General features: G+C 36.4%; 3 protein-coding genes and 1 long non-coding RNA gene across 4 annotated transcripts; 3 read left to right on the top strand and 1 right to left on the bottom strand.

Moving 5' to 3' along the window:
- The first annotated feature begins 15000 nt into the window (after window positions 1–15000).
- On the top strand, window positions 15001–15399 carry LOC102663574 (uncharacterized). The gene has a single exon (XM_006573999.1). The coding sequence runs from the start codon at window positions 15001–15003 to the stop codon at window positions 15397–15399; it is 399 nt and encodes a 132-aa protein (XP_006574062.1).
- A 1440-nt stretch (window positions 15400–16839) lies between these two features.
- Window positions 16840–18373, top strand: LOC102663442 (uncharacterized). The gene is made up of 4 exons (XM_006573998.1): window positions 16840–16971; window positions 17143–17320; window positions 17421–17492; window positions 18093–18373. Exons 1-4 carry the CDS (start codon window positions 16840–16842, stop codon window positions 18371–18373), a joined length of 663 nt encoding a protein of 220 aa, XP_006574061.1.
- A 25255-nt stretch (window positions 18374–43628) lies between these two features.
- Window positions 43629–52033, bottom strand: LOC102663658 (uncharacterized). The gene is made up of 5 exons (XR_001387624.3): window positions 50230–52033; window positions 49401–49467; window positions 49148–49228; window positions 47747–47830; window positions 43629–43958 (listed from the first exon to the last, which is right to left on the bottom strand). It is a non-coding gene; the product is annotated as an uncharacterized lncRNA (long non-coding RNA).
- A 576-nt stretch (window positions 52034–52609) lies between these two features.
- Window positions 52610–54649, top strand: LOC100806396 (ras-related protein RABA4d). Its single transcript, XM_003516774.5, has 2 exons — window positions 52610–53033; window positions 54090–54649. The coding sequence occupies exons 1-2, from the start codon at window positions 52807–52809 to the stop codon at window positions 54532–54534; spliced, it is 672 nt and encodes a 223-aa protein (XP_003516822.1). The 5' UTR covers window positions 52610–52806; the 3' UTR covers window positions 54535–54649.
- Window positions 54650–72089: the final 17440 nt, after the last annotated feature.

Genomic DNA, 72089 nt, shown 5'->3' with positions numbered 1-72089 from the left:
ATCTTTGAACAGGAATAGAGTTTTTATATAGACCGTGTTGATATAAAGAGAAAGAGTTTTTAATGCGTGTGTATACAGAAAAAGTTTGTCGTGTATAGGAATGTAGGTGTACAAAGAAAAAGTTTTTCTCATAGATAATGATGGATGTATAGTTTTTGCGAACATAAAAAATGAAACAAAAAGAAAAAAGAAAGAAAGACCTCGAAGGTCGGCATGTTATGGTCAGAGGAAGCATAAATCATTCGTAGAGAGCAAACATATCTTTTGGAAACAAGAGACTGACGCTAAGAGTTTATTTTCCAGAATAATCAAGATGAGAATGGATGGATTCATTAGACCGATGAAAGAACATAATTTGGAAATATTGGGTCTACTTGTGTAAATCCCAAGCCTTAGTATCACAATGCCATAAACTGGATGCTTAAGTACCCACCTAGCTATAGCCATGACTAATTTTGCACGTTGTTCCCAAATCATCATTGTTACACGTACCTCGTGGAAATGATATGGAAATTCAACCCGGGACCGACACCTTGACACACGAATTTGTTTTGCCCCAGATATCAAAATCGGGCTCGCACGATGAAACGACCATGTTGAGACACAACCTTAAGCTACTTTGAACCTGGGCCCATGAAAAGAATCCTCATCCTTTCCCCCGAAGAAGAGGACATAGAATCTCCTCAAGGGAGAGAGAATAACGAATGCTAAAACCCGAATTCCTAATCAAAGATCGGAAAGGAAGAAATGAAAAGAAAGAAAAGAAAAGGAAAAGAAGGATTCCCGATCGAAGATCGGAAGAAAGTAAAAATAAAAAGATCGAAGGAGAAACAGAATAATTCCCGATCAATACAAGAAACTAGGAAAGAGAACAGAAGATCTTCTGATCAGATAAATTTTCGGCTGGGCAAATGACTGCTGGCAAAGGAAAACCCATTTTTGAAGTAGTTCTTCCTTTGGGATTGCCATTCAAGGTCGCTCCCGACTGGCGGTATCCCGCCCCTCATAAACAAAGAGGAAAAGACCGAAACACCCAGCTTTCTCTCCAAAAACACTACCCTCGGGAAAATCCTATTGATCCGTGATCGTGCGTGTGATCTTTTGGTTCGATAGGAAATCATGTGCAAAATAAAGTCATGGTGCAGCTATGGTTTGGAATTAGGGTAAAACACTTACCGGTGTGAGTTTTTATACACTATGAGTGATTTTATTCCCAGTTTCATTTTGACCCGACATTTCCCCTGAATGTTCATTTAAAAGCTAAATGTTGACATCCTGCCCTTCATTTTCGGTTACAAGGAAAATTACTTTTGGCATGGGTATATTGTTTCTCTAAAAATATGGTGCTCTCGTGAATGATTTATTTTTCCTTGCTAAAACATGTTCGCCTTTTAGGTGGAAAAAAAAAACTGGTGGACCATTCGGTCCTGCCAACAAATCTTATTCGGAGCCCCATGAATTGCTTGTCATTCATGCATCCTCCACCATCGAGTCTGGAGCCCCACGAATTGATTGCTTAGCGTTGTTCATCTATCCTCCACCCTCAAATCTTATCCGGAGCCCCATGAATTGCTTGTCATTCATGCATCCTCCACCATCAAGTTCGAAGCCCCACGAATTGATTGCCTAGCTCTGTTCGTGTATCCTCCACCATCCTATTCGGAGCCCCATGAATTGATTGCCTAGCGCTGTTCATGCGTCCTCCGTTATCAAGCACGTAGCCTCCGGTGACTGGAAAATATGATTTTTTGTTATTTTCCTGATCGGTTCCTTCGCCAAACATGTGTATACGTATATATTATGTTATTGGTGTCTTTTGTTTGTGTTTGTTTTGTGTTGTGCAGAGAAAGAAGAAAGAGAGACGGGAGTCATCATAGACTAATCACGAAGAGAGCGAAGACGGACGAAATTAGTGTTTTATCTTTGCTTTCCTATTATCTCCGATAAAAGGTAAGTAAAGAGGGGCAACTGTTATACCTTAATTTCGTCCGGGGACTATTGTTTGATGGCATGCAACCTTTGGTTCACCGCTTCGAGGTACTTGGCACCCTTTGTTGCACAATACGTGAAGTTGCGAGACATGCCGAAAATCAAAAGGAAGCATTGTTACGCAATCCGTGAAATTCCGTAACATGCCGAAAATCAAAAGGAAGTATTGTTACGCAATCCATGAGTTTCCGTAACATTCCGAAAGCTAAAAAAGGAGTAATTACATGACCCGTAAGGATCCGTAACCTTACGGAAAGAAAACAAGTATCGTTACAAAATTCGTAAAGTTTCGTAATGTAATGGAAAAAGAATGACAAAAAAGAGCAAATTTGGGTGTATTTAGTAAAAAGGGGGTGCAAATAGCAACCAGGCCAACTTGGGCCTTCCAGGATGTTTCTCCAGAAGGCAGTTGCTTGTGGAGGAAGCAACCTGGCTCACCTAGGCAAGCTGGGTGGCAAGCTCATCCCCTATTTTCCTATAAATAAGGGGAGGAGTGAAAGAGAAAGGGGTTCAGCCCTTCTGGTACTTTGTAATCACTTAAAATTAGTGAAGAAGATTGTTTCCGTGAAGAAAATCCAGGCCGAGGCGCTTCCGTAACGTTTCCGTGGGTGATTTCACGAAGATTTTCAACCGTTCTCCATCGTTCGTCGTTCGTTCTTCGTCGTTCTTCGGTCTTCAACCGGAAAGTTCCCAAAATCGAACTTTAGTCATTTACTTAAGTCATTTTTTCACCTAATCAAAAAATAAAATAAATTTCCACCGATCATTTGAATTGTAATATCCGTCAATTTCTGTTAAAATAAAATTTGACCGTTCGGTCATGTCGTAACCACGTTGGAAACCAAAAAGAGGTAAAATAACAATACAATAATAAAAAAAATATCTTTTAGTAAAATAAACCAAAAGAATCAATCGGACGTTTCTCTTTGGGATTTCTCTTTCTTGATTGAATTGACTAATAACTAAAGTGAAACTAAGGCTAAAATCAACTCGCAAAGTCAAGCTCGTCCGCAAAAAAAATCACTAAAAAGGATTTTAAGGTTTGATACCTCAGTTTCTCTCACCAAGTAAAAATGGGTCATTTTAAGGTCCAACGCCTTAAAAGGACCTCCTTCCAAGTAAAAAGAATCGCTTGATTTCCCCTTTAGAAAGAACTACGTAGGTTTGATTTCCTCTTCGATGGAGGGTACGTAGGAGCAAGAGCCCCACTTTTGTCGACCTCAAAAATAAAAAAGAAATAAAAGTTTAGGTACACAATTTCACACAATTCTAAAATTAAGGTTGTTGTAATTTGGGAAAAACGTGAGAGGTGCTAATACCTTCCTCAAACGTAAATACAACTCCCGAATCTGGAATATTCTTCATGACCGGGTTCCTTCGGTTTTTCCGACGTTTTCCATAAATAAACGTTGGTGGCGACTCCGCGCATTTTCCTCCTTTGGAAGACGCACCCGTGAACCTCGCTTCGCTCGCCCGCAAAAGGGTAGGTTGCGACAGCCATGTGAGATATAAATAGCAACCAGGCCCACTTGGGCCTTCCAGGATGTTCCTCCAGAAGGCGGTTGCTTCTGGAGGAAGCAACCTGGTTCGCCTGGGCGAGCTGAGCTCGCCTCGGTGAGCTAGGTGGCAAGCTCCTCTCCTATTTTCCTATAAATAGGGGGAGGAGTGAAGGAGAAAGGGGTTCAGCCCTTCTGGTACTTCGAGATCACTTAAAATTAGTGAAAAAAATCGTTTCCGTGAAGAAAATCCAAGCTGAGGCGCTTCCGTAATGTTTCCGTGGGTGATTTCGCGAAGATTTTCAACCGTTCTTCGTCGTTCGTCGTTCGTTCTTCGTCGTTCTTCGGTCTTCAACCGGTAAGTTCCCGAAATCGAACTTTTCAATTCATTATATGTACCCTTGGTGGTCCCCATTTGTTTCGCGTACTTTTATTTTCGTTTCATTTACTTTCCGTACCCCCTTTTGACGTGCTTTAGTCATTTACTTAAGTCATTTTCTCGCCTAATAAAAAAATAAAATAAATTTCCACTGATCATTTGAATTGTAATATCCGTCAATTTCTGTTAAAATAAAATTTGACCGTTCGGTCATGCCGTAACCACGTTGGAAACCAAAAAGAGGTAAAATAACAATACAATAATCAAAAAAATATCTTTTAGTAAAATAAACCAAAAATCAATCGGACGTTTCTCTTTGGGATTCCTCTTTCTTAATTGAATTGACTAATAACTAAAGTTAAACTAAGGCTAAAATCAACTCGCAAAGTCAAGCTCGTCCGCAAAAAATCACTAAAATGGATTTTAAGGTTCGATACCTCAGTTTTTCTCACCAAGTAAAATGGATCATTTTAAGTTCCAATGCCTTAAAAGGACCACCTTCCAAGTAAAAAGAATCGCTTGATTCGCCCTTTAGAAAGAACTACGTAGGTCTGATTTCCTCTTCGATGGAGGGTACGTAGGAGCAAGAGCCCCGCTTTTGTCGACCTCAAAAATAAACAAAAAAAAGAGAAATAAAGTTTAGATACATAATTTCACTCAATTCTAATCTAAGGTTGTTGTCCTCTGGGACAAACGTGAGAGGTGCTAATACCTTCCTCAAACGTAAATACAACTGCTGAATCTGGAATATTCTTCATGATCGGGTTCCTTCAGTTTTTCCGACATTTTCCATAAATAAACGTTGGTGGCGACTCCGCGCATTTTCCTCCTTTGGAAGACGCACCCGTGAACCTCGCCTCGCTCGCCCGCAAAAGGGTAGGTTGCGACAGCCATGTGAGATATAAATAGCAACCAGGCCCACTTGGGCCTTCCAAGATGTTCCTCCAGAAGGCTGGTTGCTTCTGGAGGAAGCAACCTGGTTCGCCTGGGCGAGCTGAGCTCGCCTGGGTGAGCTGGGTGGCAAGCTCCTCCCTTATTTTCCTATAAATAGGGGGAGGAGTGAAGGAGAAAGGGGTTCAGACCTTCTGGTACTTCGAGATCACTTAAAATTAGTGAAAAAAATCGTTTCCGTGAAGAAAATCCAAGCTGAGGCGCTTCCGTAATGTTTCCGTGGGTGATTTCGCGAAGATTTTCAACCGTTCTTTGTCGTTCGTCGTTCGTTCTTCGTCGTTCTTCGGTCTTCAACCGGTAAGTTCCCGAAATCGAACTTTTCAATTCATTCTATGTACCCTTGGTGGTCCCCATTTGTTTCGCGTACTTTTATTTTCGTTTCATTTACTTTCCGTACCCCCTTTTGACGTGCTTTAGTCATTTACTTAAGTCATTTTCTCGCCTAATAAAAAAATAAAATAAATTTCCACTGATCATTTGAATTGTAATATCCGTCAATTTCTGTTAAAATAAAATCCGACCGTTCGGTCATGCCGTAACCACGTTGGAAACCAAAAAGAGGTAAAATAATAATACAATAATCAAAAAAATATCTTTTAGTAAAATAAACCAAAAATCAATCGGACGTTTCTCTTTGGGATTTCTCTTTCTTAATTGAATTGACTAATAACTAAAGTGAAACTAAGGCTAAAATCAACTCGCAAAGTCAAGCTCGTCCGCAAAAAATCACTAAAATGGATTTTAAGGTTCGATACCTCAGTTTTTCTCACCAAGTAAAATGGATCATTTTAAGTTCCAATGCCTTAAAAGGACCACCTTCCAAGTAAAAAGAATCGCTTGATTCGCCCTTTAGAAAGAACTACGTAGGTCTGATATCCTCTTCGATGGAGGGTACATAGGAGCAAGAGCCCCGCTTTTGTCGACCTCAAAAATAAATAAAAAAAGAGAAATAAAGTTTAGATACATAATTTCACACAATTCTAATCTAAGGTTGTTGTCCTTTGGGACAAACGTGAGAGGTGCTAATACCTTCCTCAAACGTAAATACAACTCCCGAATCTGGAATTTTCTTCATGACCGATTTCCTTCGGTTTTTCCGACGTTTTCCAAAAATAAACGTTGGTGGCGACTCCGCGCATTTTCCTCCTTCGGAAGACGCATCCGTGAACCTCGCCTCGCTCGCCCGTAAAAGGGTAGGTTGCGACAGTTGGCGACTCCACTGGGGATTGTTTTTGTGAGTTAGGCCTATTTTAGGTAAGTGTGGAATTGTGAAACTTTGTGTGTGCATTTTTTTGAACTGTGTAAATATAATAAATGTTGTTTTTTCCACATTTTTACATTGCATTCTAAGCACCCACGGGTTTGAGTAAAAAAAAGGGCCCTATACCCGGGTTCATGGAAATCTAAGGAGTGGAGGTGGATCTATGGTCTTGCTAGGTCTCCGACTTGCTTGATAATAGTGAAACCTCGTCTAGAGCTTTCTCTCTTTATAATGTGTTGTCGCTGGTATTCCGTACCGCCGCAATATTATTATCTTGAGTGATGATACCTCTAGAAAAAAGCCATGTGAGATATGGATCGTTGGGAGTAGTTATTAGAGACCCCTAGATATTATCCTATAGGTCCCTAAAATAGGGGCACAGAGCAAACACGCTGCGTGCCATTTTAAACACTGCCATGCATGTAGTCCTAAATGTCATGTACGCCTTTGCTTGTAATTATTTGTGGATATTGTCGTACTCTATGCATCCTCGTGTTATGCTTTTGCGCGTCTACATCATGTCATCACACACGCGTTGTATGTTGGTCTCATCTTTTGTCATGGGAATCCGGAAGATCCATATCACCTTCTTAACTACACACATGGGGCACTGCACCCCCAAGTGTGCAAGTAAGAAGAGATAGTTTTTCGGGGCTCTCGTGTCCGTAAATTCATTCATATCATGCATCGCATAAGCATCTCTTCATGGCATCATAATGAACATGTCGTTCCTGCATTTGTCCGTTATCATATTCCAGCATCACATTTTGCATGAGTCATTGCATCATCATGCATATGCATTCAACAAACATTTTTTATCTACAAATTGCATACCAATTGTTTTCATGTTTGCTCATGCGTGATCCTTGCGTTCTCCTCTGCAAAACAAAAACAAAAAAAGAAAGCGTGAAAATTCACGCTGCATTCTTAGTTGCATATATTCGGTACCATGAGCCAACCATGTTGGGATCATAAACCCGTTTCACTTAAAAACAAAATGATTGAACATGGTACCTAATGCATGGTTAACTAAGAAAAGATGTTTCTTCGGGAATCTCAATTTCATAATTACACTTTCCATGCATAGCATACGTATTCCCGATTCTTTCATCTCTATGAAATGTTGTCGAAGTATTGGCGATCAAATTGTCATTCTTTGGATTATGGGGTTGAACCAAGCTCATGCTTTTACGAAAAGGTTCATCAAGTCAAGTTGAAGCATGGAAGTAACCATCTTGCAAAAAAAATTGGGGCAAAAGATGGACCGAGTTACATCGCTACTTCGTCTACTGCCAAACACATTTAGGATTGTCGATGTCCCTGTTACTTCCAGTTTCACCTTGACGAAGATGTCATGGACCATGTTGAAAATCTAAATTGATTCAACCCCATATCCTGCGTAAAAATTTGCAATACTTCAACTGTGCATCATTCGCATACATCCATGTTGTTCATTGGTTGCATTGCTCTTTGCATTCTTTCCTTGAAAAAAAAAGAAGAGAAAAAGAACTTAATCATTGTTATCAAAAAGAAAAGAACACGCTTTATGGCGCCCTTACCAAACCCGTGCTAGAGCTAGAGTAATGGGTGAAGTAAAGGAGGTGCAAGAGCAGATGAAGGCCGACATGGAGGCCATGTAAGAGAAAATGACCACAATGATGGAGGCCATGATGAGCATGAAGAAGATAATGGAAGCCAATGTGGTTACCATTGTCGCTGCCAGCACTGTTGCTAAGGTGAACCCGATGCCCCCATCTGGCCTCAACCAAATGAATCATCCAACCTTAGCTATGGTAGGCAAAGATTTGGGAAGTACGAATGGCCCCATGATGTGCAAATTCAAGACGAGCATGCCTTCCCGCCATATGGCTTGCCTCCCAACTTACACCAGCCAATGTGGCGTACACTCCCAATGAGAATATCAATAACTTCACTCCTATACTCATTGAGAGCCAACAACCTCAATCTGATCATGCACACGTCTCTTGACCCATGGGGTAGGCACATAAAATGCCCTACCACAATCTAGCTGACTTCGAGCCTTGCCTCGGATATGCCACTGAAGGGCAAGCAGTTGGTGATATACCCCTGCAAAACACTTTGGAGGGCCCTCAGTATCACCCACAACCACACCCCTCACATTCCACAGCGATTAAAAACCCTCATGCTATGGCGGAAATGGGAAAGTTGGATCATCTAGAGGAAAGGCTCAGGGCCATTGAAGGAGGTAAATATTATGCCATTGCTAACCTAGAAGAGTTGTTCCTAGTACCCAATATCATCACCCCTCCCAAGTTCAAGGTGCTGGACTTTGACAAGTACAAGTGGACTACTTGCCCCAAGAACCATCTAAAGATGTATTGTCGGAAGATGGGGGCATACGCAAAAGATGAGGAATTGCTGATACATTCCTTCCAAGAAAGTCTTACTGCGGTAGCTGTTACCTGGTACACTAACTTGGAACCTTCCCGAGTCCATTCTTGGAAGGACCTAATGGTTGCCTTCGTTAGGCAGTGTCAGTATAATGTCTTCAGATAGGATGCAACTATAGAACATATGCAAAAAGAGGGCACGGATCTTTTAAAGAATACGCCCAAAGGTGGAGGGATCTGGCAGCCCAAGTGTTTCCCTTAACGATGAAGAAAGAAATAATAACAATGATAGTAGACATATTACTAGTGTTCTATTATGGAAAATGGTAGGTTGTGACCTTCAAGCTTTGCGGATTTGGTCTTCACCGGTAAAAGGATCAAAGTGGGTCTAAAAAAGGGCAAATCTGACCATCATGCTTTCATGAAAAAAAACTGGGGCAAGTAAAGAGGGTGAGAATAAGGGAGAAACCCATGCCGTGACTTCCATTCCTATACAACCAAGTTTCCCACCAACCCAACAATGTCGTTACTCAGCCAATAACAAACCTTCTCCTTCCCCACCACCCAGTTATCCACAAAGGCCATCCCTAAATCAATCACAAAGCCTATCTACCACACAACCAATGCTAAACACCACCTTTGGCACGAACCAAAACACCAACCAAAAAGGAATTTTGCAGCAAAAAGCCTGTAGGATTCACCCCAAATTCCGGTGTCATATGCTAAACTTGCTCTCATATCTACTCGATAATTCAATGGTAGGCATAACCCCTGCTAGGTTTCCTCAACCTCCATTTTTCCGAGGATACGGCTTGAACGCAACATGTGCATATCATGGAGGAGCCCTAGGGCATTCCATTGAGCACTGTATGACCCTGAAGCATAAGGTGCAAAGTCTAATTGATGTGGGCTGGCTGAAATTTGAGGAGAATCGCTTATTGAATCCTAACACTGACAAGCGACACCACACATGGGGCAATTTTGAAAGCTGTTGTTAGATGTCTCTAAACGACTCATCAGGATCTTCAAGTTTATGCCATTATTGTAAACCATAGTTACAATGCTAAATAAAATGGATAAATCTGACATCTTTGTCCCTTATCCTCTCGTAATTACATCTTTGCTTCCACTGGAATGTGGGTGCAAGCCATTGGTTTGTTTGCTCGAGCGACATGCGCTCCTGAGTGCTGACTTCCAAGACCGTTCAATCAGAAATTACTCGTCTTGCACGTTGGTGGGGGTGCCGTAAAACAACGAGTAAAGTTCAAAACAAATAAGTTTCAAAATTAAAAAAAAGGGTCAAAAAGAAAAAGAAAAAAAAACATTTGATTGACTGTGTTTTCAAGACGTTCATGTGACCTCATTTTATCATTCCAGAAAGTTTGTCTTTTTAGAGAGAAGTGAGTTATCAAGAATAGGATGTGGGACAAATGGCCTCAGTTATCTTAAGAGGGGGGGTTGAATTAAGATACAAAGACTATTCCCCAATTAAACTTTCACTCTCTCTTTTTGGATTAACAATGCACCCTTAACATGAATTACTCAAAAGACAATTCAAAATAAACTTCTTTAAAGCAAAAGATAAATAGCAATAAATAAAAGAAGTTTAAGGGAAGAGAGGAATGCAAACTTGATTTATATTGGTTCGGCCACTTCCCGTGCCAACGTCCAGTCCTCAAGCAACCCACTTGAGATTTTCCACTCTCTTTGTAAAACAACTTCTACAAAGTCTGAACCACACAGGGACAACCCTTCCCTTGTGTTCAAGAATCCTCTACAACAAGAAACCCACGGTCTCTTTTTGAGAGGATAAGACATTTCAGTTCAGAAAAACTCTCTTAATCTTTTGAGTGGATAAAAATTTTTGGGCAATGAAAACTCTCTTTAAATTCGTGTTTCCGAGTCACATATAAATAGACCCTTGATGGCCATTCATAAACCGTTTGAATAGATGTGACTCTTGGAAATTATTTTCTGAAAATCTCCTCTGGTAATCGATTACAGGCTTTAAAATTTGAATTAAAACGCTCAATGAACTGCTGCTAATCAATTACCATCCATGTGTAATCAATTACACATTATAAATTTTGAATTCAAATTTCTAGTGACTGTGACAAACATTTTTAGCTGCTGGTAATCGATTACCAGAGAGTAAATCTCAATTTAAAATGATTTAGATAGAATTCTTTGGCCAAACCTTTTGCTTTTTTAATTTGGAAACTTCTTCCTAAGATTCTAGAGATCAACTTGATCATATATCTTGATTTTCTTGGATTCTTGGATTTTTGTCTTGAATAAAACTTAGAAGCACTTGATCCTTTGGCATCATCAAAACATCAAAACATCTTGCTTCTACATAGGAGTCATTTGACTTAAATCCATCAACTGAAAAATCCTTCAACTATTTCTCGTCCTTGGAAAATTCTTTTTGCAAGAATCAGTTGCTTCTTTCATTCTTCCTCACTACGAGGTTGTGAAAACAAGACAACGATTGGTACCTCAAAACCTTACATTGGGGCAATGAGGGGCACCGTGCATGAACCTGAAGCAAACCTAGAGACAGATTAGAAGTTCTCACCCAATAGGTTCCCTGCTACAAGGTCATGAACCCTTCCTTACACATGATCCTTCATTAACTTCCTTTCTTTCACAATCATAAAACTTGAATCTTTAAAACCTTGATAAAACTTGAATGAGTTGATTAAACCTTGAATGACTGAAAGGCATGAATAAGAGAAAATGATACAATCTTTTATACTGGTTCACTCTCTATTTATAAAGATGCTAATCCAGTTATCTAATCCACAACATGAATTAGATTTCCACTATGCATCGAGAATTCTTACAAGCAATTACAATCGATATATATTTCCCACCCCAGGAAAAGAGACTAAGGCATCCAATACTAGGACCCTCTGTGAATATAAGCTTAAGAGAACCCTACTTTTAGCCCAAACTAGGAAACCTTATTCTAGCAAGTTGTAAGCAATTCACGCATAAACACAAGACTGTGTCAAAACCATACACATGAAAAAACCAAGTAGGAGAGATACAACTTGACCAATCTTTCCACAAAAACCTTGCTAGATTGAGAAGTTGATCTTCTCCAAGAAAAGATCTTCCAAATCAAAAGATTAAGAAGTTGTGAGTTACTATAAAGCTCTTTTTTTCTCTTCTCTCATTCACTAATGCAAGCACAAAATCTTCCTCATTTTGCGGCTAAGTAATGATTTTCAAGATGTATTGAGTATTCTCTAATGATCTCATGATGTGTAGATGTGAACTTGATAACTGTAAAATATCAGGTTTTTCGATAATGAAAATAGAGTGAAAATATCTTTAAAAATAATTCTTTAGTAGTTATTCATGCTTAATTGTTAAGCATTGATGTTTTTCTTATTCATGGCTTGCAGATATGAAAATGAGGGGTTAAAAGCCTAAAAGCTGAAGAAAATAGAAAAAAAGTTGAAAAAAAGGCCCAGCCGAAGACGCGCTTAGTGCGTAGGGCATGAAAATAAGCGCTGGCACTAAGCGAGGAAGAGGCGCGCTAAGCGTGAATACTGGCACCCACGCTAAGCCAGCAGCACGCGCTAAGCACGAATACAGGCACCCGCGCGCGAGCAGAGCGTGCTAAGCACGAGCACACAGGCCCAAGTCCACTCCAGCAACTACAAAAAGAGAGTCAAGCCAAGGAGAAAATATACACCGAGTCTCAAAGCACTCTAATACATACCTAAAGCCTAAGAACTCTCCCTTAGCGAATTCTTTCTTCTCTCATCATTTTCTATTCCCTTTTTCCATCCCTTCTGCTCCATCAGTTTCTAAACCCCTTTTTCAAGTGTAAGTCCCTTTATGGCAATGAGAGGCTAAACCCTTAGTTACGGTCTAGTAGGCCTAAAAAGCCAAAAGATGTATTGTACACCTTGTATTTATCACTGCAACAAGTTTTTTCTTTCCTATTATCCTTTCTTACTTTTAATTTCATGCATCATTCATCCTTGCATCATTTTTGGGGTCAGGTGCTCAACAGAGGGTAATCCTTAATAAGAATACAAGGAAGGTTTTGCATGCATCAGTTTTAGGAATTAGTCGCTCGACAGAGGGTAATTTCTAATAGAAATAAAAGGAAGGGGTATCTTAATAAAATCATTGCTAGACATAGAATGATTGCATTTTATGCCCATGCATCAAAGCAAGCATCTAGAATTAGAACTTCATGCATTTTATCTATTGAATCTTTGTAAAGACATTTGGGAGATAGATAGGTAAAATAGGCTTATCACCGTGAGACATCAAGGGCAAGTAATCTAATAAATGTGGGTAGGATAAATTTACCTGATTGATAAAGAAAAATAAAAAATAATACATCTTATGCAAATAAGACATGCTAGACCTTAACATTCTTATCTCATTGAATTCCCTATTAATTCTTTCGTCTTCTATTATTTCTTTTATGTATTAATATTTATTATTTTATATCCTGTTCTTTTAAATTCATCTTTTTTTACCTCATTTTATTTTTTTCTCTTATAAATTGAAAATTATCCAACACAAGTACCAAAAAAAGTCCATGTGGAAATCAACACTCAGATTTCCTAGTGTTTACTACTTGGACATTTGGCACACTTGCCAAACCATTAAAAAGTTTTTGGCACCATTGTCGGGGACTTTGTTCTTAGTACTTGGTTGCCATACATTTTCAATTTGTAAGTATTAATTCTTTTATTCTTTATTTTTTCTTTTTTATTTTACAATTTTAATTTTATTTTTTTCTTTTCCATTCTTCTTCTTCTATAATTTGCACGATAGTTCTTGTTTTTGTTTATGCAAGGTAGAACTACAACCAAAGATTTAGCTCCACTAAATTCAGAAATTGAAGCCACTTGCAGGCATAACAACACCGCAAGAAGAAGAAGAGAGCAAGAAATACAAGGGAGTAATCAACCCTCACCTCTGCCATCTACACAAAGCCACTATCAAATGGAAGAGGAGCATGCATGACGAGTAACACTAGAGGACTACTCTAGTACAGCTACCCCGTAATTCTTCACAAGTATTGCAAGGCCAGAAGTTCAAGCGGCCAACATATCTTATCCCCACTCTTTCATATAGCTAACACAAGGAAACCTCTTCCATGGTATACCGAATGAGGATCCTTACGCTCATCTCGCCACCTACATAGAAATATGTAACACGGTAAAAATAGTTGGTGTCCCTGACAATGCCATAGGCCTCAACCTCTTTTCTTTTTCTTTGGCAGGAGAAGCAAAAAGGTGGCTACACTCCTTTAAAGGAAATAGCTTGCGAACCTAGGAGGAAGATGTTGAAAAGTTCTTGAAGAAATACTTCCCATAGTCAAAAACTATCAAGGGGAAGATGGAAATATCCTCATTCCTCCAATTCCCCAATGAATCACTCTGTGAGGCGCTCGACCGTTTTCACGGACTACTCAGAAAGATGCCTACACATGGGTACAGCGAGCTGGTGCAACTAAACATCTTCATAGATGGCTTGTGACAACAGTCAAAACAACTCCTTGACGCATCCGCAAGGGGAAAAATCAAGTTGAAGACACCAGAGGAGGCAATAGAGCTTATAGAGAACATGGCGGCCTGTGATCACACCATCCTTCATGATTGAGCATACACACCAACAAAGAGAAGCCTTCTGGAGCTCACAGCCCAAGATGCAATGCTGACCCAAAACAAGCTACTGGCCTTGACGGAGACCCTCAGCAAGCTTCCTCAATAACTACAAGCGGTAAGTCCCTCTCATTCTTCAATTATGCAAATAAGAGGAGGCCAAATCTGTGGTGGAGCACACGAGCCAGGGAAATGCATAGCCCAAGAAGATTCTTCCAGGGAAGTGAACTACATGGGAGTTCAGAATCACCATGGATTCCAAGGCTACAACCAAGGAGGACCACCGCGATTCAACCAAGGGATGAATTTGACACAAGGCTCAAGTTGGAGGAATCATCCAGGGAACCAGTTCAACAAGGAGCAAAGAAGTCAACCGGCCCAGAATTCTAACCAAGGGATTGATCTTTATGAGAAGACTAGCAAGCTTGAGGAGACGCTAAATTAGTTCATGTAGATATCCATGTCCAACTATAGGAGCACAGAGTCCTCCATCAAGAACCTAGAGATACAAATGGGACAATTAGCCAAACAAATGGCTGAAAGACCCATCAACAGCATTGGAGCCAACATAGAGAAGAACCTGAAAGAGGAATGCAGGGCGGTGATGACTAGAAGCCAGAGGAGAGCGCAAGGAGAAGAAAAGAAAGTTGAAGGAGACTAGTCAGAGGAAGGAAGGGCAGACAAAGAAGGGGAGAAGGAGCCCCCATATCCTTTAGTACTGTCAAAGAAGAATAGGGAGCGCTACTTCAAGTGTTTCTTGGAGATATTCAAGGGGCTGGAGATAACCATGCTATTTGGGGAAGCCTTGCAGTAGATGCCGCTCTACTCCAAATTCATGAAGGACATCCTCACCAAGAAGGGGAAGTACATTGACAATTAGAGCATTATGGTGGGAGGCAACTGTAGTACGATGATACAAAGGAAACTGCCCAAGAAATTCAAAGACCTTGGGAGTGTAACTATCTCTTGCACCATAGGGAATGAGTCAGTAGGGAAGGCTTTCATTGATCTAGGGGAAAGCATCAACTTGATGCCCTTGTCAATGGGTAGAAGAATTGGAAATCTGAAGATAGACCCCACCAAGATGACGCTCCAGCTCACAGACCAATCAATCACAAGACCGTATGGGGTAGTAGAAGATGTACTCGTCAAAGTCCGCCACTTTACTTTCCTTGTGGATTTTGTCATCATTAACATAGAAGATACAAAGATTCCTCTTATCCTAGGCATACCCTTCATGCTGACTGCCAACTGTGTGGTAGATATGGGGAATAGGAATTTGGAAATGAGTGTGAGGACCAAAATGTAACCTTCAAACTTTTTGAAGCAATCAAATACCCAAAGGAAGATAGGAGGTGCTTCAAGGTAGAAGAGGTTGATAAAGAAGACGTTAGTGCTCTTTAAAATACACAAACTTCACTGGAGAAAGTTTTGATCAATGTTCTAGATTGTCTAACTAGTGAAGAGGAGAAGGATCTAAGGGCTTGCTTGGAAGACTTAGATAGTGAAGAAAATAGTCCTACAGGGGGGACTAGTTTTGAACAATTGAAAAGCAGGAGTCCATCCAAGAAGACCAAGGAGGAGTTGAATATCCTACCCAATCACCTGAAGTATGTGTTCTTGGAGGAGAACGAGACCAAGCCTATGGTGATCAGCAGTGAGCTCACAACAGAAGAAGAAAATAGGTTGGTAGAGGTCATCAAGAGACACAGGGAAGCAATAGTATGGAACATATCAGATCGCAAAGGAATCAGCACTGCCTACTGTGATGCAATCCTACCCCGCAAGGGCATTGGATAGAAGACTCCAAGTAGATTGGGCCAGAGATGCAAGAGAAGGCCCTAGGGTTCTCATGAGCCTTAGGGCAGATTTCGGGCCCATGGGCTAAGTATGAGCCCACTTATCTTTGTACATATTAGATTAAGGTTTTATTATTTTTGGGCCTTGTATTTAGGGCTCCGTAATGTAGGTAAGGTACCCTAGAAATGTAGGATTTTTCAGCCCTTGTATTTGAGGGCATCTAGACTAGTTTCTGTATTAGGGATAGTTTTGTAATTTCACATGCATTAAGTGAATATTTGATGTGTGTGTTGGAAAATAAATTTAATTGAACTGGGATAAGCCCAATCCAATTAAATTTTAGAGGGGGAGGCGAGCATTTGCTTGCTACACTCCATTGCCACATCATATAGTCACACTTTGTGCATGTTCTTCATGCTTTACATGCCTCATGTCACCTAAGCATACTTAGTGGAGAATCTTGGACTTGATCTTGAATTAGTGGGCTGAACCATAGCTAAAATTCACTAATCATAATTAGTGAAATTTTGGCTCCACAAATTCCATTTCAAATTCAAGTGAAATTTAAATAGAAATTCAAATTTCCCTCCAATTTTGTGTGACACGTAGGCTATAAATAGAGGCCTTGTCTGTGCGTTTTTTTCAACTTTGATCATTTGAGAATTAAACTTCGAAGTTCAGACTTCTTTAGAGGCACTAAATTTCGTGCTCCCTCTCTCCTTCTCCCTCCATTCTTCTTCTCCTACCTCCAAGCTCTTATCCATGTCTTCCTATGGTGGTGAGCTTCTTCTTGACTCATCTTCTCCTTGAAGTGGCATCTCCTCTCAACTCTTCTTTTTCTTCAGTCCGCTGCCATTAAAATTCAAGAAGCCAAGCAATCTATTGATGAAGAAGATCCAAGGCCTACAAGCTCCATGGAGCTACATCATACTATATGCGCAAGATAATGATGGAGGATGATTACAAACCAGTCAGACAGCCCCAGAGAAGGCTCAACCCATCAATGAAGTTAGAGGTGCGAAAAGAGGTACTCAAGCTTCTAGAGCCTGGGCTTATCTACCCCATTTCTGACAGTGCTTGGGTAAGCCCAATCCAAGTGGTACCAAAGAAAGGGGGCATGACAATCATTCATAATGAAAAGAATGACCTAATTCCAACAAGGATTGTCACTGGCTAGAGAATGTGAATAGATTATTGCAAGCTCAACGAAGCCACAAGGAAAAACCATTTTCCTTTGCCCTTCATGGATTAGATTTTGGAGAGGCTTGCAGGACAGGCTTATTATTGCTTCTTGGATGGATACTCTAGATACAATCATATTGCAGTGGACCCCAAGATCAGGAGAATACGGCCTTCTCATGCCCTTTTGGCGTCTTTGCTTATAGACGAATGCCATTTGGGTTATGTAATGCACCTGCCACATTTCAAAGGTGCATGTTAACCATTTTTGCAGATATGATGGAGAAAAGTATCGAGGTATTCATGGATGACTTCTCGATATTTGAGCCCTCTTTTGAATACTGCTTGAAGAACTTGGAGATGTTGCTACAGAGATGCGTGCAAACAAACCTAGTTCTGAACTAGGAGAAGTGCCACTTCATGGTTCGAGAAGGCATAGTCTAGGGCCACAAAATTTTGGCCCGAGGGATTGTGGTAGGCCAGGCCAAAATTGATGTCATTGAGAAGTTGCCACCACCATCAAAAGTTAAAAGCATCAAGAGCTTCCTAGGACATGCAGTGTTTTATAGGAGATTTATCAAATATTTCTCCAAAATTGCTAAACCATTGAGTAATCTGTTGAACAAATATGTTGTTTTCAAATTTGATGAAGAGTGTTCAGTAGCCTTCCAGACCCGAAAGACAAGCTCACGATCACCCCAGTAATGATCGCATCTGGCTGAAGTAAAGAATTTCAATTAATGTGCGATGCTAGTGATTATGCAGTGGGCATAGTCCTAGGACAAAGGCAAGACAAGACATTTCACGTCATTTACTATGTTAGCAAAGTTCTCAATGAAGCACAAATGAATTATGCAACTACGGAAAAGGAGATGCTAGCTATTGTCTTTGCCATAGAAAAATTCAGGCCATACTTGGTGAGGTCAAAGGTAGTGATTTTCACTGGTCATGCCGCCATCAAGCACCTTCATACAAAAGTAGATTCCAAACCAAGATTGATTAGATAGGTCTTGTTCATACCAGAGTTTGATATAGTCATCAAGGACAAGAAGGGATCCAAGAACGTGGTGGCTAACCACCTCCCCCGGTTGAAGAATGAAGAAGTAACTAAAGAAGAACTAGAGGCAAGGGGAGAATTTCCAGATGAATTCCTCTTACAAGTTACCACAAGACCTTGGTTTGTTGATGTGGCCAACTATAAAGCCACAGGAATCATCCCCGAAGAGCTCAACTGGAGTCAACGGAAGAAATTTTCACATGATACCCGTTTCTATGAGTGGGTGATCCACATCTGTTCAGGCTAGGAGCAGACAATCTATTGAGAAGGTGTGTTATTATGGAGGAAGCATAGAGCATCCTTTGGCACTGCCATAGTTCACCATATGGCAGTCACCACATTGGAGATAGAACAACAACAAAGGTGCTAAAAGCAGGTTTCTTTTGGCCATCAATATTTAAAGACACTCATGATTATTTGCGTCGATGTGACAAATGCCAGAGAATAGAAAGGATTTCCAGAAGGAATGAGATGCCTCTACCAAACATAATGGAGGTAGAAATCTTTGACTACTGGGGGATTGACTTTGTGGGGCCTCTCCCATCTTCATACGGGAATATCTATATCCTGGTAGCTATTGATTACGTGTCTAAGTGGGTGGAAGCCATAGCCACTCCCAAGAATGATGCCAGGGTAGTGATAAAATTCTTAAAGAAAAACATATTTTCCTGTTTTGGAGTACCATGAGCCCTAATCAGTGATGGGGGAACATACTTTTGCAATGCACAACTGAAGAAGGTTTTGGAGTATTACAATGTCAGACATAAGGTGGCCACACCTTATCATCCCCAGACAAATGGCCAAGCAGAAGTTTTAAATAAAGAGCTAAAGTGAATCCTTAAGAAGACTGTCACATCATCAAGAAAGGATTGGGCTATGAAGCTGGATGATGCTCTCTGGGCTTACAGGACTACATTCAAGACTCTCATAAGCCTGTCACCATTTCAACTGGTCTATAGGAAAGTATGCCACCAACTGTTGGAGTTGGAGCACAAAGCCTACTGGCCCTCAAATTACTTAACTTTGATGAAGTTGCATCTAGAGAGAAGAGGAAGTTACACTTGCTGAAGTTAGAAGAAATGAGGATGAACGCCTATGAATCATCCAAGATTTATAAGCAAGAGATAAAGGCGTATCATGATAAAAAGCTATAGAGGCAGAACTTCTAGCTAGGCCAACAAGTCTTGCTCTTCAACTCCAGACTCAGGTTATTTCTAGGAAAACTAAAGTCAAAGTGGTCAAGGCCATTTGTGATCAAAGAAGTACGACCCCATGGAGTTATGGAATTGGTGGACCTTACAGCGGGCACCCCTAAGAAAAGATGGATCGTCAATGGATAGTGCATAACAGTTTATAATGGAGGCCAGTTAAAAAGGTTAACAAGTGTTGTCTACTTGAACCATCCATAAAAGGAAGGAAAACGTCTAGCTAAAGACAACAATTAAGCGCTTACTGGAAGGCAACCCAACATTTTTGTTAATCTTTATTTTTTTATTTATTGTAAAAAAATGATTGGGGGATGAATACACCACTGATGACCCCAGAGGCATTCATTCAGCAAATTGCTTGGCCAGGAGTCCAGCTCTCTACTAATGGGGAGGTGAGCCCTCTAAGGTAAAAAATACCACTGAAATCGGCGCTGGGGACAACATCATTGCAGATTTGGCGGTTGATTGGGGTCCATGGCCAGACCTGGGTTGAAGAAGCAAGATTTTAATTTTATGTTTTATTTTAAGAACTTGGTCTGTAAATAAATGTTATTTAAATTCAGTTATTATATCTTTTGTTTTATTTTATTTGTTTTTTCTCAAATAATTGCATGATGTTATGAAGTCATTGCTGCTAAGATTTTTTTGGAAAGGAATTAAACACTTGAAATGCTGCATACCAAATTTGTTAAAATGTTGGTTCCATGAAGGCAAGCGTCAGTTCAAGTAGTGGAGTATGAATCACAAGAAAGAGAGAAAAGGTTAGCCTGCCTGAAAGAAATCATGGTACAGTAAGCCAACAACTTTGTCTTGTCCCGGTGAGTTGTGAGAAACTTACTTGTGAGAGAACGTCTATTTTTAATTTCTTGATTTTGCATATTCTTATACTGTTAGATTAATTACATGAGGTGGAAATGATCAAGGCCCTATTTCTTTTTATTATTCAGCCACTTAGCCAAAAAGCTAACCTTTGATAATAATTTATCCCTTGCACCTTATTTGAGCCAAAAACAATAATTGTGTTTTTCTAAAAACCCCTAAGCCTATTTTCTCAAATATCTCTTACCTTGTTTTGGGTTAAGAGAGCATAAGGGTTTTAGTAATCCCAAATATTTCTTTCCAAAAAAAAAAATGAATGAGGGCAAAAAATAAATAGGTGCCATAAGTTCTGTTAGAATAATAAATTGAGGCTAAAAAAAAAAATAAGCCTAGGTTGGATAAGTACAAGTTTTTCTAGGATAAATGCTCTCCTATAACCCTAATTTTTTAAATCCCAGAAAAACCATAATTTCCTTGATTAGCCAGGCCACATTACAAGCCAATAAAAGACCTTAGTGATCCACGAAGTGTAAGCAAGATAACTTTAACTAAGATGAAGTGCAAAATTGGGAACATTAATTGCAGGTCATAGAAATTTTAAACACTCATCCAAGATGATGTAGCTCCATTTGGAGCATGTATGCCTTGGATCTTCTTCATCAATGAAGTCCTTTTCTTCTTGAAGTTTAATGGCAGAGGAATGAAGAAGGAAGAAAGATGATTGGAGACACCACTACAAGGAGAAGATGAGTCAAGAAGAAGCTCACCACCATAGGAAACCATGGATAAGAGCTTGAAGGAGGAGAAGATGAGGGGAGGGAGAAAGACAGAAGGAGCATGAAATTTTGTGCCTCAAATGAGGTTTGAACTTTGAAGTGTAATTCTCAAATGATCAAATTTTAAAAAATGCACACTCATGACCTCTATTTATAGCCTAAGTGTAACACAAAATTGGAGGGAAATTTGAATTTCTATTCAAATTTGACTTGAATTTGAAATTGAATTTGTGGAGCCTAATTTTGGAGCCAAAACTTCACTAATTATGACTAGTGAATTTTATCTATGGTTCAGCCCACTAATCCAAGATCAAGTCAAAGATTTTCCACTAAGTGTGCTTAGGTGTCATGAGGCATGTAAAGCATGAAGGACATGCACAAAGTGTGACTATATGATGTGACAATGGGGTGTAGCAAGCAAATGCTCACCTCCCCCTCTAAAATTTAATTGGATTGGTCTTCTCCCAATTTAATTACATTTATTTTCCAACACACATCAAATATTCACTTAATGCATGTGAAATTACAAAACTACCTCTAATACAAAAACTAGTCTAGGTGCTCTAAAATGCAAGGGCTGAAAAATCCTACATTTCTAGGGTACCCTACCTACATTATGGAGCCCTAAATATAAGGCCCAAAAATAATGAAACCTTAATCTAATATGTACAAAGATAATTGGGCTCATAATTAGCCTATAGGCCCGAATTCTACCCTAAGGCTCATGAGAACCCTAGGGCCTTCTCTTGCATCTCTGGCCCAATCTTCTTGGAGTCTTCTATCCAATGCCCTTGGGGGGTAGGATTGCATCACCCTACCTACATTATCGATCCCTAAATACAAGGCCTAAAAATAATGAAACCTTAATGTAATATGTACAAAGATAAGTGGGCTCATACTTAACCTGTGGGCCCAAAATCTACCCTAAGACTCATGAGAACCCTAGGGCCTTCTCTTACATCTCTGGCCCAATCTTTTAGGAGTCTTCTATTCAATGCCATTGGGGGATAGGATTGCATCACAAGACACTTGTGTACAAAGAGAAACACTAAAGCCTTGTGAGGAAAAAGTGAGGTAAGCCGACCTGATTGATTTCTGCTACAAACTAATTCTATCTCAATGTTTGTTTATGCTTCCATTACAAGATCATGGCAAATGCAAGAAGGTCCAACTAAGGGAATTGGAAAAATTGCAGCTATTGATAGTGTTGGAGCATTCGGAGCGTGCCTTATTTTTATTTTTGCTTGAGGACAATCAAAGCTTTTCATTTGAGGGATTTTGATAACTTCTAAATATGAGTTGTTTTGATAATGAAAATAGAGTGAAAATATCTTTAAAAATTATTTTTTAGCAATTATTCGTGCTTAATTGTTAAGAATTGATATTTTTCCTATTCATGGCTTGAAGATATGAAAAGGAGGGGTTAAAATCCTTAAAGTTGAAGAAACTAGCAAAAAAGTTGAAAAAAAGGCCCAGCCCAAGACACGCTCAGCGCAAAAATAAGCATTGGCACTAAGCGAGGAAGAGGCGCGCTAAGCATGAATAGAGACACTCGTGTTAAGTGAGCAACATGCGCTAAGCACAAATACAAGCACGCAGGCCCAAGTCTACTATAGCAACTATAAAAAGAGAGTCAAGCCAAGGAGAAAAGATACACCGAGTCTCAGAGCACTCTAATACACTTCCAAATCCTGAGAACTCTCCCTTAGGGTATTCTTTCTTCTCTCTTATCATTTTCTATTCCCTTTTTCCTTCCCTTCTCCTCCATTAGTTTCTAAACCCCTTTTCAAGTGTAAGGCCCCTTATGGCAATGAGAGGTAGGGCCTGACATGCCTAAAAAGCCAAAAGATGTATTGTACACCTTGTATTTATCAATGCAACAAGTGTTTTCTTTCCTATTATCCTTTCTTACTTTTAATTTCATGCATCATTCATCCGTGCATTATTTTAGGGGTCAAGTGCTCGACAAATGGTAATCCTTAATAAGAATACAAGGAAAGTTTTGCATGCATCATTTTTAGGAATTAGTCGCTTGACAGAGGGTAGTTTCTAGTAGAACAAAAAGGAAGGGTATCTTAATAAAATCATTGCTAGACATAGAATGATAGCATTATGCCCATGCATCAAAGCAAGCATCTAGAATTAGAACTTCATGCATTTTATCTATTAAATCTTTGCAAAGTGTTAGTCGCTTCATATGACTAACTTTTGTATAGAAATCATTTTCCAAAGCTTGTATAGTTCCCCAATTTATGGTTATTTTGTAGTGATTTTTGTAAATAAATCTTATTTAATGGTTAATGTTGTCTCTAGAACATTTCCTTTGGATTTAATGTTGAAATCTGTGTATTTTCAGGTGAAAAAGAGATTAAGTTTTGAATTGCAAAATGTAGCAGTTGGGCTAAGCGCATATCCACTACTAAGTGCAGCTTCAACGTGCTTAGCGCAAAAGAGAATCTGGAAGAGCATCAGCATCAAAGCCGCGCCGCTAAGCACGAGATTAGTGTGCTAAGCGCAGCAGGTGCCTTCAGCCAGGCTAAGCTCGAGACTGGCGCTAAGCCTAATTTCACTTACTCGTGCTAAGCATGAGGGTGGCGCTAAGCGCAGCGTCGCGATTTTAGAGCCTATTTAAAGCCTGTCTTGTGCAAAATTAGGGTACATCATTTTTTACAGCTTTTACATCTTTTACAACACCTTTTTTGACAACTTCTACAGAACGACCAGGGCACAAAATTCTAGAGCAGCCATAGGCCTATTTGGGGAAAAGAGCCCTAGAAGCAGAAAAAGGGAGCAGCTTGTGCATTGAAGCCTAGGTTTTGTCATTTGAGAGATTATTGAGTAGAGAGTGAGTGTGAGATGATGAGAAGAGGAGAGGAATCCCCCTTCTTGTGTAAGGAACTATCACTCTCTGCTTTTAATGTCATTTATTGTTAAGGTTTCTTTGTAATGGCAGGCTAAACACCCTAGTTGGGGATTTTTAATGAACAGCTTATGTAAATACCTAATATCTAATTAATTATGTTTTCTGTGTTCAATGCTTCCTTCAATGCTTAATGTTTGTATGCTTTTGGTCTGATCACCCATTTGTGTGCACAGTTAGGTGGCTTTAGCATTAGGAAATGTACTGTTACCTTAGAACTTGATTGAAGCAGGATCAAAACTTAATCTTACATGAGGGATCTGCGGGTTAAGTTTTGGTTCAAATTATGTTGTTACAATAATGCTGTTTAGTTTAGGCCTAGTCTTACATGAGGGATCTGCGGACGTAGCTTAGGCTAAATTAGGCTACACTTTTGTAAGCTACTTGAGCTGAGTCTAGTCTTACATGAGGGATCTATGGATGAAACTCATTTTAAGTTAGTCTAAAGCTAAGAGGGATGTCTAAATTGGGTGGAGTCTTAAATGAGGGATCTGCAGATGAAGCTTGGATATTCAGCCTGACGAGGGATCAAGGGTTTAGTAATTTAGGCTACAACATAGAACACAAGAGCATGATTGATTAGAGAAATATATTTCTATGCATCAGCTTGTTTGTTAGAAAGGCCCAACATATCTACCTACTGCTGTCATTTTATTTACCTTGCATTTTATATTTTTTAGCATACAAGTTTAGTTTAAATGTTGTTTGAAATGATCACCCATACATGTTCTCTCAACAATGCTTCGATTCTAAACTTAATTCAGGCAAACATTAGTTCCCTGTGTTCGATACTCAGATTCATCCATTTTAATTTAAAATACTTGACAATCCAGTGTGCTTTCTAATTAAACTCCATGTCATACCCTAATTTCGTCTGGGGACCATTTGTTTGGTGGCATGTAACCTTCGCTTAACCACTTCGAGGTACTTAACACCCATCGTTAGGTAATCCATGAAGTTCTGCAACATGTCGGTAGTCGAAAGGAAGCATTGTTAGGCAATCCGTAAAGTTCCGCAACATTCCAAAAGTCGAAGAGGGGATTGTTGCGTAATCAGTAAAGTTTTGTGACATTACGGAAAGAAAACAAGTATCGTTACGTAATCCATAAAGTTCCGTAACGTTACGGAAAAAGAATCACCAATAAAAAAAGCAAAAGGGGGGTGTATTTAGTAAAAAGGGGTGTGCAAATAGCAACCAAGCCCACTTGGGCCTTCCAGGGTGTTCCAACAGAAGGTGTTGCCTTCTGGTGGAAGCAACCCAGCTGATGCAAGCTCCATTAGAGCTTGTAGGCCTAGGATCTTCTTCATCAATGGATTCCTTTGCTTCTTGGAAGATGAATGGCAGCGGAATGGAGAAAGGGAGAGAGAGAGGAGACGCCACATCAAGGAAAAGATGAGTCTAGAAGAAGCTCACCACCATAGGAGGCCATGGATAAGAGCTTGGAGGAAGAATGAGATGAATGAAGGGAGAGGGAGAGAAGAGCACGAAATTTTGTGCTCTAAATGAGCTTTGAAATCTGAAGTTTAATATTCAAATCATCAAAGTTGAAAAAAATGCACACACATGACCTCTATTTATAGCCTAAGTGTCACACAAAATTGGAGGGAAATTCAAATTTCACTTGAATTTGAAATTGAATTTGTGGAGCCAAACTTTGGAGCCAAAATTTCACTAATTATGATTAGTGAATTTTAGTTATGGTTCAGCCCACTAATCCAAGATCAATTCCAAGATTCTCCACTAAGTGTGCGTAGGTGTCATGAGGCATGAAAAGCATGAAGGACATGCACAAAGTGTGACTATATGATTTGGCAATGGGGTGTAGTAAGCAAATGCTCACCTCCCCTTGAAAAATTTAATTGGATTGGACTTCTACCAATTCAATTAAATTTATTTCCAACCACACACATCAAATATCCACTTATTGCATGTGAAATTACAAAACTACCCCTAATACAAAACTAGTCTAGGTGCCCTAAAATACAAGGGCTGAAAAATCCTATATTTCTAGGGTACCCTACCTACATTATGGAGCCCTAAATACAAGGCCCAAAAATAATGAAACCTTAATCTAATATTTACAAAGATAAGTGGGCTCGTACTTAGCCCATGGGCCCGAAATCTACCCTAAGGCTCATGAGAATCCTAGGGCCTTCTCTTGCATCTTTTGCCCAATCTTCTTGGAGTCTTCTATCCAATGCCCTTGGGGGGTAGGATTGCATCATTCCCTCCCCCTTGAAAAGGATTTGACCTCAAATCCAAGGGTTCTTGAAACTCATGGATTCTTTCCTCAACACCTGTAAAAAGAATAAAAACATATGTATTAGTGATGTTGGATATGTTAGAGTATGGTAAGAACTGAAAACCCCTTTCCTGGCCATCTTCCCGTGAGAGAATATAGTTCCTCACCCACTCAATGAGTGGTGCTACAAGTATAGAAAAATATGGGACAAACCTTTTGTAAAAGTTTGCTAAGATATTGAAGCCCCAAATTTCCCTTATACTTGGTGGAGTAGGCCACTCAAGAATGACCTTTATTCTCTTAGGGTCCATGGGAAGCCCTTGATCACTATTTAATAATTTAAGGAAAGTAATGGAATAAAACATACCTTTTTCTTTATTTTCATGTTGATTATTCCTACAAAAAATTACGACAAACCTAAGGTGTCCCACATGAGCACCTAGGTTTGCATTGAAACAAAAAATAAGAACAAACCTACCTAATGAGTCCCTATGTACACAAACCATGAATATGTTGGGTGCATGAGTGATTTTACAAAAGAGTGTTGCACCACTCAACATATTCATCATACCACCTATCATAGGGATTTGGTGCCTAATAATACCTATTTTAGGCACCAACAAAGCACGAGGATTTAAGCTCTTGCGAACCAAACCCTCATCCAACAACTCCTTTACTTGAGGAATAACCTCAAGCTCAAGAGGTATGGCGGTGCTAAGGGATGTTTCCCTTGATAGGAGAAGGTAGAAAGATTGTTTAAGAATGAGTGCTATTTTAATATCACATTTTGTTGCAAAATGATTTTCCTTGTTAACAATCTTCTTGGAGGAATCCTTTTCCTCCTTTTCCTTCCCCTTGGCCTTTGAACACAAGGCCTTACTATCCTTCTTTTTCTTTTGTTTTTCTCGTTTTTCTTCCTCATCCCTCTTATCTTTCATAGTTAGTTGATCTTTGGCCACCTGTGAAGGTGTTTGAGGATGCAACACAAATTTAGTGCCAAGATGGGTGAGGGTAATTTCATTAGTTAGGCCATTGTAAATTATCTTCCTATCAAATTGCCATGGCCTTCCTAAAAGAATATGTCCTGCCTCCATGGGAACTATATCACAATTAACTTCATCCTTATATGTCCCAATGGAGAAAGGTACCTTCACTTGTTGGTTAACTATCATTTCCCCTTGCTCATTGAGCCATTGAAGTTTATAAGGTTTTGGGTGGGGAATGATAGTGAGGTTCAACTTGGAAACTAATCTTGTGCTACAACAATTGCAACAAGATCCACTATCCACAATGAGAGAACAAGTTTTATCTAAAATTTTGCATCTTGTATGAAAGATGTTCTCTCTTTGGGATTGAGATAGATCACAAGATTGACCTCCAAGGAGCCTTCTAACCATTAAGAGGTCACCTTCTTCATGGGGGTAGACTTCCTCACTAGACTCTTTACCCCTTACTTCATCTTCACTTCCACTAGAGGAAGGGCAAGAAGTAGTCTCCTCTTGACTACTATAAATGTCTTGACCCCTCATGATCATGGTTTTCTTTGTGGGGCATTGAGAGGCAATGTGACCTCTCCCAAGACATTTGAAGCATTTAATGTTGCTAGTCCTTTCTTGGGAACTAGTCTTAGGGGTGTATTTCTCTATGGTCTTACCCTTATCTTCCTTGGGTTTTGAAGGTGCAGCCCCTAAAATTCCATGGGCTTGGTCCTTCCTTGGATAAGAGTAAGAGCCATAAGATTTTGAAGTAGGCTTTCTTTTAAGTTGTTGCTCCACTCTTATACAAAGTTGGACTAACTCATCTAGGTCCCTATATGAAAGGAGTTCAACCTTGTCCCTCACTTCCATATTAAGCCCACTAAGGAACCTAGCTATGCTTGTTCTTTCCTCCTCCCTAAGTCCAGCTCTTAAAAGGAGTAGTTCCATTTGTTGTCTATATTCTTCAACACTCATACTCCCTTGTCTAAGCCTTTGGAGCTTGTCCATAAGCTCCCTTTCATAGTAGGAGGGAATGTGCCTCTTCCTAAGGGCACTCTTAAGATCATTCCAATACTCTACTGGAGGATCCCCATGAATCCTTCGTTCTTTAACAAGGGAAGTCCACCAATAGAGGGCATACCCTTGAAAGCTAAGGGTAGCCAATGGAACTTTTCTCTCTTCGCTAATATGATGGCAAGCAAAGAGTTGTTCAACCTTCATTTCCCAATCTAAGTAGGCCTCAACATTATCTTTTCCGTGGAAATATGGGAGGCTAATGTTAACCTCTTGAGGCCTTCTATCCTTTTCTCTTCTTTGGGAGTGATGTTTAGTATGTGAACTATGACGCCCTCTATAATAGTCGCTAAGTTCTTCACTTAAACTCTTGCAAGAGTCATGACTACTATAGGAGGCATGTTTTTCTCTTTTCATTTCTTTCATTATTTTTCTTCTTTCTTCCTCTCTTATTTTCTCTCTTTCATCTTGACTTATTTCTTCCACTCTTTTTTTACCTTTTTCTTTTCTCTCTTGTTTTTCTTTCCACAACTGAAGGGATCTCAGCTCATCTAATATCTTATACAAGGGGTCCTTAGGAGTAGAACCCTCACCATTAACACTAGATGAAGAATGAAGACTCATGTTGGTTCCTAAGTTATGGTTCTTTCTTGTTGGGGGTTTGAAAACAAAAGGTAAAAGAAATTATGGTTGAAACTAGCCAAAATAAACACTAAAAGAGGTGTGAAAGATAAGGTAAAAACTAATTGGTAAAAGGCAAGCTATCTAGGTGGTTTGACAATGGAGGGTAAAAGAAATAAGCTATGAAAGCAAGCAAGAAATTAAAGTGCAAGAAATGCAAACTAGGCAGATCCTAAGAGTGTTTGGATGACCTCATTTAAGGTTCCCAACAAAACACTCACTATCCTAAGGGAAAATTGCCTAAAATTATTACACACAAATGGAAGTAGGGTGACCTAGCGGAGGCTCCCAACTTACTTCCAATGAAAGGCCTTTTTGTTACAAAATTTGAAAGCAAAGCAAATTGCCAATTACAAAATTACAAAGAAAAAAAAAGGTCCTCAATTGTGGTGGCTATTCTCTCTTTAGTGTTTCACTCAATTTGGAGTGCTTCTTAGTCCAATAGCTCTTAAGGTGGTTGGCCCCTTTCTTCTTGACTCAAATTCTTCAAGATATGGCACCAATCCTCCTTTCCAATTCTCTATATGGCAACTCACAACCAAGGAAACAAAGAGACAAGCAATAACCAAAGACCAAAAATAAAATGAAATGAAAGCTAAACCAATAGAGTTTTAACAAGACAATTTTCCAAGGATTATTCAACAATTAAAGCAATGAAAAGCACAAAAAAGCAAGCTAGGACTCAAAGAGAAACCTAGAATGACTCTAGAGTAGAGTAGAAAAACTCTAAAAAAAAAGACTCAAGAAACCTCTAGTTTTGGCACTTGTTTTCACAATAATTTTCAATTGAAATTTCAGAACTAGGATTGGTATAAAATAGGCACCAATTATAGAACAAATTTTGAGCCAAAACAACAAGCACACTTTCCTTTCACTTTTTTTTTCCTCGACATTGATTTTTCTGCCAACTTGTGATATTTTTATTATTTTTTCCTTTAATCCAAATCGCTTGGTTCTTTTTTTATAATTTTGGTCCAGATGTCTAGAAAATTTAGTAAAAATTTCAGCTCAATAAACGTAGTGATAAATTCCCAGTAATTTATACAAGTTCGTATGTTCAAGCTGCCAGCACCAGCGATTTCAACCTAGAAATCAAGAGTAGTGTTTATGTTGCTTAAGGCTTGGATAGTTACAATTTGTGTTTGCTTATGCTCAATTATCTTGAATAACACAATTCAAGAGAGCTTAAGACTTATTTGATTCACAAATCCAGCCACAACTCAGCACCACAACTCAACTTCATCATAGGCATCATGTAGGAATCTTAGAAAACAAAAAAGAGTTCAACAACAAGACTACTTCTAGGAATTGATTTAGAACATGTTATGAACTAAATAACATGCATGAATTAGACTCAAAATTCAAAAGATAGGCTAAGAATGACAAGAATACATGAACAAATGTAACTAGAATTCAATCAACAAAATAAAAATTCAACACAAACTTAGAACATAATGTGACAATTACTATGACTAAACATGACTCTAAGACAACATGGATTAAGTGATTTACACTTAGATTTTTGTGTTTTTTTTTAATCAATATTTTGGAAGAACATTTAGATCTAAGGTTCAGCACAAGAATATTATGAATGAAAAATGATAGAACCTAAAATCAACACAAAAACAAGACTCAAGAGTAGATCTACAAAATTTGAACCATAGAAATGCAAGAACAAGTGTAGATCTTAGATTTAATCGGTTTATTTTTTTGAATCTACTCTAAACAGCACCAAACCACAAGACAATGGAGGATATACATGGAGAACAAGATGAAGAACAAGGAATTAAAGAGAATTCACCGAACAAAAAGATAGAGGAAGCAAAAGAACATCACCTAGATGAAGATGCTCTTGATACCACATGATGCAAGCTCCATTGGAGCTTGTAGGCCTAGGATCTTCTTCATCAATGGATTCCTTTGCTTCTTGGAAGATGAATGGCAGCGGAATGGAGAAAGGGAGAGAGAGAGGAGACGCCACTTCAAGGAGAAGATGAGTCTAGAAGAAGCTCACCACCATAGGAGGCCATGGATAAGAGCTTGGAGGAAGAATGAGATGAATGAAGGGAGAGGGAGAGAAGAGCACGAAATTTTGTGCTCTAAATGAGCTTTGAAATCTGAAGTTTAATATTCATATCATCAAAGTTGAAAAAAATGCACACACATGACCTCTATTTATAGCCTAAGTGTCACACAAAATTGGAGGGAAATTCAAATTTCACTTGAATTTGAAATTGAATTTGTGGAGCCAAACTTTGGAGCCAAAATTTCACTAATTATGATTAGTGAATTTTAGTTATGGTTCAGCCCACTAATCCAAGATTCTCCACTAAGTGTGCTTAGGTGTCATGAGGCATGAAAAGCATGAAGGACATGCACAAAGTGTGACTATATGATGTGGCAATGGGGTGTAGTAAGCAAATGCTCACCTCCCCTTGAAAAATTTAATTGGATTGGACTTCTACCAATTCAATTAAATTTATTTCCAACCACACACATCAAATATCCACTTATTGCATGTGAAATTACAAAAATACCCCTAATACAAAACTAGTCTAGGTGCCCTAAAATACAAGGGCTGAAAAATCCTATATTTCTAGGGTACCCTACCTACATTATGGAGCCCTAAATACAAGGCCCAAAAATAATGAAACCTTAATCTAATATTTACAAAGATAAGTGGGCTCGTACTTAGCCCATGGGCCCGAAATCTACCCTAAGGCTCATGAGAATCCTAGGGCCTTCTCTTGCATCTTTTGCCCAATCTTCTTGGAGTCTTCTATCCAATGCCCTTGGGGGGTAGGATTGCATCACCAGCTCGCCTGGGCGAGCTGGGCGGCAACCACCTCCCTCTTTTCCCCTATAAATAGGGGAAAAAGGGCAGAGTAATTTCGTTCAGCCCTTCTGGTATTTACGATTCACTTGAAATTAGCGAAGAAAATTGTTTCTGTGAAGAAAATCCAAGCCAAGGTGCTTCCGTAACGCTTCCGAGACGTTTTCGTGAGCGATTTCGTGAAGATTTTCCGTCGTTCGTCATCGTTCTTCGTTCGTTCTTTGTTGTTCTTTGGTCTTCAACCGGTAAGTTCCCGAAATTGAACCTTTCAATTCATTCTATGTGCCCTTAGTGGTCCCCACTTGTTTCGCGTGCTTTTATTTTTATTTCGTTTGCTTTCCGTACCCCTTTTGACGTGCTTTAACAATTTTATTTAAGCCGTTTTCTCGCCTAATCAATAATAAAATGAATTTCCACCGATCATTTGAGTTGTAATATCGTTTAATCTCTGTTAGAATAAAATTCAATCGATCTTTCACGCCGTAATCACATTTAAAACAAAAAAAAAGGCAAAATAATAATAAAATAATCAAAAATATCTTTGAATAAAATAATCCAAAAAAATCAATCGGACGCTTTTCTTTGGGATTTTTCTTAATTGAATTGACTAATAACCAAAGTGAAACGAAGGCTAAAATCAACTCACAAATTAAGCTTTGTCCATAAAAATCACCTAAAAACCATTTTAAGGTCCAACGCCTTAAATGGTCCTCTTTGCTTTTATTGGTTAAACGTGGACTTTCGAAAGCCTAAAATAAATACATAACTTTGTCACTTCTTTCAAAAAAACCAAGAGATCATTAATGGTCCAATGCCTTAATGTTTTCTCTCCTTTCAAAAGATCGTTTAAATGGTCCAACTCCTTAAACGACTTTTTGTTTGGTCACAATATATCTTGCAAAAAAGATAAAAACAACTTAACCAACGTTTAATTCGCGAAGAACTACGTAGGTCATATTTCCTTACCACAATTGAGGAATACGTAGGAGCAAGGGAAACACCCTTGTCGACTACAAAAAGATAAAAAATACAAAAGGCATAAAAAGACATAAAAAGCGTAAAAGAGAAAATAAAACAAAATCGAAGTCATGTTTGCACACTCGATTAAAAGGCTGCCGTCCCTTGTGACGGACACGTGGGGTGCTAATACCTTCCCCGTGAGTAAATACAACTCCCGAACAATTCACACTTAAAGTTCGTAGACCACACCTTTCTGGTTTTGCCGATGTTTTCCTCGAATAAACGTTGGTGGCGACTCCGCGCGTTTTCCTTTCTTGGAAGACGCAACCGTGAGTCTCGCGTCGCCCTCCCACTGAAGGGTAGGTTGCGACACTCCCCATTGAAATTTCCCTGAGACATAAATGCACAAAAAGTAACTGCAGTGAGGAGTCATCACAAAGACATTTGGGAGATAGATAGGTAAAATAGGCTTGTCATCGTCAGACATCAGGGGCAAGTAATATGATAAATGTGGGTAGGATAAATTCACCTGCTTGATAAAGAAAAATAAAAAATAATACATCTTATGCAAATAAGACATGCTAGACCTTAACATTCTCATCTCATTGAATTCCCTATTAATTCTTTTGTCTTCTATTATTTCTTTTATGTATTAATATTTATTATTTTATATCCAGTTCATTTAAATTCATCTTTTTTTACCTCATTTTATTTTTTCTCTTATAAATTGAAAATTATCCAACACAAGTACCAAAAAAATTCCATGTGGAAATCAACACTCGGACTTCCTACTGTTTACTACTTGGACATTTGGCACACTTGCCAAACTGTTAACAGAACCCAAGCTGGTTATTTATAGAGAAAATAGTTATGACCGACTGTAATCGATTAAATCTATAAGGTGATTGATTATTTTAATGAAGTAATTGATCATATTATCTAAGTAACCAATTAAAGTGTTCATCCAACATCAGGAAAACACCTCAGGAACAATGTAATCAGTTAGATGACCTAATTAATTGATTAAAGTATTTTGGTTTGTTGAAAAAAATTCACTTGACAATGATTGTCATCGTCAAAAAGGGGGAGAATGTGAATCATGCAGCTTTTGATGATGTCGAAAAGAATTCACTTGATAATGATTGTCATCATCAAAAAGGGGGAGAATGTGAATGTATGAATACATGATTTTGGTGATGCCAAAGAATAATCAAACAAGGTTGCTTTCAAGATTAATTCAACAAACATTCAAAGGTTAAGCATTGCTTCAAGATTAATTCAAGATCAAGCAAACAAGATCAAGAAAAAGATAAGGCCTCAAACAATCTCATTGGTTGATCAAGCTCTTTCCTCAAAACACATTGTTTCCAACATCCAAGGCTCTAGTAATCGATTACCAGGCAGTGTAATCGATTACCAAAAGACAATTTTGAAAATCAGCTTTTAGAAGGGTTTGGAAATTTGAATTTAAAATTTGTAATACCATTGATGTGTAATCGATTACCAGCAACGGAACTCCTGAAATTCAATTTAAAAAGTCATAACCCTTCAAAATATAATTGTGTAGTCGATTACCAGAAACCTATAATCGATTACCGGTGAAGAATTTCAGAAAAAGCTTTTTGAAAAGACACATATCTTCAAACCATTTTCAAAAGGCACGATGGGTCTATATATATGTGTGTCTGACTTTGAAAAACAAGAGAGAGATATTGTAAGAGAACTTAATTGTTAAATGCTCTCTTAAAAACTCTTGGGCAACACTTGCAAATCTATTGAGAATTTATCCAGGAACTTCAAATTGTATTATCATCTCTAAAAGAGAGAAATTCCTCTAAGAACTTCAATTTGTATTATCCACTCTAAAGGAGAAAAATCTTTATGTTCATCTTAGAAAGTCAATTGTAATCAAGAGACTGGTTGTCTCTTGGATTGTGAGAATTGTAATCAAGAGACGTGCTGTCTTTTGGATAATCCATGAAGACAAGGGTTAGGGATCCAAAGGTGTGCTCAAAGTCTGTAAAGGATTTACAAAGATAGTTGAAAATCTCAAGTGGGTTGCTAGAGGACTAGACGTAGGCACAGGAAGTGACCGAACAAGTATAAATCGAGTTTACATTTCTCTCTTCCCTTATCTCATTTATGTTATTGCAATCAATTTTGTCTTGCATGTTTAAAGAACATTATTAAATTGATTGTTGCTTCTTCTTCTGTATTATGAGCCTATCATTTAGAAGGGGTTAAAAGTTTGTTATTGGGAAATTTTGAAACTTAATTCACCGCCCCTCGGAAGTTATTGAGGCCACTTGTCCAACAAGTGGTATCAGAGCAGGATTCTTGTCTAAAGTTTAAAAACTTCAAGAATAATTATGGCCTCATCTAACCTTCCATTTCCTGAGGGAAATTCTATTAATAGGCCTCTTGTTTTCAATGGTGAGGGTTATCACTATTGGAAAACCCGAATACAGATCTTTATAGAAGCCATAGATTTAAATATATGGCAAGCCATTGAAATTGGTCCCTTCATTCCTACAATGGTAGTGGGAAATGCAACTATAGAGAAACCTAGAGAACAATGGGATGAAGATAAAAGAAGGGTTCAATATAATTTAAAAGCCGAGAATATAATTACTTTTGCAATGGGCATGGATGAGTATTTTAGAGTTTTAAATTGTAAAAATGCAAAAGAAATATGGGATACATTACAAGTAACCCATGAAGGCACAACTGATGTTAAGAGATTCAGAATAAACACTCACACACATGAATATGAACTGTTTAGAATGAATCAATATGAGACCATACAAGATATGCAAAAGAGATTTACACATATAGTTAATCATCTTGCATCATTGGGAAAAATATTTCCTAATGAAGATCTCATTAACAAAGTGTTGCGATGTTTAAGCAGGCAATGGCAACCAAAAGTGACAGTAATTACAGAATGGAGAGATCTCGCTAACATGTCTCTTGCAACTCTTTTTGGAAAGCTTTAGGAACATGAAATGGAACTTATGAGACTCCATCAACATCAAGAGAATGACAAAAAGAATAAAGAAATTGCACTCAGAGCCTCATCATCTTCTATTCAAGGAGAAAGTGACAAAGAGGACTTGAATGAAATAGAAGAAGATGATGATTTCAGATTTTTTGTGAAGAGATTCAATAAATTTCTGAGAAACAAAGGAAATCAAAGGAGATAAAATATCAATCCAAAGAATAAAAGAGAAGATTCATCCTTAGCCCCAAAATGCTAAGAAAGCGATCAACCTGGGCACTTGAGATTTGATTGTCCTATCTTTTAAAGAAGATTGGAAAAATCCGACAAGAGAAATTTCAAAGAAAAGAAAGCATACATCAATTAGGAAGATAATGACATGGATTCCTCAAGTGATTCAGAAAATGAAATCATAAATCTGGGCCTCATGGCCAAAGACTATGAAAGTGGAGAAGAGGTAATGTCTTCTAACTATGACTTATCTATTTCTTTTTTATGAACTCCAAGATGCATTCAATGACTTGCATAAAGAATCTGTCAAACTTGCCAAATTAGTTTCATATTCTAAGAAAACTATTTCAAATTTAGAAAAGGAAATTATGAAATTAAATGTAGAGTTAGAAAATCTTAAATCTGAAGTTAAAATTTTAAAATCAGTAGATAAAAAAAACCAATCTTCTACAAAATGCTTAGTACAAGAAAACAATAAAGCATCTCATTCATGTGAATGTTGTGATAAATTCAAAGAAGAAATTGAAGATTTAAAAAATGCTCTTACCAAATTTACTCTTGGTAAAAATAATTTAGATATTATATTAGGCAAACAAAGATGTGTTTTTCATAAGGCTAGATTAGGATATAATCCTGAATATCAACAAAAGATGCATAAAAATTTCTTTGCCTCCACTCAAAAGGCTAGTTCTCCCTTGTTAACATGCTTTTATTGTGGTAAGAAAGATCATAGTGCATCAACATGTTATATTAAAAAGAATGGTAGTAACATTGGAAAAATGGTATGGGTTCCAAAAGGATCTTTAGTCAAAACAAACATTCAAGGACCCAAGAAAACTTGGGTACCAAAATCAAAATATGATTATATGAATGATGGACTCCTTGAAGTAAAGTTGATACATTGATAGCGGTTGCTCCAAACACATGGCGGGAGATGCATAAGAGTATTCTTATTTCTCCCAAAAATAATGAACATGGGACCTATGGAGACAACAACAAAGGTAAAATTGTTGGAGTTGGAAAAATAGGTATGAATTCCTCTACCTCCATAGAAAATGTTTTACTTATTGATGGTCTTAAACATAGTTTATTAAGTGTTCATCAATTATGTGATAAAGGTCTTTTGATATCATTTGATTCTCATATATTCCAACAAGTGGTAACATTTTCTTTTGGGCCAAGAAATGATACTTTGAACGGTATGGCATGCTCTACTCTATTAATTCATTATAAATTGCTGAATGTTTTTCTTCTCTCTGCTCATGATTTGTTTTTGATGTTAACAAAGGGGCAGAGATAGATAAAAGATAAGATAGTAAGGGGAATTATCTATTTTTATTGAGCTAGTTTTTTATATATGAAATCTATGAAATCTTCATCAAAAAGGGGGAGAATGTGAATCATGCAGGTTTCAGGTTTTGATGATGCCGAAAAGAATTCACTTGACAATGATTGTTATCATCAAAAAGGGGAAGAATGTGAATCATGCAGCTTTTGATGATGCCGAAAAGAATTCACTTGATGATGATTGTCATCATCAAAAAGGCAGGGGATGTGAATGTATAAGTGCATGGTTTTGATGATGCCAAAGAATAATCAAACAAGGTTGCTTTCAAGATTAATTCAAAATACATTCAAAGGTTAACCATTGCTTCAAGATTAATTCAAGATCAAGCAAACAAGATCAAGAAAAAGATAAGGCTCAAACAATCTCATTGGTTAATCAAGCTTTTTCCTCAAAACACATTGTTTCCAGCATCCAAGGCTCTGGTAATCAAATACCAGGCAGTGTAATTGATTACCAGAAGACAATTTTAAAAATCAGCTTTTAGAAGGGTCTTGAAATTTGAATTTAAAAGTTGTAATTGATTTCCATTGATGTGTAATCGATTACCAGCAACGGAACTCCTAAAATTCAATTTTAAAAGTCATGACCCTTCAAAACATAATTGTGTAGTCGATTACCATAAACCTATAATCGATTACCGGTGAAGAATTTCAGAAAAAGGTTTTTGAAAAAACACATCTCTTCAAACCATTTTCAAAAGGCACGATGGGCCTATATATATGTATGTCTGACTTCGAAAAGCAAGAGAGAGATATTCTAAGAGAACTTAATTGTCAAATGCTCTCTCAACAACTCTTGGGAAAACACTTGCAAATCTATTGAGAATTCATCCAAGAACTTCAAATTGTATTATCATCTCTAAAAGAGAGAAATTCCTCAAGGAACTTCAATTTGTATCATCCATTCTAAAGGAGAGAAATCTTTATGTTCATCTCAGAAAGTCAGTTGTAATCAAGAGACTGATTATCTCTTGGATTGTGAGAATTGTAATCAAGAGATGGGTTGTCTTTTTGGAGAATCTTTGAACACAAGGGTGAGGGATCCCAAGGTGTATTCAAAGTTTGTAAAGAATTTACAAAGATAGTGGAAAATCTCAAGTAGGTTGCTTGAGGACTGGACGTTGGCATGGGAAGTGGCCGAACCAGTATAAATCGAGTTTTCATTTCTCTTTTCCCTTATCTCATTTATGTTATTGCAATCAATTTTGTCTTGCATGTGTAAAGAAAATTATTAAATGGATTGTTGCTTCTTCTTATACATTCTGATTCTATCATTTTGAAGGGGGTTAAAAGTATGTTAGTGGGAAATTTTGAAATTTAATTCAACCCCCCCCCCCCCTCTTAAGTTATTGAGGCCACTTTTTCAATAGCAGAGACTCCTGAAAAAAATAGTCATTGTCTCAAATAACAATGTAATCAATTAAGGTGCTACCGTAATCAATTAAACTGATACGAGACTTCACTCTACAAGCTACAGACAACTTGTGGTAATTGATTACAGCAACTTTGTAATCGATTAAAAAAGAGATTTTTTGCCTCTAAAGAAATTTTTCTAACTTATAAAATTTTCTTCACTTCAACCATGATGATGCATGATGCAACCTCTTGAGATTTCCTTTCCTTGTAAAAATCCTTTACAAGCAAAGAGCCACAAAGGATGTACCCTCCCTTGTTCTCTTTGAACAACCAAGTAGATGTACCCTTTACTTGAAGCGAACCACAAAGGATGTACCCTCCCTTGTGTTCACTATTACAACCAAGAAGCTACCCGCTTCTTACACAGAATTCTCAGACAGTTAGTTCTTTGAATTCAGTGTTTGGGCAAAGAATTCTCAGACGGTTAGTTCTTTGAATTCTTTATTTGGGGAATCAAAAGAATTCTCAGACGGTTAGTTCTTTGAATTCTATTGGCAAGAGGGAGAATGAAAGAAAAAGAAGAGAAAAACAGAAGGATAGCACAGTTTTTGTTTTGGCAGAATTTTCCTTTCTTCAAGGAAAGATTGAAAAAAAACTTAGAATGAATTTGGCAAAGTTTTTGCAAGAGAAAAGCAGTGGAAAGTTCTGTGTAATCAGATGTGTTTTTCTGTGTTATTGTATATTTAAAATGCGTGCCAAGGTCTTATATTTATAGAACCTTGATACCTTTTGAGAAAACCATGTTAAGAGCTATAACTCTTAACATTTTCTTCAAAAACATTCATTGGTAATCGATTACCATAATGGTGTAATCGATTACCATCATGGTAGCTTTGCTTCCACATGCAAAATAGATATGAAATGTACTAAGATGCATCAGTCAAGTTGATAACCAATACAAATGCCACGCAAAAGATTTGCGCATGTAAAAGCCAAAACTTCTTCTAAAACATCTTCAAGCTTTTCCTTGAGCCTCAAGCTTTAGCCTTAGGTTGTTCCATGTTGTTGCTCCCCATATCTCTAAGACAAGAGATTGTGCTTAAGTCCATTAACATATAGAACATTTTTTATTTGAATCTTTTGCAGACTTCCAATGTTTCCTTCTCCAACAATTATTCCCTTATTTTTGTCTCCAAAAGTGACAAATCTTCTTCCTTTGACACAAAGTCAGTAAGTCTGGACTTGTCACCTGTCATGTGCCTAGAGCAGTCACTATCCAAGTACCATAGTAAGTCTCTTGCTTTTAGGCACACCTACAAGACAAAATCAATTAGAAAAAGGTGGTACACAATTGAGGTTGGGTCAAATGGGATTAATTTCCACAATTAAATCTTTAGGAATCCAAACACATTTACCTCTAAGAACTTCAAATCTCCTAACATAGCATTTATAAGATGCGTGTCCTCTTTTCATGCAATAATAACAAGTCTTTGCTTTAGGCTTAGAATGCACTATGTTTTTCTTTTTGGAGATTTTGTTTGGGTTCACCTTTTTGGAGGATACAAACTTGGTTTTCTTAGTAAAGGTAGTTTGCTTGTTATACCCCAAACCAGTCTTGTTGGTAGTATGCTTTTGCACACTGAGCAAGTGACTAAGATCACTTTTCCTTTGTTCATTTTTCTAAATAAAATTTTAAGATAGGAAAGCTCAGTTTGAAACTTCATATATTTTTCATAGTGATCCTTTTTTAACTTTTCAAACTCAATTTGCAAAGATTTGTAATTATCAATATTAAGAGAAGTAAAAGCACAAACACAACCAGTGACTTTATAGCTTGAAACAAGTTTTTCATTTTCTTGTCTCAATTTATCCAACTCACTTTGTGTTGAAGCCAATTTAGTGATATGGAATTTTAGACCACTTCTTAGCTTATTGTTCAAAACAACAAGCCTTTGCGCTTCTTCATGCATTTCATTAAATGCTTCCAAAACTTCTTCAAACTCAAAATTTACATCAATTTCTTCAATGGTTGAGGAGTCATCCATTGAATCTTTCATCAAGCACACATTTGCAACTTCTTCTTCACTAGAAGAGTTAGAGGATGTGGATGCATTGTCTTCCCAAGATATGTAGGCCTTTTTCTATTTTTTATCCTTCTTTCCTTTCCTTTCAACAAGTTGTTTTCTAAGGTAGATAGGTCATTTAGATTTGATGTGACCTTGCTTCCCACATTCAATTCACGTGAAGGTATTGTTGTTACTTTCTATCTTCTTTGAAGGTTTAGAGAATTTTTTGTCTTTGGATCTTTTCAGAATTTTTCCAAACTTCTTCACCATTAAGCTTAAATTCTCTGCATCTTCATCATCACTAGATATTTCTTTACAATCTTCCTTTGAAGAACTAACTTTGAGTGCAATTCCTTTTCTTTTCTTTTTTGTTTCCTCTGCATGAGATTGTTGAATCAACTCATGTTCATATGCAAGCAATTTTTTGAAGAGAACTTCCGTCGACATTGATGGTAAGTCCTTGGATTCCTTGATTGTTGTGATCTTTGGTTCCTAAGTTCTTGTAAGACAGTTGAGTATTTTGATGTTTATCTCATCATCTTCAAATGTTTTTCCAAGACCAATAGGGTGAATCTTGTTTGAAGTTCTAAAATGGTTTCTCCATTCTTCATTCGGAAAACTTCATATTCGGATACAAGAGTGTGCTTTCTTGCTCTTCTTACATCCATAATGCCTTTATGAGTGACTTCAAGCATTTTCCATATTTCCTTTGCACTTTTACGAAAAAATTCATTAGAAGATAAACTAGAAGTTAAAGTGTTTGTAGATTTTTTATCATCTTGCACTTTTCTTTTCTAATGATCTTTAATCTCATCCCATTCTTTAGGCACCAATTCACCATTCACTTCTTGAGTTGGTATAAAAGATCCTTTAACAATAGCATTCCATGCATCAAGATCAATTAACTGAATAAAGATTTTCAATCTTTTTTGCAAAAACAAAAAATGTTCTCCCTCAAACAATGAAGGTCGGTTGAGAGATGTACCCTCTTTGAAAGTGAGTTATTTAGAGCCCATTTTAGAAAAACTATGATATTGAGCAACTTTCAAGATGAAGCTCTGATACCAATTGAAAAAAGATTATGGAACTAATAAACAAAGGGAGAAGGTGAATTGGCTCTAAATCAAATAAAAAAAGCAGAGTTTTGAATAAACTTTCTTTTCCAAGGATCATATCACAAATTTTTGTTAAAACCAATATTTAATCAATCACCCTTAACACAAAATCTTTTTGTTAAATTTTATATTCAAAAAGATATTTTCTTTAAACTTCAACAAATTGATCAAGAATACAATGAGAAAGAAAGATAAGATCAAGAGAAGATGTACACCAATTTTTATACTGATTCACTCTCTATCTCTAGAGAAGCTACTTCAGTTATCTAATCCAAATCAAATTAGATTTTCACTATGCATATAGAATTCTTACAAACAATCAGTCTCGATTCCTACCCCAGAAAAAGAGACTAAGGTACCCAACCCTAGGGTCCTTTGTGAATAAGAGCCTAAGAGAAACCTACCCTTAGCCCAAACTAGAAAAACCTATTCTAGCATGCCTTTAGAAATTCATGCATATGCTAACATGTAAATCACACAAAAAAATTGAGTCAAAGAGAGACTTAATCTGACCAATCATACACAAGAACTTTTGCTTGAGTGAATGAGTCTCTTCTTGATCTCACAAGTAATTCACGACTCACTTTTTATCATTAAAGCTTAAAAAAAGAAGTCTAGAAGTTGTGAGTTGTACACTTATTCTAAGCACTTTTTCTTCTCTCTTTTTTCTTCTTTTTAAAAGTGAGAATACAAGGTGATTATTTATAGAGAAAAATAGTTATAGCCACCTGTAATCGATTAAATATCTAATGTAATCTATTATTTTAAAGAAGTAATGGTTTATATTATCATTTCAATCGATTAAAGTGTTCTTCCCAACATCTAGAAAACTTTCAAGAACAACGTAATCAATTAGATTCTTGATGTAATTGATTAAAGTATTATTGATCACTGATGGGAACACCTTTAAGAATGAAGTAATCGATTACGATCACCTGGTAATCGATTAAAGTAGAGACTCATAAAAACCAGACATGGTCTCAACTAAACTATGTAATCGATTATGGTTAATTGGTAATCAAGTAAACTAAAACTAGAATCTCTCTACAAGCTACAAACACTTGTGTAATTGATTACGATCAACCTTGTAATCGATTAAAACAGAGAGTTTTATGCACTGAAGAAGTTTCTAACTTTAGAAACAATCTTACCACCTCTACATGATGATACATGATGTGCATATGAAAAGATAGAGACTAAGATGGAACAATCAATACAAATGCAACTCAAAGAGTTGAGCATGTAAAAAGACAAAAAAATTTCAAGCTCCAAAGCTTAATCTTCATGTTGCTCCCCCTATATCTAACATAGAGCCTTCCCCCAAAAATTTTTTGTTACCTCATAGCTAGAAAAGACGCAATGTGGCAGCTTGGGTGGAGAGAGAAAGGGGACAACAATATAGTTTCTTTTTTGTGAAAATGAATATCTTTGTCACCACTACTTGTATGAATATGGTTTGGCAAAGAATGCTTCTTTTATGTCCCTACTTGGTACACATCATTTGAAATTCAAATGTTAGAAACAATTTGAAAAGAAAGGGAATAAAAGAATGATACTTTTCAAGCACGAAATCAACCTCACAGTGTGTACACTTGTTATGTGCAAGCATTGGACAATAAGTAACTTTAGATATAAACATTTGTGTAAGTTATTTATATCCATTCGGATGTTTAAAGGAACACAACATATGGCATGCTAGTTTTCACAAATGTATGAATGCTTTTTTGGTTACAACGATTTGGAAGCTGGTTGGTTCTTTCATAAAAACAAGTTCCAAATTGTATTGGAGGTTTGGACATAATGTTATAATAAAGCTTAAGGATAGGATTTCAATACCAAACTTAAATTGGGTATGTAGTTCCTGTAAAAAAATCAATGAAATTCATTAATCCGTCAAGATTTTAATACATTTGCTATCATGAAAACAATGAGATATTTTAGGGGTCAGACATCATCCAATGTCTTTAGTTCTAACATTTCTCCTTTTGCAAACCGTTGTAAATATCTTTGAGTCTCATTTTGTTGTTACTAGTTGCCTTGTTTGTATAAGACTTGCGGTTGGTGGCTAGTTGTCTTATCTCCAAGATACTTTGTATATTCTGAAGAGCTTGCCACTTTAGATGACAGTGCCTCAATACACTTCTACATGGTGCTTTCATCATAGCTTCTGATGTGTGCTTTCTAAACTCTGTAGACACATCTATCTGTATTATTCTCTCTAGAATGCATCTTCTGCTGATCCTTAATTCATGTGTAGCTATTGATATCTACCATTTAACTTAAGTAACCTGCATAATTATGCTTCTAGTCATATGCAGCTTCAAGATTCAATTGTAAATGTATAATTTTCTTCAATATTGACATACAGTCCTAATATGCATATTATATATTATCCTCTTATTAATTTTGAATGGTTTAACATAACTTCTTATATTTTTTCATTCTATCATTTTTAGTTAGCTTAAATATAGCATTGCATGGTATTTCACTTAAGGCATGATCAACATCAAAAACTTAATAGTCAAAGAATTAAATTGGAATGTCAGGCTAAATTTCTTGATTTTTGAAAATTCAGGGACTAAACGTGTCTATTTTCTAATAGGGTCACAATTGTGGATTGAAAAAAATAGGGAGACCAAATTTTATTTTAGCCTTTTTATTTTCAACTACATGAATTTCAATATTTTCATAAAAATATATCAATAATTTAATATAATAAAATATCACAATATAAATTATTTGTGAAAAATATATAATTTAGGATTAAATCCACTTTTGGTCCCTATAATTATAGTGTTTTACATGTTTATAAAATTTAGCAATTTTGGTCCACTATTAATAAGGGTGGGTATATGGACCAAGATCCATGGAACGACGCGTTAAGCCCACAGACCTTGTGAATAACAGACCTTTTTTTTAATCTGCATAGTTATATCGAGTTTGTGAGTCCTACTCGTTAAGCTTGTGGACATAGCGGGCTTAATACATGTTAGTCACTTTATACGACTAACTTTTGTATAAAAATCATTTTCCAAAGCTTGTATAGTTCCCCAATTTATGGTTATTTTGGAGTAAATTTTGTAAATAAATCTTGTTTTATGGTTAGTGTTGTCTCTAGAACGTTTCCATTGGATTTAATGATGAAATCTGTGCATTTTCAGGTGAAAAAGAGGGTAAGTTTTGAATTGCAAAAAGTAGCAGTTGGACTAAGCTCAGCAATTAAGCGCTTATCCATCGCTAAGCGCAGCTTCAACGCACTTAGCGCAAAAGAGAATTTGGCAGAGCATCAACATCAAAACCGCGCGTTAAGCGTAGAAGGTGCCATCAGCCAGGCTCAGCGCAAGACTGGCGCTAAGCCCAATTCCACTTACTTGAGCTAAGCGCGAGGGTGGCGCTAAGCACAAGGTCGCGAATTTTGAGCCTATTTAAAGCTTGTTTTGTGCAAAATTAGGGTTCACACCTTTTTGAGACTTGGCACAGAATTTTCAGAGGCACTGGTGCACATCATTCCACAGTGCCTATTTTGGGAAAAAAGCCCTAGAAGCAGCAAAGAGGAACAACTTGTGCATTGAAGCCTAGGTTTTGTCATTTGAGAGAGATTATTGAGTAGAGAGTGAGTGTGAGATGCTGAGAAGAGGAGGAGGAATCCCCCTTCTTGTGTAAGAAACTATCATTCTCTGCTTTTAATCTCATTTATTGTTAGGGTTTCTTTCTAATGGCTGGCTAAACACCCTAGTTGGGGATTTCTAATGAACAGCTGATGTAAATACGTAATATCTAATTGATTGTGTTTTTTGTGTTCAATGCTTCATTCAATGCTTAATGTTTGTATGCTTTTGGTTTGATCACCCAATTGTGTGCAAAGTTAGGTGATTTTAGCATTGAGAAATGTACTGTTGCCTTAGAACTTGATTGAAGCAGGATCGAAACTTAGTCTTAAATGAGGGATCTCTGGATTAAGTTTTGGTTTTAATTATGCTATTACAATAATGCTGTTTAGTTTAGGCCTAGTCTTAAATGAGGGATCTGCGGACAAAGCTTAGGCTAAATTAGGCTAAACTTTCGTAAGCTACTTGAGCTGAGTCTAGTCTTAAATGAGGGATCTGCGGACGAAACTCAGTTTAAGTTAGTCTAAACCTAAGAGGGCTGTCTAAATCGAGCCTAGTCCAACAAAAGGGATCTAAGGACAAATTATATTTCTATGCATCAACTTGTTTGTTAGAAAGACCCAACATTTCTACCTACTGCTATCATTTTATTTACCTTGCATTTTATAGTTTTTAGCATAGAAGTTTAGTTTAAATTCTATTTGAAATTACCACTCATACATGTTCTCTCAACAATGCTTCAATTCTGAACTTAATTCAGGCTAACATTAGTTCCCTGTGTTCGATATTCGGATTCATCCATTTTAAATACTTGACGATCCGGTGTGCTTTCCGGTAAACCCCCATTGAAATTTCCTTGAGACATATATGAACAAAAAGTAACTGCATTGGGGAGTCAACAATACACAGACTCACAGACTACCCATTTAACCTGCCTAAGTCCAATGTGCAAGAATTATTAATTTGTTATGTTAAGATTTTGATGTTTAGTTTAGGTTTTTATTTTTAATTTGTTATCTTTAAAATGTGGGTATATTTTAGTGTGATGAATTTTAGCTTTAAAAATGACATAATTTTTTTCTTCTAATTTTATACATTTTCCACCTTTTAAAATATTTTTATCAAAAATTGAAATTAATTTTTGGGACTGTGGGCTTTTGCGGGCTGGATACAGACCTTGAAACAAAATCCATTTATTTTGTGCATTTGGTTTATCCCATCTGTTTAAAACATGGGCTTCACGAGCCTTAAATGGGTCAGACCAGTCCGTATGCCCATCCCTAACTATTAGCCAACTGTCAAATTTTTGGTAGAAATGGATGATATGATGATGTGATATTGACATTGTGACATGGTAAATGACATGACGGTCTGATAAGTATGCTAACATGGAATTGATAGAGGTGGAAATAGGCTAGGTCATGCTAGGTTTTGCTAGGCCTAAGCCTAACCTTAGTTAAAAGTATATGACCCAAATTTGACCTATTTACATGTCAAAGCCCTTTTTTTAAAAGCTTGGCCTAGAATATAAGCTTGTTTAAGGTCCTATCTTGTGATAATTTAACACCAACATGTTAGGTTTTATAAGTATCAAATTTATCTTCTTTATACAAGATAAACATATTTCAAAGGTTTAATATAACACTCGTGATAATTTATTTAAGAATATATTTTGTAAATAAGAAAAAAAATTATATTTAATTAAAGTTAATTACAAGATTTAGCTTAACTTTTTATGTAGATCAACATGTTTAACATTTGAAAAGAGAAAACAAATATAAGATTTAGTACAATATAATGAATTTAGTATAATAATAATCATCATCATCATCATCATTATTATTATTATTATTATTATTATTATTATTATTATTATTATTATTATTATTATTTATGTTTTTTAAATAGGTTTGTCTATTAAGCCTAAAAGACTTCCGAATGGCCTAGGGTCTGATCTTTTTAACAAAAAGATATGATACACATACAACAAGTTGTACAACAATTTATACAATATCATATATTTTCCCTTTTATCTCTTTCTCTCTTAGTTGTATATTTTGTTGTACAAAGTATTGTACAAGTATCATTTCTCTTTAACAAACCTACTTTTTTTTTTTACCTAAACAAAGACTATGTTCAGCAAAACTAACTAAAAAACTATCTCGAAGCTGAAATGTTAGCTTATTAAATTACAAGTGTTTGGTAAAACTAGATGTTGAAGTAGCTGGAAACTGTAAAATGATATATAAATAATAAAATCATGATTTATTTAAAAAAGATAACTAGCAAGTTGGATAAATATATCGAGGATAAAAATGAAAAAAATATAAAAAGTTAGAAGCTAGAAACTAGCGTATTAAAAAAATGTTACTTCAAGTAGCATTTTAAAAGATGCTAGAAGCTACCAAAAAAAGTTTGTTTACCAAATAGTCAAAAAAAATCAACTAGTAAAAAAAGTTAAAAACTACCTGAAATATTGTGCCGAACATAACCAATGTAGGCTTTGTCACGTGGGTAGCAAATGACATGTAGAATCATGATACTCCTTCTCACTAAATTATAATTATATAAACATTAATTATTAGATAATTCTAATTAATAATATAATTATTTATTATAATCAAAATTAATTAATAACACTAATATATATTTTTATTTTAATTAAGGTAATTATTCTAATTGTAAAAACCAATCATGATTAGCATATTCTAACTCATAATAATTATGCCAACATATAATATAATAAATAATTATATTTTCTAATTTGAATTAATTAATAACACAAATATATTTTGATTCTCATTTAAATTTAAATTTCATTAACACTAATACACTTTTTTTATAATTAAGGTAACTGATAAAAACAAAATTAAATGTTATCTTAAATACTAACATAATAATAATAATAATAATAATAATAATACAAAAAATATAAATTATAAAATTAATTTTAAAGATCCTGGTCTAATTTATTTTCTAGAATGTATGGCATGGGCCTATTGTTCGGCCTGATATAAGCTAGGACATAGGTCCCTATCAACACTACTGGAAAAAAGCGATTCTATGACGGTCAAATAGGGGATACAACGACGTTTTTCGAACGTCGTTGAATTTGACGTCGTCAAAGCTTAAAAATTTCAACGACGGGTCCCAAAACACCGTCTTCAAAAGTGAGCAACTTTCAAAGACGGTGCTTACCTCAGCAACCGTCTTTGAAAGTAGGCATTATAAGACGTTGCTGATGTAAGCACCGTCTTTGAATGCCTACTTTCAAAGTCGGTGTTGATGTAAGCACCGTCTTTGAATTGAAGATATGCACCATATCTACAGCCATATATATGTCCCCAAATGTAATAGTTTCAGAAACATTGATTATCAATAAACAAGAAGTATTAAAATGTAGTCATATTGGTCCATAAAAAATGTACTGCATTAATAATTAATAATTAATAAAAGATTAAAAATACAGTTTTAAAAAAATCATGAGATTATTTGTTAGACTTTTTGGTGATTTCGTTATTAGTCACCAATTAAATGTTGTTATTTAAATACATGAACTAAAAGTAATGACATTTCTAATTAGTTTCAGTCAAAATTTAGATTAAAAAATAAAAAGCATGAATAAATAAAAAATAAGAACAAAAAGATAGTAACTTCTTTAAATTAAATATCTTTCTTAATTAATTTATATGAGAATTAGTTTTTTTTTCAGGTCATGTGTGGATTAGTTAAATAGTTCATATATTATGTGTTATAAATAGTATAAAAATAATAAAATATTAATTACAAGCATGTAATTAGTAGTTGGCATCAGTCTCACAATTACAAGTTACAAGCATGTATAAATACTAAAAGAAACATTGTATTACCTTTAAGTTATCATCTTCTTCAATACTCTCTTCCAACACAGCCAGTCCACCAAAGGCAATCATCAAACATCTCAAGCAGAACTAAATAAAAAAGACAAGCAAAGATCAATTTACAACCAGCTAAAATGCTATGTGTCATTCAAATTAAAGAAGCTCAACCAATCCCTGCACAAACCATATGTTTCAAATCCTTCCATATCTACTAATTACTCTATATAACTGTTATAAATTATCCTAAAATGCAAAGGCCTACCTTCTCGATAAGGACCCTATTCATGTTTGCGCAAATGGTGTGGAGCATCAAGGGGTGGCAACAGGCCCTGCAAACAAAGAAAAAGAGGAATACAAACAACTAAATCTTTTGCATAATTATAAGAAAAGAAAAGAAAAAGAAATGACAAAAAAATTTAAAATAAATCAAATTTCTCGCATAAATAAAATCTGAGTCAACACAAACTGGACTTAAAATCCAAATTATTAAAGAAAACTTACTTTGATGAAGTTCCATTCACAAAAGTCATGGCATAATCTGGAACCTCTGACGTGAGTGAAATCATATTATAAAGACAAGTATAAAATATTTTAAAAAAATTTTAATTATTATAATAATTATTTTAAAAAACATATTGAAAAAAATATTTAAATCAGCAAAATTTGCCTCGACTTGAAGCAAATGGAAGTTGGAACTTATAGGCAAAGGCAATACGTGTGACTTGAAGCCTCGACGGACAAATTCTTCTTTAATCTTTCCCTTGCAATTACTGTCGCAGTGTTAATATTTAAATCAGCAAAATTTGCCTTGTGTCTGAATATAATAAAACTATGAATTATCCAAAACAAAAAAACATGAGAATCAAAATTGAACTTTAAAATATCCAATTATTATAGAATAAAAAGAATTCCTCCATTGAAATATAAATGAAAACAAAGTCTGCATCCCATTTCAAAAATCCATAGAAATATACCTGTCTACTGTCTTTAAAATAACACAACACCTAGTTCTGAAATAGAACTATAATGCCTACTTCCAAGGATTAGCAACAGCTTTGAAATATTTTGAGGAGAAGAAACCACAAGTTCACCTTTTTTCGTTGATGTTGCTGTATTCTCAGGCAACAGCAACTACAATTCTACAAATTAAGGCACCAATATGAAACGGAAGAAAGTCAGAAAGGTAAGTTTCAATTTTGTCATATTAAAAACAAGTCAAGGACATTTTCCCCACCTACCCCAGGTCCTTGAACAAACCACTTATTTTAGTTATTATTAATAACATATTCATCTTTGGGAAAATTGATAATAATTCTGAATTTGAGAAGATTAAAATTATAACTACCTAAAATAATTTGCCTTAAAAAACTAGATTTTGTATAAAAAATCATACAACATCAGCATAAAAAAAAATTAAAGTTTGTTCAAATTGTTATTCATAATTTTCAAATTGTTAGTTGTGAACAAATTTAAGTTTGTTCTCGTGCTTCCATTATCATCAACCATGTGGTTATGAATTACAAAGTCATGGCACTTCCAGTATGAAGATACAAACCAAATAACGACAGTGTAAACCACTAACTGGCATGACATGAATAGAACATTAGTAACATAAAGTGGTGAAGCCAATACCTTTGCTCTTGTTAGAAAACAGCAAGTCCAGAATAAGATAATAATATCAATATACCTTAGGTGCTCTAAAGTGAGTACAAAACCAGACTCAAAGCAATGCTTAAAATATAGACTAATTATTTATGTGAAAACAAATTCTTGATACGATAGAAACAAGCAATGTTTAAATAAGACAATTAAAAATGAAAAAAAATTAAGAATGAAGCAAAAGGGAGAAAAATACATGTTAAGGGTATATTAATTGGAGAAGAAACTAGAAAGGTCAGAATAGAACACAAAGCTCTGAGAAAATTCGTATATTGAATATATCATCAAAATTTACTCTTTGGGTATTCGTATATTCCATGCATTCAAGTATTCTGTTTAAGGACTGTACTAGAAAAAAAAATACTGCTAAATTAATTGTTTCTTGCAAAATAGATGGATTTTTGGTAGGGAGAACTGCACCGAAGGGGTGTTGAAGCAATTAATAGATAGTGTTTTCGGAAGCCATAGCCAAAAAATGAGTTTTCTTTTGTGTATTTTTTCTCTTTGTTCAGTAAAAAATTATTATTGAAATTGCAGAGGATTAACAGACAAAAACCTATTCGACTTCCTCTTCACGGTTCGAATCCGAATTCGAGCAATTTTTAATACATACAATAATTTTAAAAAAAAATGCCTTGGGACCTCATATTTTTATTCATCCATGTTCCATGAAGTAAGTAACTGCTACTGAAATGTTGCTTCCTGCAACTCATATCCACTTTCAATACACCTTTCCTTCTTCATTGAATTTTTCCCCTCTTCAATTCCCCTAATTCAAAACCAGATTCCCCATTCGTTGCTCCCCTCCCGAGATTCAAACCCGAACCTGTCAATCTCCTCCGCCATTGAACGAATCGCCAAGAAGCTCCACAGCCTCGGCATCACCGAACCCCTTACCTCCTCCTCTGAAATTCACGTTCTGTTCCCGCATGATCTCCCAAAGCGGCACGTGGGGCACACCTTCGAGCCTAGGTGTAGCATGCCGCTGAAACCGATGCCGGTCCCAGGGACCGACATCGCGGCGCTGAGCAAGAGCGAGGTGATGAGGCAAAAGAAACTGCGTGCAGAGGAGTCAAGGAGGAGGAAAGAATTGGTGCTGACCCTGGTGGAGCTGAGCCTCTCGGACTCAGAGATTTGGCACCTGACCACGGTAGGGTTTGCGACAAAGAAAAAGGGAGATACAAGGCAACAATGAGAGAGAGGAAAGTGAAGGGTGAGTGGAAAATGAAGGGTCACCAGCAGTGTACCCAAGAAGATAAATAAGAGAGAAAAAAAAACATATCAATTCAAAAGACGGATTTTTAAAATAACCGTCCTTGAATTTACAATCTAAAGATTCTACGACGTTTTTGGCCAACCGTATTTGTTGCTACATTGTAGTAAATGACTTTTGCAGTAATGCAAACAACTTAGTCTATTTTTATTCCTAATTATAAATAAAATATGTTATATTATTTATAGTATTACGTAGTATTTCTTGACTTTAAAAAAAACATGACAAATTCTTAGAGAGAAAGAACTAAATTCACGTAACTTTTTTAACATTTGAAAACTAAATTCATAATTATGAAAATATAAGAATATTTACCATGTTTGACCCAAATGACAGAAACTAAAAGCACAATTTTTATCATAAAATATTATATTCCCAAATTTTTAATATTTTAAAGGAAATAATATATATATATATATATATATATATATATATATATATATATATATATATATAATGCAAATTTGTTTAACAACAAATTTTTTAGTTTTTAACGCGAGGAAACTCAGATGCATCCAAAAAGGAGGAAGAATTTGCCATCCATTTTGTTTCTCCGATTGCATCACGTCACGCCCTTCCAATTCTCACGTCCAAATTTCCATGATCTTCCAATCTTCTTGATTCCTTATTGACATTCAATTTCTCATCAATCAATTAACCAAACGATGATGAAGGATCATCCCATTATATAGCGGTTAATTACAATTAGATGCATGTGGGTTAGGGAATTGTGAGGATGTCGAATTTGTATGGAGATTATCACCAAAAGATTGATTACGTGTTCAAGGTGGTGTTGATTGGGGACTCTGCAGTTGGAAAAACTCAATTGCTTGCACGCTTTGCTAGGAACGAATTCAGCCTCGATTCCAAGGCAACCATTGGAGTAGAGTTTCAGACTAAAACTCTCATCATTGATAACAAGACCATCAAGGCTCAGATATGGGACACCGCTGGCCAAGAAAGGTATACATATAACTTTTGCCAACAAAATTAATATATGTATTTTTAAATTTTTTGGTTGTTTGTGATGCAAATGATTGAATTGGATCAATTCATGATTCCAAAAATCGTTTGTAGAATTATATTATTTTCTAGGGTATGCTCATGGATATGATATAGTACTACATAGAAAATATTAATTAAAATTTGGACACGGTTAAGTTGAATTTAATGATGTTTGTTGGATAAGGAAAATTGGTAAGGATTATAATCCAAGTCCTTGAGCATGTCAATTCATTTATTGAAATTCAACCAGAGAAAGTCTAGCTATACGGATATTTTTGTGAAAAACTTTGTGGAGCATTTTAACTTTAAACATAAAGAAAGGTCATTTTTGGCTTCACGTATATGAAACTTAACTGTTTCTAATGGTTGGTTTAGGAATGACATATAAATTCATAGTTGAATAGTTGAGTTCATAGCAAGACAGAAAATATTTTTCAACCATCTTCCTTTCCCCAATCCTATTTCTTAAGTTATGCAGCTCTTGTTACTTAGGGAATTCCCTGTTCAGCAACCGATGAAGCCTCATCCATATTATTAATTAGTCTAACAATAGCTAAAGGAATCTTGAGAAAATTGCACCATAAAAATGAATGGTGGCCGTCTCAATCTCATTTTTTACTTAGCTCGAATTTAAGGTTCACTTGGTATCCTATGAGCAAATTTGTGAATAAAATTTTCATATTAGGCTGTTTTAAAAACAAAGGAATTACTAACTTGACCTATGGTATCGTACTGTCTTAATAGATTAATAAAGTTATTAGCTAGATCTTGCAATTAAGACTTGCATTAATTAATGAAGTACGTAGTTACTAATTTTGACCTCATATGCTAACTCTTCCTTGTGGGTTTTGTGGATAGTTCTTCTTTTTCTGTACTATGAGATATAAGTAACTGAAGTTACCTATTATGGTTTTGCTTGGATGCATATTTTGTACTCACATGTTTGTTGTGTTCCTCCTTTATTTGGTATTTTAGTTTGAACCTTGAAAATTGACTCGAATTTCTCTCTTTCAGGTATAGGGCAGTTACAAGTGCATACTATAGAGGTGCTGTAGGGGCAATGTTAGTGTATGACATGACTAAGCGCCAATCGTTTGACCACATGGTAAGGTGGTTGGAAGAGTTGCGAGGCCACGCTGACCAAAACATAGTGATCATGCTAATTGGGAACAAGTGTGATTTGGGGAGCCTTAGAGCAGTGCCAATGGAAGATGCAGAGGAGGTTGCACAAAGAGAGAACCTTTTCTTTATGGAGACATCAGCACTTGAGTCCACTAATGTTGAAACTTGCTTTTTGACTATTCTAACTGAGATATACCGGATTCATGCCAAGAAATCACTCACTGCTAGTGACGATGATAATTGGGGTTCAGGGCTTCTCAAGGGAAGCAGGATAATTGTTCCCAACCAAGAGATAGATAATGGTGGGAAAAAGGGTGGTTGTTGTTTTGCCTCCTAGCTTTTGTATATTTTTAGTTCTTCTTGGGAGGCATATTGCTGACTGAAGTTCTGCCTATTTATGGGCGTTTGTAGAGAGGGTAATTACTTTTCTTGCTGATGCCATGTTTATAGGCTGTGTATTTAAGTGTGTGAACAAAATCATACAAATTCTCTCTTCTTCCACTAGATGGTGAAGATAAATGGAAGTTACAATTTTGAAAGGTCTTTCTTTAGAATTTAAAGAACAGTTATTATAATATAAATAAACAAAATTATAAAATGAAAAGGCAGTAAAAGTCATATATGTGTTTTTTATATCATAAGACAATGTTACTATAACTTGATAAAGAACATCCACATGACATTTTTTTCCTTTTTAAATTTATTTTATTCATACAACTCATGTGTAAGAATATAAGAAATTATATATTTCAACTCTAAATGAAAAAAGTGCACATAAATAAGTGTAATGTTCCTTTTTAAAAATATAAATGATTTAATTGTTATTACTATTATTATTAACTATTTTTTTCTATTTGTTTTATTACTGATCATGGTATTATTGTTATCAAATTATCATTATTCTAAACTAGTATTACTGTTGATTTTCTATTATTATTGCTATTAAACTTATAATGTTGTTACTATTTTTTAATATTGTTATAATATTTGTTGATAGCAAGCACCTCTTCTTCAGTCCATCATAAGCAACCTAGCCACAATATTATTAAGAAATAAAAAATCAACAAGATCAAAGAAAGTTGGGGGATTAAAATAAAATAAACTAAAACGATACGAAGGCAATCCACATTGATTGCGGAAACTATTAAGCCTAATGAAAGTTGGAATAAAATCCCTCTAAATATAGTCAATCCTATGGTCAACAACATAGTTAGCTAAACTATCTGCACGCACACTGATTACCTTCCCTATAAATATGAGAAAATTGAAAGCTCATGGAAGAGCACAAACAAATACAACGATTCCATCTATTTTTATATTCCCATGGAACAATGTTTTCATTCTTGAAAGCTTGAAGAACCACCTTGAATCACACTCCAACCAAAGACTATTTCATCCCACCAAAGAAGCTTGCTCAATCGCCACCATGGCTATACACAACTCCGCATGAACTGCAGATTTAATACCAATAAAAAATGAGAAGCAACCACGGAATACTCCAAAGCTATCCCTAAAAATACCACCGCTGGCTGCATGACCTGGAGACCCTCTAGATGCCCCCATCAGTGTTACATTTGATATAGCCACTTGGAAGGCTGTGCCAATCTACCTGTTTAATCTGGACAACTTTTGGAGGTTTCAAATTCACCATGAAATTCTACAAAAGAGAAAAATCATAAATTGAATTTGAAGCTACTCCCTTTGATAGATATCCCGTCAAAGATGAGGCAGTTACAATCATAGATTTAGCTTGTTGCGTGGAAACTTTAACATTTCTAAACCTCAAACTATTTCTACAATGCCATATAACCCAAATTGTATGCACCACGACCGATATCATCACTTCCCAGACTCAACCACTTCTCTTTAATCTAAAAGAATTCAGGAAGGATACACAAGAAGTCTGGTCCATATTAAACACCAGAACCATTTCCAGCCATCTCCAAATGATACAAACAAACCTGCATCGTAAGAACATATGTTCTATGTTCGGAATTCTCTTCGACTGCCTCACACAAACTGCGCATAGACACTGCAATACCCCCTCTAGCACGAACACAATCATTTGGGATCATGCAAATATGGATAGCCCTCCAAAGCACAAAGAGGAACGGAGCTAAGTCAAATAGTTTTTTTACATATCAATCTTCTCATTTTACACATCCTACTATTTTCCATGATACTACAGATTTATTAGCAAAGAGACGGAGAAACAGATTAATTATTCCATTTCTATTCCAATCGATTTTGCCTAGGAGGAGAAATACTTGTGGATATTGCTACCATTATTAATATTATTATTAGTGTTGAGAGGTTGACTTATTAAATTCAATATTTGAATTTATTTATATTACCCTATGATCTAATATTGTAATTGAATAAATTGTGACATATAAAAAGATTACATAAATAAATATTCCCTCAATCCTTTTTCATGAGACATTGTTTGAAAAAATGTCCATTTTTATAAGACTCTTTTCTACTTGTCCATTGCATTAATTAATTTTTTTTACCAAATACCCTTAATTAACTTAGTTTATAAATAGTAAATATTATGAGTTGTCTCTTTCTCTCTCTTATGAGGATTGGAGAATGGAAGAGTTTAGTTTTAAAATTAAAACTCCACTGCTATTACTTTATCTCCATGCATTAATTACTTAAGGGTAATTTTGAAACAATACAAACAAACTTAATGCTAATAACTAAATTAATTAAATTTCTTAAAAAGCGTAAATTAATCAACAATGTCTTATAATTAGGAATAGAGGGAGTTTTTCATATTTTGTTTGATTCTTTTAATTTATTTAATTTTCTATTAAATTAATGATTTCTCTTGTAAAATAAAATTTTATAGAAGTGTTAGATTTTTATTATTTCATATATCATTTTAAATTAAATCTTTGATGAATTAAACTTGAAAATAAGGTTAGATTTTGTGGGGAAAGATTCAAAAAATTTTATTCAGATAGAGAAGTTCAAATGATAGATGAAATTTATTGCGAATATCAGAATTTACAACGAAGGGGTTCAAAATACTCTCAAGCTATATAAACACAATATAAAGCTCCTTATAAAGGAGACAACAACTAACTGTTTAATCGAAAATGGTTACAACAGAAAACAATTGTACTTACAACACAATCTATGTTAAAGAACCACCGGACTAGACTCCCCTTTCTACGAGAGTAGGTGCTTCATCAGATTACAAAAGATTGGACGATCAATACAGGAGACAACAATACTGGACCAGACAACCAAGGTTGTTGTCCACCCTATCTCTATTGTTCATTGTCCAACAATCTCCACCTTGTTTCAATAACATTTCTGAATTACAAATAACTTAATTCATTTCCAACAACCTACGTTAAGTACTTTTAGACAATGCACGAACTTGCTTCTTAGAATAGGCTTTGTGAAAATATCAACTAGATTCCCCGTCGTATCAACTTTCTGAACTTCGACCCTCTTCTTAGAATAGATGAAGTGGTATCTGATGTCAATGCGTTAAGTCCTCTCATGATGGACTTGATCCTTAGCTCAATAGATTGCAATACTGTCGCATAAAATGATAGTTTTTTCCTTTGGAAATCCAATATGTCTAACCAGACAATTCAGCCAGACCTCTTTCTATGCGACTTCTGCTAGAGCCATGTATTCTGCCTCTAGGGTGGATAAGGCCATTGTGGGCTAAAGTGTTGCCTTCCAACTAACAAGAGAGTTGCCAATCGTGAGCGGTACCCAATCACACATCTCCTTGCATCCAAATTTGCAGCATAGTCAAAATCTGAGTAACCAACAAAAGCACATGACGTGTCTCCATGGTAGACGAGTCGAATATTAGTTGTACCTTTAAGGTACCTGAATATACATTTCATAGCTTGCCAATTTTCCTTCCTAAGATTACCCATATACCTACTCACAACACCGATTACTTGTGTTAGGTTCGGTCTAGTGTATACCATAGCATACATGAGACTGCCTACAATGCTTGCATAAGGAACATGAGACATGTATTCCTTCTCTGGTTCTGATTGAGTAGTATAGAGTTTAGATAGATGAATGGACGTTGTTAAAGGAGTGCATGTTGGTTTTGCGGATGTCATCCCAAAATGATTTAGCACTTTCTAAATGAATTCCTTCTAACACAGAAAAGCTTCTTCTAGACTTGATCTTGATCCCTCATGATCTCCATGCCCAAAATCTTTTCAGTAGCTCCCATGTCCTGCATCTCAAATTCACTACTGAGTAATGGCTTTAGCTTATGAGTTGCCAACAAATTTTAAGATGCTATGAGCATGTCATCCACATAGAGTAGTAGATAGATGTGGGAACCATCCTCCACCGTGCTATGATAAACATGTGAGCCATTGGGACTTCTGATGTACCCATTAGAGACAATGAACTCATCGAATATCTTGTACTTTTGCCTTGGTGATTTCTTTAGCCCATAAAGAGACCTCTTCAATCTATAGACAAAATTTTCCTTTCCTTCCACCTCAAAACCTTTAGCTTGTTGCATCAGAATGTCTTTCTCCGATCATCCATGGAGAAAGCTAGTTTTGACATAGAGTTGTGCTAACTCCATCTCCAAAGTTGCTGCTAGGACCACCAAAACACGTATGGAGGTGTGTGGAACTACTGGAGAGAATATCTTGTTGTAGTCCATTCCTTCCTTTTGATTGTAGCCTTTAACTACTAGACATGCATTATAACCGATGACTTCTTTAGTGGATGATCCAGATTTCTTCTTAAAGATCCACTTGCCCCCTACTACTCATCTGCCTTTTGGTAGCTCAACTATATCCCAAGTCTGGTTCTTCTAAAGGGATTCCATCTCTTCATTCATAGGCATCCTCCCCTCTTCAGCTTCAGAACAAGAATTTTCTTTCGGATAACTAGTTAGTTCAAATGAATCAATTTCTTCTAGTATTTGTAGCACATAAGACACTATATCAAAGCTATATCCTTCAGGATCTTAGATTTGCCTTTGTGACTTTTTAGGTGTTGTGGTTTTGGGCTGTTTTGGATGGTTTTGACCCGTCCAGTCAGTCCCTTCAACTAGTGCTAAATTTTGATGTTGAGGGTGCATTTGAAGATCTTCATCATTCTCATCAAGTGCTTTCAAACTACTTTTGGTCACTAATGTTTCTGATTATGGAGCTCTCAAACTCCACCTGCTTAGTGACATCCTTAGAATTGCCTAAATCTTCATCAAATTTAGAATGTAGCATATCGTCAAAGACGACATCGCTACTGAAAATGACCTATCTATCATATGGAGACTAGACTTAGAATCCTTTGACTCCATCTCTATAGCCCATAAAGACTTTAGGCTCCAGCTAACCTTCTCTTACATGATAATAGGTCGGACATCCAAACACCTTCGGCATTAAGTATTTAGTTGGTTTTTTAGTGATGCAATCCTCCTACGGAGGGGACTCATCACCAGAGCCATGGCTAGGAGACTCCAAGAAGATTGGGCTAGAGATGCAAGGGCCCTAGAGTTCTCATGAGCCCTAGGGTTGACATTGGGCCAATGGGCTAAGTATGAGCCCACTTATCTTTGTACATATTATATTAGGGTTTTATTATATTTGGGCCTTGTATTTAGGGCTCGATAGTGTAGGGAGGGTACCCTAGTAATGTAGGGTTTTTCAGCCCTTGTATTTAGGGCACTTAGACTAGTTTTTGTATTAGGGGTACTTTTGTAATTTCACATGCATTAAGTGTACTATTTGATGTGTGTGTGTTGGGAGAGAAATTTAATTGAATTGGGAGAAGCTTAATCCAATTAAATTTTGGACCATCCTAAGGGGGAGGTGAGCATTTGCTTGCTGCACCACATTGCCACATCATAGTCACACTTTGTGTATGTCCTTCATGCTTTACATGCCTCTTGACACCTAAGCACACTTAGTGGAGAATCTTGGACTTGATCTTGGATTAATGGGCTGAAACATAGGTAAAATTTCACTCATCATAATTAGTGAAAGTTTGGCTCCAAATTTGGCTTCACAAATTCAAATTCAAGTGAAATTTGAATAAATTCAAATTTCCCTCCAATTTTGTGTGACACTTTGACTATAAATAGAGGCATTGTGTGTGCATTTTTTCAACTTTGATCATTTGATAAATTAGACTTCAAAGTTCAGATCTCATTTGAGGCATAAAATTCGTGCCCCCTTTCTCCATCTCCCTCCACTCATCTTCTTCTACCTTCAAGCTCTTATCTATGGCCTCCTATAGTGGTGAGCTTGTTCTTGACTCATCTTCTCCTCCTTCTCCATTCCACTACCATTGCTCTTCAAGAAGAAAAGGAGTCCATTGATGAAGAAGATCCAAGGCCTACAAGCTCTACATGGAGCTACATCAGTTACACCATACCTTAATAGGGGTCTTGAAGTCAATGGCAATGGATAGTGAGATGGCATGTTATGTTGACTGCCTCAGCTAAAAAACTCTTATTAAAACCTGAATTAAATATCATGCATTTGACCCTTTCCAACAAGGCCTTGCTCATTCTTTCAGCTACTTTGTTTTGTTGTGAAGTATAACATATATTATGTTGTCTTGTTATACCTCCATCTCTACAAAACTCATTGAATTCAGTAGAACCAAATTTCAAGCCATTGTTAGTCCTAAGACACTTTACTATTTTTCCTATCTAATTCTTCATGAGAATCGTCCAATACTTGAAAAATATGAAAGCTTCAGGTTTATGTTTCATCATGAATATCCATATCATCCTGGAGAAACCATCAATGATGGAGAGGAAATGTCTTGCCCCTCCCAACAATCATAATGGATGTAGTCCAACATGGCCTTTGTTGTGTACACGGCCTTTCGGAACTTCGTCTGATGCTGCTTCCCACAAACACAGTAGTCATAAAACTAAAGTGGTTCCACTTTGTGATTTCCATGTAAGTTTCGCTTTCTCAAAATATCCAGACCATTTTCACTTATGTGGCCTAGATGTAGATGCCACAAAGAATTCAAACGAGCTATTAGACACATGGATTCTAGATTATGAAACAATAGACACAGAGCCTATCACATTGGACCCCTGAAGGATGTACAAATTTCCTTGCTTGGTTCCTAGAATTATCACAAACTTCCCTTTTCCTTTGATGTGCATAACTCCAACTTCGACCAAGCAACAAAAACATCTGAAATTCATGGAACTCACAAATACAAGATTTTTCTTAAGCTCTAAAATGTGACAAACTTCAGTTAAGGTTCTAACAACACCATCATGCATTCTGATTTATACAGAACCTATACTGACAGACTTACAAGGAGCATTGTTGCCCGTGAGGATGTTACCACTAGACTGTGGAAGCAAAGCTTCATGATGAATCAACAATGATTCAAAGGTGTTTTGATGATAACAATGATGACAACAAAAGATGATGACAAAAGTGATGAACAAAAAGCTCAAAAGGTCAAAGAACAACTCAAGTGAATCAAAGAACATCTCAAGTGAATCAAGAACAAGTCAAGAGTTCAAGAATCAAGAAGAATTCAAGACTTAAGAAGAAAGCCTACAAACAAGAATCAAGATTCAAGATTCAAGATCTCAAGAATCAAGATCAAGATTCAAGACTCAAGATTCAAGAATGAAGAAAAGACTCAATCACGATTAGTATTAAAAAGTTTTTTCAAAAACTTTGAATAGCACATGAATTTTTGACAAAACATTTACCAAAGAGTTTTTACTCTCTGGTAATCGATTACCATATTGTTGTAATCGATTACCAATAGCAAAATGAGTTTGAAAATGTTTTCAAACTGAAGAGTCTATAAAAGCAAGGCTTTGTTTTGCTTTTTCAATCAATCTTTCTAACAATCTCTTACAATCCTTTACAAGCCTTGAAATCTCTTTGAAGTTATTCTTCTTCTTCTTTTGTACCAAAAGCTTTCTGAAGTTTTCTGGTTTTCTAAACCTTGAAAACTTGTGCTATTCATCTTTTCATTCTCTTCTCCCTTTGCCAAAAAGAATTTGCTAAGGACTAACCTCCTGAATTCTTTTTGTGTCTCTCTTCTCTCTTTTCCAAAAGAACAAGGGACTAACCGCCTGAATTCTTTTGTGTCTCCCTTCTCCCTTGTCAAAGAATTCAAAACGACACAGTCTGAGAATTCTTTTGATTCTTCCCATTCCCTAATACAAAAGCGTTCAAAGGTTTAACCGCCTGAGAATTCTTTTGTATCCCCATTCACAAAGTATCAAAGGTTTAACAGCCTGAGATCATTGTCTTAACACATTGGAGGGTACATCCTTTGTGGCACAAGTAGAGGGTACATCTACTTGGGTTTGACTGAGAACAAGAGAGGGTACATCTCTTGTGGATCAGTTCTAGTGGAGGATACATCCACTAGGTTCAAAGAGAACAAGGGAGGGTACATCCCTTGTGGATCTTTGCTTGTAAAAGGATTTTTACAAGGTTGAAAGAAATCTCAAGGACCGCAGGTCGCTTGGGGACTGGAGGTAGGCACGAGTTGTTGCCGAACCTGTATAAAAATTCTTGTGTGTTTGTTTCCTTCTTCCCTACTCTTTTACTTTCCGCTGTGCATTTAATTTTCGCTTTTACTTTCTGTTAAGTTTCTCTTCTACTCCATATTCTCTTAACAACAAAAGTAAAAGCCTTAAAAGAGTAATTTTTAATTGGTAAAGTTTTAGGAATAATTAATTCAACCCCCCCCCCCCCGCTTCTTAATTATTCTGAGGCCACTCGATCCAACATAGACTTATTCTCATATGTCATAAACCAATGTCTGTGTTGACACATAATAAAAAAAACTTTAGTCCAATACCCATTTTTCAAAATGTTGTGTTAGTTGTTCACCAACAACTAGAACCAAATTACTTTCTAACGAGGATTCATTCTACACAAGAGTAGCAACAAAATCTTCCTTTGCTTTCTTTGGACAATCTCGCTTCTAATGACCCGATTTTTGGTAGTAATTGCAGATGCCCTTAGGATTAGCTTTGCTCTTTTTGTCATCTTTTCCTTTCTTCTTCTTTGGCCTTTAGAAAAATCAGTCACTGATAATCCAGACACAAAGGCTTCATCATCATTCCTAGATTCCTTTAGTCGAAGATCTCTAGAATGAAGATTGGACTTGACTTCTTCAAGTGTAATGGAGTCTTTGGCTACACTAAGAGAACTCACAAAATTCTCATAGGAGGGAGGAAGAGAGGCTAGTAGAATCATTGCAAGATCTTCGTCTTCCATCTTGACATCAATTTCACGTAGCTCCATCAGAATAGAGTTTAGCTCATCAAGATGTTCTTTTAGTGGCCTACCTTCCTTCATTCAGAGGACAAACAAACATCATTTTAGAAGAAATTTGTTGTAGATTGATTTCGTCATGAAGAGTTTCTCCAATTTGAGCCATAGCCCAACAATAATCAGTTCTTCAGAAACTTCATAAAGAACCTCATCAGATAGACATAAGAGAACTAGCGAATGTGTCTTTCCCCCTTGTAACTCAAGCACTGACTTGTCAATCTCTGATGATTGATCGGAGAGAGGAGCTTAGATGCCATGTTCTTTCAATAAGGCTCTCATCTTGATGCGCCAAAGGTTGAAGCTATTATTTCTTGTGAATTTCTAAATCTTGATTGTGTTGACCATCTTCTTGATAGAATCTTAAAGATGCAACACAAATAGATAACAAACAGAATGGTTGATCATTAATGACTTAATCTACCATGAAATAGATGCAAAACTGATCTTGAACCGAAGCTCTAGATTCTAATTTGGTGGGAAAGATTCAAGAAATTTTATTTAGATAGGGAAGTTTAGATGATAGAAGGAAAAGAAGATATCAAGCAAAATTTTTAAGTTTATTGTGAATAAAAAATTTATAATAAAGGGATTCAAAGCACTCTCAATCTTGGCATAACAATAATCACACTAGAACAGAGGTTGAATTATGTGTTAATCAAAGACAATAATATTTTAAAAAAAACTTTTTAACACAGATATAGATATATGTCTATATGTATGGTAAGTCGTCTGCTGAAGAGAAAACAAATTTAATAAAGCCAAGCTTGATTGTTCAATGACTGAATAAGATAGAGTTTTTTTAAAAAAAATCAGGTAAATACTTGGTATTAAAAGAATGACAGAGAGTGCTAATAGAATTTTTAATAAACCATTCGGGAGATAAGAAGAAACACTTAGTTTATACTAGTTCACTCAACCTGAGCTACGTTCAGTTCTCCTTTACACTTTTGTAAAAGATCCCACTTATCAAAACTTGATTAAGAAACAAGTATTTTGACCTATCACTCTTGGCTATAAAAGTATTCTTAATACAACTTCTGGCACTGTCTTAGACTCCCCTGAATCTAAGAAACCCTAGTATTGTTTAACACTGAGCAACTCCTATCTTTCACAAACAGTAGTTTGAATGAATAGAAGTATTCAATAACACTCAATGAGTGAATATACAGTAAAGATCAAATACAAGATAACTTTGCTTAGCAGGGGATAAAAAATGAAAGCTTTAAATTAGTTGTCCAAAAATTTTAGCAGAGTTTTGCTTCAAAGATATTCTTGTTTTCTTGTAATGTTTTTCATTTTTTTATTTTTGGGTAGAGACTTTCTTTTATAGATTTCAATGAAAGGTCCATTATGGGATCAATGTTGCTTTCTCGAAAAGACCATTGTCTCAGACGAGATATAACGATACGTGGCATCCTCTGATTTGCGAGGAAATAAGTGATAGTACAAATAACGCCATGTGCTCCTTAACCTTGATGAAATAACCCTCTATGGAATATTCTGTGAATACCTTCTATTCTTCTTTATTTTGTCCTTTCCTTAAATACAAATGTTAGCAATTCAAAACAAAGAGAGGCAAATGAATTTTTATAAGTTAGAGCACGTGTACTTCTCTTTTCGACTATCACATACTTTTTTTATCAGTGTTGATTGTTTTGAAAGAATGTGTGAGTCTCTTACTAGTTAGACGTCAGAGTTAAAAAAATGTAGTGTATAACACTGATTACCATCATGAATGAACACTCTTTGGTTTTAGTGCGTTGGAAGCTAGTTAAATAATTAATAGAACATTTTCTCTAGGAGTGTGGATGATACATGTAGATTATTGTTAAATCCTTTAACTTCTTTGAACCTATCCACTTGTCATAAACTCATTAAAACATCAATAATTTATACTTATTGTTAATCTCCCCATTTTTTGTGATGGCAAACAGTATAAATTTTGATTTACATAAAATACAATTGTAGTTATAAGAGTGTAAAATGAATGTAATGCATTTAAACTCCCCCCGAGTTCAACATAGCATAAAAATGATATGGCAGTATAAGATATATGGCTGCGGAATAAAATTGAAAGAAAACACTCAGATATACCCCTAAACCACTTTTATTCACAATTGGATAGTTCTTTACAATCAAAATTCCTTCTTCTCCCCCTTGAAGAGAGAAATAGTGATGGAGATCATAGTAAGTCCTGAACTGGTGGTGGTGGTGGAGGTTAAGTAGGTAGAGATGAAGATGGAGGAGGTGGAGGTGTTGGGGCAATGAGTTGTGGTAAAGGTTCAAGTGTTTGAGGTGCAGGTACAGATGCATATGCAGCTGCAACTGATGGAAGCTTGCTTGTGAAGCTTCTATAGAGGCTGGATCTTTAAGTTTCAATGAGGTCCTTCAATGGTGATTTTTCACCATGGAGAAGCAGCGAAAGATAAAGGAGAAGAGGTGAGAGGAGGCGCCAACCACTAGGGAATAAGCCTTGGAAGAAGGAGCTTCACCACCAAGAATGTGCCTTGGATAAGAAGCTTGTAGAGGATGCTTCAATGGAGGAAAAGAAAAAGAGAGAGAAAGAGAGAGGGGGGAGCACGAAATTGAAGGAGTAAAAGAGGGAGAGAAGTTGAATTTTGAGTTGTGTCTCACAAGACTTGCATTCATCAAAGTTACCACAAGTGTTACACATGCTTCTATTTATAGCCTAGGTAGCTTCCTTGAGAAACCTCCTTGAGAAGCTTTCTTGAGAAACTTCCTTGAGAAGCTTCTTTGAAAAGCTTCCTTGAGAAGCTAGAGCTTAGCTACACACACCCCTTTAATAACTAAGGTCACCTCCTTGAGAAGCTTCCTTGAGAAGATTCCTAGAGAAGCTAGAGCTTAGCTACACACACCTCTCTAATAGCTAGGCTCACCTCCTTGAGATGAGAAGCTAGAGCTTAGCTACACATCCTTTTAATAGCTAAGCTCACCCCCATGCCAAAATACATGAAAATAAAAAAAAAGTCCCTACTACAAAGACTACTCAAAATGTCATGAAATACAAGGCTAAAACCCTATACTACTAGAATGGCCAAAATACAAGGCCCAAAAGAAGGAAAAACCTATTCTAATATTTACAAAGAAGAGTGGACCCAACCTTGGCCCATGGGCTCAGAAATCTACCCTGAGGTTCACGAGAACCCTAGGGCCTTCTTTAGAAAGGATTTGATCTCAAATCCCGAGGTTCTTCCTACTATGGGCTCCTTCCCTCGACACCTATAAAAAAAATAAAAACATATATATTAGTGGTGTTGGGTATGTTAGAGTAGGGTAAGGTTTGAAAACCCATTTCATGGGCATCTTCCCATGAGGGAACATGGTTTCTCACCAACTCAATGAGTGGTGCTACAAGTATAGAAAAATAAGGGACAAACCTTTTGTAAAAGTTTGTTAAGTCATGGCAGCCCCAGATTTCCCTTATACTTGGTGGAATGGGCCAATCAGGAACGACCATTATTCTCTTAGGGTCCGTGGGCACCCCTTGATCACTATTTAAAAAATTAAGGAAAGTAATGCAATAAAACGTACCTTTTTTATATTTTCATGTTGATTACTCCTACCAAAATGTACGACAAACCTAAGGTGTCCTATATGAGCACCTAGGTTTGTATTAGAACCAAAAATAAGAACAAAGCTACCTAATGAGTCCCTATGTACATGAATCATGAAGATGTTGGGTGCATGAGTGATTTTACAAAAGAGGGTTGCAACAACACATTCATCATATCACTTATTTTAGGGATTTGGTGCCTAATAATACCTATTTTGGACACCAACAAAGCACAAGGATTTAAGCTCTTATGAACCAAACCCTCATCCAACAAGTTCTTTACTTGAGGAATAACCTCAAGCTCAATAGGTGTGGCAATGCTAACAAGTGGCAATGCTAAATGTTGAGGAACCAAACCCTCTTGTTGGACTAAACTCGACCAGAACCGCATTAAGACAAACTTACAAACAACTAGGTTACCGTACCCCGATTCCTCGTGATAATACAATAAACTAGCCCTGTCCTATCAAGTTCTATGAATCAGACCAGTTTCCACTGTTGAATGATCCTAACAAAGCATGCATCTACATGATCAAGGCAAAAGCACACTGAAATGAAGTACTGATAGCACAAACAACACATAAAACATCATTAAATAAATATACAGGTATTTACATCAAGTTATACAGGTATTTACATCAAGTACCTACAAGGAAGAACCAACAGAAGATTTAGCTCTCCATAACTGGGAAGCTTCCTTTACAACAAAGAGAAGATGGAAGAAATACAAGCGGTGAGGATGCCTCCTCCACCTCTAGAACCTCACAATCACTCACAAACTCCTCTCAAGCTCTCAGGATGACTTCCTCTTCAAGCTTAGTTCTCTGCAGGTCTTGGCCCAACAAAATCTCTCAAAACTCTCTGGATTCAGACCCTTCTCTCTCTAGAATCTCTCACATGCAGAAGCTCTTCGAGAAATTGGCCAAAATCTTCTCCAAAATCTAATTTCAGGCTTAAATAGGTGGCTTTGTTTGTGCTAGCACACTTAGCGAGACTATGGACGCTCAACGCGCATTAGTGGATTTTGGCTTAGTGCATGCTTTTCTCGCTCAGTGGATGGACTAAAGCGGTGCGCTTAGCGGGATAAACCCTTGCTCAACGAACATGCACATCTCATCCTTCTTCCAGATTCTTCCTCGTGCTTAGCCAATGGAATGGTGTGCTCAGCGAATGGCTCGCTTAGCCAGTAGATTGGCTTAGCGAGCAGATGAAAATCCGCACTTCACAAACTTGCCTAATTAACCTGAAATTGAGAGGAAATTAAACACACAAAATGGAAGTACTAAGTATTTATTACCTATATTTAACAAAAAGTAATTACAATATTACAAAATAACCATAAATTGGAGGAATTTGATACAATTTACACAAGTTTTTTACACAAAAGTTAGTCGTATTCATCGACTAACAGTGGGGCATTGGGAAGTAATGTGTTCTCTTCCAAGACATTTAAAGAACTTTATGGAGCTAGTCTTCTCTTGCATACTAGCCTTAAGGGGTTGCTTTTCTATTGTCTTCCCCTTATCATCTTTGGGCTTAGAAGGTGTCACCCCTAAGATGCCTTGACCTTGGTCTTTCTTTGGATAAGGGTGAGAGCCATAAGATTTTGAAGTAAACTTCCTTTTAAGTTGTTGCTTTACCCTTATTTCCCAATCTAAGTTAGCCTCTACATTGTCCTTCCCATGGAAGTATGGGAGGTTAATGTTAGCCTCTTGAGGCTTTCTTTTCTTTTCTCTCCTATGGGAGTGAGGTCTAAGATGTGACCTATGCCTTCCTTCATAATAGTCACAATGTTCTTCACTTAGGCTCTTGCAAGAGTTATGACTTCTATAGGAGGCATGTTTTTCTCTTTTCATTTCTTTCATTATTTTTCTTCTTTCTTCCTCTCTTATTTTTTTTCTTTTATCTTAACTTATTTCTTCCACTCTTTTCTTTCCTTTTTCTTTTCTCTCTTGTTTTTCTTTCCATAACTTGAGGGAACTCAACTCGTCTAAGATTCTAGATAGAGGGTCTTTATGATTAGTACCCTTGCCATTAACACTAGATGAATGATGACTCTTGTTGGTTCCTAAGTTGTGGTTCTTTCTTGTTGGGGGTTTGAAAACAAAAGGTAAAAGAAACTATGGTTGAAACTAGCCAAAATAAACACTAAAAGAGGTGTGAAAGATAAGGTAGAAACTAATTGGTAAAAGGCAAGCTATCTAGGCGGTTTGACAATGGAAGGTAAAGGAAATAAGCTATGAAAGTAAGCAAGAAATCTAAACTAGGCGAATCCTAAGAGTGTTTGGATGACCACATTTATGGTTCCCAACAAAACACTCACAATTCTAAGGGAAAATTGCCTAAAATTATTACACACAAATGGAAGTTTGGTAACCTATTGGAGGCTCCCAACACACTTCCAATGAAAGGTCTTTTTGTTACAAAACTTGAAAACAATTAAGGTAAGTAAATTGCATATTACAAAATTACAAAATGGTCCTCAATTTTGGTGGTTGTTCTCTCTTTGGTGATTCACTCAATTTGGAGTGCTTCTTAGTCCAATAGCTCTTAAGGTGGTTGACCCCTCGCTTCTTGACTGAAATCTTCAATAGATGGCACCAATCCTCCTTTCCAATTCCTTGTATGAAAACTCACAAACAAGGAAACAACGAGACAAGCAATAACCAAAGACCAAAAAAATGAAATGAAAGCTAAACCAATGGAGTTTTAACAGGACAATTTTTTCAAGGATTATTCAACAATTAAAGCAATGAAAAGCACATAGAAGCAAGCTAGGACTCAAAGAGAAACTTAGAATGGCTCTAGAGTAGAGTAAAAAAACTAAAAAAAAGACTCAACAAAAAAAACGTTATGGCATTTGTTTTCACACTAATTTTCAATTGAAATTTTGGAACTAAGATTGGCATAAAATAGGCAGCACTTATAGAATAAATTTTGAGCCAAAACAATAAGCACACTGCCCTTTCACCTTTTTTTTCTGGATACTGATTTTTCTGCCAACTTGTGTGATTTTTCGTATTTTTTCCTTTTATCCAAATCACTTGGTTTTTTTTTCTAACCTTTTTCCAGATATCTAGAAAATTCAGTAAAAATTTCAGCTTAAAATTTGCAGTGACCAACTCTCAGTAATTTTTACAAGTTCATATGTCCAAGCTGCTAGCACCAGCGATTTCAGACTTTGAATTTTTTTTTTTAGCATGGAATATTGATTGCCTTGGGCTTACTTTCAACCTTCCTATGTATGTTGAATTCACTAGGCTTGTTTACCACAATTTTAGGTGTTCAATATTCACTTAGGATCAAAATTTCAACCAGCAATTCAATCACCAAAACTAAAATTCACAATAGATATAATCATAAGGAAACCTAAAAGTTCAAGAAAAGGTTCACAATCAAGGGCTCTCTACTCATAAATATGAACTCTTTTTCATGGAATAAAATAAAGTCATACAATGTACGTTCGGACATTTTCAAACCATTCTTAACAAATTAAGATCCTTAGGTACAACTTATGATAATTATGATCACATTGACAAAATTCTTAGAAGTCTATCTAGGAAATGGAGACTGTAGGTAACAATGCTGAGAGCATTAAAGAATCTTGAGTCTATGTCCCTTGAGGAACTTGTTGGCATTCCCAAGGTTCATGAACAAGAGCTCCAACAAGATGAATGTCTTAGAAGAGAAAAATCTTTGACTCTCAGGAGTCATAAGAACAAGAAAGAACCATCATTCAGAGAATAAGTATGGAGAAACTCATCTAAAGAGCTTAAAGTCAATGATTCATCTAATGATGAATATGAAGAAGACTCAGATGAGGATGAGCTTGCCTTCATCTCTAACAAAATCCTCAAGATGTTGAGAAACAAAAGTGGGTCTAAGAGAAGAAGCTCTTCAAGAAGAATACCCCAGGACAAGAAGGACAAAGACAAAAGCTCCATAGTCTGCTATGAGTGCAAAATGCCTAGACACCTCAAGTCGGAATGTCCAGAACTAGAGAAAAGTCAAGATAAGAAGAAATTTGTTAAGACTAAAGAAAAGAAAGGGCTTATGTGCATGTGGGCAGACCTAGATGACACCTTGTCTGATGAGGTTCAACTTGGAAATTAATCTTGTGTTACAACATTTGCAACAAGATCCACTATCCACAATGAGAGAACAAGTTTTATCTAAAATTTTGCATCTTGTATGAAATATGTTCTCTCTTTGGGATTGGGATAGATCAGAAGATTGACCTCTAAGGAGCCTTCTAACCATTAGGACGTCCTCATGGGAGTAGACTTCCTCACTAGACTCTTCACCCCTTGCTTCATCTTCACTTCCACTAGAGGAAGGAGAAGAAGTAGTCTCCTCTTTACTACTATAAATGTCTTGACCCCTCATAATCATAGTTTTCTTTATAGGGCATTGAGAGGCAATGCGACCTCTCTTAAGAGATTTGAAGCATTTAATGTTGCTAATCCTTGCTTGGGAACTAGTCTTAGGGGTTGGTTTCTCTATGGTCTTACCCTTATCTTCCTTGGGATTTTAAGGTGCAGCCCCAAAAATTCCTTGGGCTTGGTCCTTCCTTGGATAAGAGTGAAAGCCATAAGATTATGAAGAAGGCTTTCTTTTAAGTTGTTGCTCCACTCTAATACAAAGTTGGACTAAGCCATAAGAACATGGAAGGAGTTTAATCTTGTCCCTTACTTCCATATTAAGCCCACTAAGGAACCTAGCTATGCTTGCTCTTTCCTCCTCCCTAAGTCCAGCTCTTAAAATGAGTAGTTCCATTTGTTGTTTATATTCTTCGACACTCATACTCCCTTGTCTAAGCCTTTGGAGCTTCTCCATAAGCTCCCTTTCACTGTAGGAAAGAATGTGCCTCTTCGTAAGGTCACTCTTAAGACCATTCCAATACTCTCTAGAGGATCCCCATGAATCCTTCTTTCCCTAACGAGGGAAGTCCACCAATATAGGGCATACCCTTGGAAGCTAAAGGTAGCCAATGGAACTTTTCTCTCTTCACTAATATGATGGCAAGCA

This window comes from Glycine max, chromosome 1 (assembly GCF_000004515.6).
Source record: "Glycine max cultivar Williams 82 chromosome 1, Glycine_max_v4.0, whole genome shotgun sequence".
Lineage (NCBI taxonomy): Eukaryota > Viridiplantae > Streptophyta > Magnoliopsida > Fabales > Fabaceae > Glycine > Glycine max.
The sequence above is the reverse complement of the archived record's forward strand: the minus strand, read 5'-3'. Positions and strand labels throughout refer to the sequence as shown.

What these genes read in the sequence shown, in the direction of transcription:
- LOC100806396 (XM_003516774.5), top strand. Translation starts at nt 52,807, where the DNA reads ATGTCGAATTTGTATGGAGATTATCACCAAAAGATTGATTACGTGTTC. An exon ending in GACACCGCTGGCCAAGAAAG is followed by an intron (nt 53,034 to 54,089) that starts GTATACATATAA and finishes TCTCTCTTTCAG; the next exon opens with GTATAGGGCAGTTACAAGTG.
- LOC102663442 (XM_006573998.1), top strand. Translation starts at nt 16,840, where the DNA reads ATGGAGGATGATTACAAACCAGTCAGACAGCCCCAGAGAAGGCTCAAC. An exon ending in GCACCTGCCACATTTCAAAG is followed by an intron (nt 17,321 to 17,420) that starts GTGCATGTTAAC and finishes TACTGCTTGAAG; the next exon opens with AACTTGGAGATGTTGCTACA. An exon ending in AGGAGAAGTGCCACTTCATG is followed by an intron (nt 17,493 to 18,092) that starts GTTCGAGAAGGC and finishes TGTTCATACCAG; the next exon opens with AGTTTGATATAGTCATCAAG.
- LOC102663574 (XM_006573999.1), top strand. Translation starts at nt 15,001, where the DNA reads ATGATACAAAGGAAACTGCCCAAGAAATTCAAAGACCTTGGGAGTGTA.